Source organism: Cornus florida, unplaced genomic scaffold, assembly GCF_030987335.1.
Source record: "Cornus florida cultivar Cherokee Brave unplaced genomic scaffold, ASM3098733v1 CherokeeBrave_3.0.0_Hap2_Chr03, whole genome shotgun sequence".
NCBI lineage: Eukaryota > Viridiplantae > Streptophyta > Magnoliopsida > Cornales > Cornaceae > Cornus > Cornus florida.
Genome location: NW_026775573.1, coordinates 15,403,272 through 15,468,457, shown reverse-complemented (window position 1 = coordinate 15,468,457; position 65,186 = coordinate 15,403,272). Strand labels below are relative to the sequence as shown.

The following is a 65,186-nucleotide window of genomic DNA, read 5'->3' as shown; positions in this document are numbered from 1 at the left end:
CTTGGATCATTTGCTTTGTGATTGGAAGGGTATTGGAGGATGTTCTGTGATAATTTGTCCAAATAATGGGTTTAATGGTGTCGTTGCAAATTTATTTTTATTATTTTTAAAAAAATATGACAATATAATCATACTTGGAAGTTAGAAAACTATTTTCCCTTGAATAGTTGTCAAAAGGACTGTCAACCTTATTTTGAAGAAAAAAGTGCAAAAGCTTTAGATTATTACTGCATATGACAAGTGCTTTCTTTGTTATAATAATATCTTATTATTTTTTTCTTAGTTGATAGCCTACATTGAGACTTGAACCCTTGACCTCCCTTTGGTATGCCGGGAAATATTGCTAACTTTTTTCACCCCTTCTGGTTTTAATTTCAGGTTGCATGCACAGGCTCTTACACTGGCTGCATTAGCGGGAGCTGCTGTGGTCGAGTATTGTGACCAAAAAGGGGGAACCAAGGCAGATAGATATCCAAAGTTCCTCCCTGCGGGAAAAAATTGAGTGAATCCTTCCAGTTCAACATGCATCTGTTGAACTTTTTTTTGCTCGACTTTCCTGAACAGTGGGCAGTACATATCTTTGTGTTAACAAACAATATTATGTCATTAATATTTATTCCTGACTTCTATTTGTTCCATTTAACATGTTACGATTACATTATATGATTCCGAGGTCTTACAAGTAGTCGGATAAAGGGAAGTTTTGTATTTGCTATTTATATAAATAACAGGCTGATCTTTTGAGCATTTGTGTGTTACATACGACTTCTTTCACTAAGTTCTTGGTCTCTCTCCAGGTTGTATGGCATTAGGTGTTGGAAATGTCATTCACATCCCTCGTGTTTGTTTCTGTCAGGACCTTTCTGAAAGGTCCGAAGGCAGCTGCTATACTAATGAGCCTAACTCTGGTTTTTAGTAACATAACATAAAGAGTGACCTTCTCAGTAGTGGTAGATATTTGTCTTTGTGCCATTTGATAATCTGATGTCTCGGGTGAAATCATTCGATGGACTCATTCTGCGCAGTTTGATAAGCTATATGGTTTCTGCTATGCTAAATGTTGGCTTAGCGACGAAATTACAATAGGAACCAGAGTCATGCATTTTGTTAATGTGGCTGGGAGTTGTTAGAACACGGGCTCACTCTCTCAATCCGACATAGTTAGGTTTGATGTTTGTCTGCACTGTGGCTTGATTTTGCTCTCCAAATGATTGTGCAGAGTAGCTAGCTATATTCAGAATATGGAGCTGCTTGGGGCTAGCAATTCTTGATGTTGGTAGTGCGCTGTGTGGCCTGTGTGTGTAGTGTTATAGAGCAGAGCAATTACTTGTGTAGTATTTGATCTGAGACTCTTATCGCTATCAATTAATGCCTAAATTGACCCAAGAACATAATAATCTACACAAGTATCATCTTTCCTACCTAATACTCAGACTATAAACCTTATATGGTGGATGAATTGTTCGGACTATAAGATTTTGAATACATTGTTTTAGAATTCTCTCAACATTTTACAATTATTTTAGAACCCAACTTTATTTAGTTACGCGGTTAGGGCTACAAATAAATTGAGTTATTCATGAATGAACTAAATGATGGATTTAGCTCGTGTACACTCGTGATTATAAATTTGTATATTTTTGTAAACATAGGCTCGTATAGGACATAAATATAAGCTTATATCTATTCAAACTCGTTGAGTTGTCCATCAACATATATACTTACGTAGGTTCGTTATGTTAATAAATAAACCAAATAATCTTGAATATGAGTTCAAATTGAGTCCGATTGTGTTTGCAGGTGAATGAGCCAAGGCCGAATAAACTCAAGCTCAGTTCATTTGCTGCACTACACAAAACTTGCCTGTGTGGCCAAACCTCATATCAAATTTACATGACTCATTTGACATCATCATTAAATTGAGGAAGTGGACATTATGAATATTGAAGTAATTGTGTATCAATTTTCACAACTATTATCATTCTATTCTCCAATTTACTCTGATTGTTTTGACATAAAATTTCCGAAGGAAAAAAATATTACAACTTAATAAAAATAATTTATTCATTTACTTTTGGTAAGTTATTTTATACACTTTATCCGATGGACTCAACCTTAACTTCGATATGACCTTTGCCAAACCCCGAAAAAAAAGAGAGTATTTTATCTAAAAAAGAAAAATATTTTATGTTGAAACAAACGGATCATTCAAACAATTTTTTTACTTTTTAGTATTTGACAAATGTCTTGGTCGAGATTGACATCAAATCCATTGAATTGGGCGTGTTAAATAACTTGCTAAAAGTTAGTGTAAATTATTTTTATTAAATTTTAATAAAATATTTTATTTCGTAAGTATTTTACTTAAATTTTTGACAACCAAACATCAAAAAAATATATATATATATTTTTTAAAGAATATTTTAAATCCAAACAAATCGGATGTAAATATTTGAATAAATTCGTGAGAAGTCATCTGAATTTATAAAAGTGCTTTTAACATATACTCGCCAAACACTCCTATATTTTTAAAAGCGCTTATAAGGCTTCAGAGTTCTTCCAAACGCTCCCTAAAGCCAAAATTACTAACTCAACCCGACACCACATGTTATATAACCTAAAAATGTAAACCCTAGCTCTTATATTCCCCATTCATTTTCTGTGTTCGTCGGCGCTCCAAATTCCAGCTCAAAGTAGCTCTGCTCTCTCTCGCTCTATATATATATATATATATATATCTTTTACTAAATTGCGCTCAATGAGTTTGTTGATGAATGTGTTTGTGGATTTCAGGAAATAATCGAAGATGAGTCGAGGAGGCGCAGTGGGTGGTCCCAAGGGGAAGAAGAAGGGAGCGACGTTCACGATCGACTGTGCGAAGCCGGTGGAGGATAAGATCATGGACATCGCCTCGCTGGAAAAGTTCCTCCAGGAGAGGATCAAGGTCGGCGGCAAAGCTGGTGCTCTCGGCGACTCCGTCACCGTCTCCCGCGAGAAGAACAAAATCACCGTCACTTCTGACAGTAACTTCTCCAAAAGGTAATTTTATCATCTAATATATACAGTTGTTGTATCTATATACACACGCACATATATATTGAATTCGAATTCTCTGTATTATATTCTCTTATATGTATGGTGTATTGTGATACGCTGAATTTGTGTGATAAATATGTGATTTTTGTGCAATTTACTACAAATGGTTTGATTGGTAAAGTTTTAATTGCTTATGGAATTAATTGGTTACTGTTGAGATTAAAACTAGTTTGATTTTCTGCAATGGACCTTTTTCTGGGTATGTACAATGAAATAGCATGATAGTAGTATGAATGTGAACATATTAGTGGAATGGTATAGGGATGCTTTGTTTTGACAAAAAATAATGGGTTTACATGCAAAGAAAAAGATTTTAATACCCAAAGTAAAAAAGACTCGATAATTGTTACCTTAATTTCAGGGTGAGATGTGTGTTGGGAAGATGAGATGATTGGACCATCAATAAAAAGAATCATTTCCTTCTTTTTTATTTTCAATTCAATCAGAGGCTAAATGAAGAATGGGGGAGCCACTCTGTGATCTTGAAAACAAAGTTCTAACAGGATTCATATCAGCTGCATGTTGTTATTTTAAGTTGAAATTTATGATGAAATAATCTTTGTGCAGCTAGTCAGGGTTGATAGTTGTGGTCAGCTAGTAGATGTAGTAGTGTGTGGTCCTATATGTCACACATAGTGTAGCCTTCCTCTGCTTCCCTTGGATTGGGAAATTGCTTTATGCTCTGTTTGGTGAGGATGGAAAAGTGGGTGGAAGGGATAGCAAAAAGGATGGATGAGGCATCCCTAGATAAGGGTAAGGTGTCTTCCACCCTTTTGATTTGATTGAGTGAAATGGATAGTAAAAAGGGGATGGATGAGTTGAACTATTTCTTCTTCTTTTTTTGTTAGAAAGAAAGGAAGGAGATTTTACCTCATTTTATCATTATGTATTTCAGTCCATCTTGGCAATGCAGAAGAGCCTTATATGGGCAATGAACAGCTTTGAAGGGGGATTAAAATTTATAATAATAGTTACTTGAAGGGGATGGAATTTTATGGATGTGAAAGGATGGCCCATGCATCCATCATTCCCTTGCCCCCCAGCTTTCCCTCCTACCAAACTTCAGAAACTCTTTCTATCCCTCCATCGATCCCTCCTACTAAATGGAGCATTAAGGTTGTTTAATGAAAAATAATTTAAAAGTTATGTTTGATTGTCACAGGTCATGTATATTTCAGATTTAAAAGTTAATTTATGTGTAATATTCTTTTATTTCCAGCATAAACCCCTAGTTTCCATTGTGATGGCATTGGATCTGGTGATTTGATTCAGCTTGTTTGTGTAAGATGTGAATACAACCTTCCTTTGTTTGATTGTTGAGTAACCGTAGCATGTATATGTACATCGATCTATATGCTGCCTTATATGAGCGGAAAACTGTTTTATCACTGTTTGTCTTGGGCTTTATAAGGGTAACGGCCATTTGGCATTTATTATGGGTGTCATGTGGGCTATTAGGCTCTTAAATTGGCACATATTTTTGGTCGTTTATGATTTTTTTTTTTTTTCGTCCCCCTTCCTCTCTTCCTACAGGAAAGGTGGTTGAGGGCTTAGCAGCCATTTACTAGATACATGGTCATTTCACATACTAATACATACTAATTTTGAATTTTTTTTAAATGTTATTTATGTATCTACTTGTATGATGACACACAAATTTTGTTGTTCACAGCTTCTTGTTGTATTGTGTATATGCCCAATTGTGGCACACTCGCTGTGAGAGCTTATCTCAATCCAACTGAGTGCACACTCATGATAGACTTCTTCTCCCAAAAAAAAAAAAAATGGAAAATGAAGGAAGAGAAGAAAAGTAGGGAAATAAAATGTTTGCTTTACAAAGCGAACGGAGGGTTTGTAAGGATGAACCTCATCATAAGATAGTTCATATGCAACAATTGTAGGTCTTCAAGAGTTCCAAAAAGTTGTATTTATTTATTGTGGTGATCACTTCTGTCCCGTACAGCTGATGCTGTTGGATCTGCTTTCTAAGTTGGCTGTGATTTCATATTTATGGTTTGATGTTGTTTTGTGATTTAGGTATTTAAAGTACTTGACAAAGAAATACCTAAAGAAACACAATGTGCGGGATTGGCTTCGGGTTATCGCATCCAACAAAGACCGGAATGTTTATGAACTGAGGTACTTCAACATTGCCGAGAATGAGGGCGAGGAGGAAGATTGATAATCCAGATCAGTATTACTCATTCAAGAGACTCCATTATCTGAGTAGCCTGTAGTGCTTCTTTATGTTTATGCTGCCTGTGTGGCATAGTTTTTACAATTTTGCTTGCTCATTAGAGATATTGCGTAATTGCTAGTGTGGCATTGGGATGTTATGACACTCTGTGGGAGTTATATTAATGTCATATGCGTACAACTGTTGTGAATTTGTTCTGCTTATCAGCTAAACATTAGGAAAGTTCCTTTTTGTCTCAATACCTGCTGTGATAGACAAGTTTGTTAATTGCACTGGTGAATGGAGCTCGGGTATATGAGGTTCATTATTAGGCTCGTGTGATTTAACCTCGGACATTTGAGTTGGACTGAGGTTCCTGATTAGGCTTGTGTGATTTAACCTTGGGCATTTGAGTTTGACCGGCAAAGGAGCGAACCTGAACAGATTTCAAGTGATCAATAAGAGATATTTGAAACACTCTTAAGTGACCCATGCTCGAGTTTGACCTCAAGCTTGACATTAGGTCGTTAAGGTTAGTAATTAGGGTTTGTGCTTGTTATCAATTCAGCTGTGAGTTTGGCTTGATCTTGAGTTTGAATGCTTCTAAATTTCTACAGTTTTTTAGACAATCTAGTTTTTATTTTCAAAGTAGCCTAAAAGTCTCAAATGTTCAAGATCTTAGTTCTGCTTAGCAAAAATTTATTTTGACCTGGGCCGGTCTGATATAGGTGTACTTCCTTGCTTTGGGCTTATTTCAAACTTTGTAACAACTAAAGTTTAGGCATTGTGCATGCAGCATGAACATGAAGAGAGTCATTAAAAACATCTCTTCCCAGAATCTGATCTGCCCATCCTGAAAGACTATATATTTTATTCTTTGTACTTTAAAAATAAGGCATTCTTTTCTTTCCTTTTTTTTTTTTTTTTTCTCGTCATCTTTTCAATTTGTAAAAATTATGAATGCAGTTGTTATTTACCAATAGAGATACTGCTCTTTGGTTTTCTTCATTTTAAACTATAAATGAACAACATTTACCTTGCTTTCTTTTCCTTTCTTTAATGCATTCAATTCAAAAACACCCACTGGAAGATGAAAATGAGGGTTTGAGAACTAATGGTTCTTATAAAAGGTTTTCATAGATGGGTCGTTGGTTGTCCCTTGTTGCAAGTTATCCAACATTTTATTAAGACTTGTTTTCTGCTTCCAAGCGTTGAACAACAGAACTTTTCATAATTATCCTTCAGTTTGAATGAAAGTTATCGCTACAAGGATTACGGTAAACAGTCTGCAGCACTTCTCCACCAGCCTTAACTAGTACAATCTTCCGAGACTCGGAATCCATGCATAATAATTTAAGCTTGGTTTCTTCTTAGCCTGAACTTGGATAATACCTTCGTTGAAGTCTTCATGGTTCACCTGGAAAGCACCGGATGAATGGTTGTTTAGTAAAAAGAGAAGAAAAACGAAAACATGTGGCCAAACGCTAACTCCAAGATTTCAAAATATATTCACACAAGTGAAGTAGATGTCAGATGTGTAGTCAGCTATGTTAAATGAAAACCGCACAAAAATCCATGGTGCTTAAAATTTTTATATGCTCCTATCAGATAGTGGAACTTCATGCTCGCACACTATTGAGATCATACTTCCTGAATAAAATGAAGTTTATACACAATAAAAAAAAAAAAAAATTCTCCATCTACGTTTCACCAAATTTTCAACACATGGCATGATGCTTATAATGATGAATAAATCAATCTACTTCATAAGTGTTTTAAACCTCGTCAATTAATATAATGCAAGGTTCTTGAAATTGAGTTTCTATGCTGGATCAGTAAGGAGGTCTGGAGAGATCAGATTGAGAATCTTTAGATCCACAGAATGAGATGAATAATATCTAAAAACACAAAGTATATGATGAACAAACCTAAACCTCATGAAAAAAATACAAATGAGAGAGAAAGACCTGAGTGGCATCGCGGTGAAGAGCTAGGATGCCAGCCTCCGCACAAACAGCTTTCAACTGTGCCCCATTAAAATCATCGGTGGAACGAGCAAGCTCCTCAAAATTAACATCTGGGTGAACAGTCATCTTTCTAGAGTGGATCTACAATCCCAGTGCAAATTATTCAATAAGAGTTCATCAATCATGAGAAATGAGATACTTTAAACTTTATAAAAGCACACACCTGCAAAATTCGAGCTCTGGCTTCTTCAGTGGGATGAGGAAACTCAATTTTACGATCCAATCGACCAGATTGCATGAGTGCAGGATCCAAAATATCAGCTCTATTGGTTGCAGCTATCACCTGCAGTTCACCAGAATACGAATTACCAACTCAGATAATAAATTAAGTGAACTGAAATTTTATTAGTTATGTAATGCCACATTTGTAAAGACCTTTATCCATTCATCACTACTAAATCCATCAAGCTGATTGAGTAACTCCAACATTGTTCATTGAACCTCTCTATCCCCACTGACTTCACTGTATTGAAACAAAGAATTACAATCAATTAGTCCCATTATGACACAATTAACCTCTTTAAGTATTCAATCCCAAATTCAGAAATTGCATACCTGTCGAATCGCTTTGTGCCTATAGCATCAATTTCATCTATAAAAATAATGCAAGGAGATTTCTCCTTCACAAGCTGAACAGCATCACGAACAAGTTTTGCTCCATCCCCAATGAACATCTATGAGCAGTACAAGTACTATTACTTCTTCAATCGTAAAAAAATATTTACTATTGAAAATAAATCAGTGCACACTTGAATAAAGAGCATACCTGTACAAGTTGGGGACCTGCTAGCTTAAGAAAAGTAGCATTGGTTTGGGCTGCACATGCACGGGCCATCAAAGTCTTCCCAGTCCCGGGAGGTCCATACAGAAGCACCCCTTTGGGAGGACGAATTCCTAGTTTCTGGAACCGTTCCTTGTGTGTCATCGGCAAAACAATAGCCTCAACTAGTTCTTGGCTCTATCAAAATGAGAATGAACTCCGAGTTAAAATTAATATATCAGCTAGACAAATATTAGAAAGTTGTATTCAGAGCATAAGAAACTTGCCTGCTTCTCAAGACCTCCAATATGGTTGTAGTCCTCTGTTGGTTTTTCATCTATCTCCATAGCCTTGACTCAAATCACCAGGCTTTAGCTTATCAGGATCAACCAAACCAACCACGGGCAGAAAAATTGTCTGTCTGCAATTAAGATGGAAGAATGGTGTTTCAAACCAACAGGTCTGTGGCCTAGCGGTACCAAGCCCCTACCTCCCATAGGGAGGTCAAGAGTTCGAACCGCAGTGGAGGCATCAAGATCAAGTTTGAGGGTTTTCAATTTGTCAACTTAATAGCATGAACAGAATATAATTGACAAATGATATTAGGAGCAATCAGGATTTGAGTGTAATCATTGGCATACAAACTCAAATTTGCATATAAAATAGAACCTCTTTATACATATCTTTAGAAAATTAAAGTCTAAAAAATCAATAATTTGGACATAAAATAAGAGCTGCTCTGAAGATGATTCAACTTGGCATATAATCCAAAGAAGATGAAAACAAAAAAGAAATTTATATAATATTTGTATTTGAAAAAAGACACATAGATGCATAAGAACATGATGATTTACCTGGCGTGTAGACGTTTTCAATACAACACATTTACCCTTCCTTTGTGAATCAAGATCAATATTAGCACCATCGTCCTCAGCCTCATCCTCTGGATTCATTTCCAAAATCTAAAGACAGAAAATTTGCAGCGAATGAGCAGAACAATATCTACAGTAAACATGTGTTTAGACTCATTAATAACTTAATAGGTTTATTTTCTTTATTTTTTTTTTACCTTTTTCTCCATTTTTCTGGTTTCATAACCATTAATTGATATAGAATATTTAAAATATAATAGAAAAAGGAAAACAATAAAATATTCGGGTACCATTAGAATGACAGGTAGAGGCCTACGTAAGATTGCATGGGAAAGTTGAATTGCATGATTATGTGCTACGCATAAAAACCTACACCACCATTTATTACCTCCACAACGTTGCCGACCAAATAGGGAAGCTGCTTGTTGAGTTTTATTTTCTCTTGATTCTCCTTTATGTTTTCCTTGAAGGAATCCAATTCAAGATTGGATCTTTGCAACTCTTCCTTCAAACCACAATAGATTCACACAGAGAGATTGTCAAATTTAAATAAAATTTGAAAAACTAAATGAAATCCACAGAAAATGAGAGAGAGGTTTCACCTTGAGCACTCGATTCTCAGTATCTAGAAGTCCAGAAGCCCTACTAACATCATCTGTCGACATACAACCAAGCTGATCCTCGCTGTCCTCAACCATGGGAGTCGCCATGTAAGTGCAGATAATGAAGAACTCCTGTTTGCGAACAACTTTCTGTGAGAGAAAGAGCGAAGAACCGAAGGAAAGAAAACAAATCCAAATCCCTAACTTGAGAGAGAGAGAGAGAGTAGTTTGTGTGATATATGGAGCGAAAGCTAAGCAATTTGAAGGATCGAAGGAGTAATCTGATATTTATAGGAATCCTAATACCGTAGAAAAGAAAACTTAGTAGTCCATTATTCCCTTTTTTTTATTTCATGTCTTAATTATTTTTATTTCATGTCTTAAATTAATTGTCTTCTTCAAATAGTCAAAATAAATAAATTTTAATTTTTTTAAAAATTTCAAACTTTATAATTACATATATTTAAATTATAAGAGACAAATTGATAATTTTAAAATATTAAATTATATTAAATGCATGTCTTTTAAAAACTTTAATTTTTAAATATGTATTTTAATGTGGAACGGTGGGAGTAATATTTAGCTTCCCTTTTTAACTATTTTGGCCCAAATTTGCCAAATTGGGTATATTTCAATGGGCTTGCCTGAAATTTGGCCCAAAAAAACTGAATCGCAAAATGGGTTGCCATTTTTGGCGACCGCGGGCTCACTTTTGGAAGGCTGAGAGACGCTGCAGGACCTGTTTGGCTGAGAAATATGCCCAAACTTAGGTACCGAAAAAAATTATTTTAAATTATTATTTAATTTCTTTTATTTAATAATAGATACCATTATATTGATTAATTTCTTTTTAATATAGCCATTTTAAATATAGTAAAAAAAAATTTTAATTAAATATTAAAATATTAATATTTTTAGAGAACAAAAATACAACATTAAAATAGATAACTAAAATTTGAAGAATCCAACTGAATTGATTAAGTTTTCGTAAATTGTAGCTCATCATGTGTTGTTTTACTTGTTTTTCGGACTCTATTCTACAAAAGAGGCACTCATAAAACAAACTTAAGATAAATTTACCATAATTTGAAACCAAAGACAAACTCAAGATCGAATGCACAAGAAAGGAATGCAAAAAAAAACATACGTTATTATAACATCAAAAGTAACTAAAAACAAGTTTAAGAAAAAGACAAAAAGAAACATAAAGATATTTTTTATATATAAAAAGAGCATACTTCCCTTTTAGTACATCAATACCTTTTATAACTTTTAAAAATAGATAAAATTTAAAAGCGTTTCTGTTAATCTAAAAGCAAAATATTAATTACCGAACAAATAAACAATAAAAATCTTAATTTGAAAGACTTTAAGAATTAAAAAAAAAAAAAAAAAAAAAAGGAACATGAAGAAATTATATATAAAAGCCGAAATACAAATATTTTGGAATCAATATTATTTTACAAAAACAATTAAAAATTTTCTTCCATTAAACTTCTAACAATTAAATTTGGAGTCAATATTTTTTTGAAAAAACAATAAAACAAAATACATGTCAATTAAAAAAACATATCCTAGAATTTATTTTTTTATAAAAAGCAATCAGCAATACACGTCAATTAAACAATTAATTATTTTAAAAGGTGTTTAGCGTGTAAGAGAGTAACCTTGAGGAATTTCGTGTATCATACTGCTTAACTCATATTGGGCACAATTCGGGCTAGGTTATGACCATAACTCATATTGGGTACAATTCGGTCTGGGTTATGACCCAACCTAACCTAATTTTGGGTTGAGGTTGGGTTAGGATTGGAATGAGTTGACCCTACATGTATTTAGAGTAAACCCCGAAAAATTTTGTGTAGAATAGGATTATTATTTTAATAGATAACTTATTTTATTATGAGAAATCCTGTGTAGAGTAAAGGCTGAGTAATTTTTGGTAAATAAAATTATTATTTTAATTGACAACTTATTTTATTATTTTATTTTATTTGTAAATAAGATTTCCCCTCAAGGTGAGGAAGACATGTTTGATGATTTAAAGAGTAAGAGTTACTCCAAAACTGTTCTTAGGCCTCAATAAAATGTTTTTGGAAGGAATCAACATGGAGAAAGTCATGAAGTCATCAACATGAAGTTGAAAGAATTATATTGAGTCGAGAAAAATTGAGTTGAACCGAAGAACTTTAGGGATTTGGTTTTTTGTTTTGAGAGACAAACAACTCCAGCAGCCCAATCCAAATTTGAGTAGGACAATCAACTACAGCAGCCCAAGCCGACGATTTGTGTCTATTGGGAAGACCCAGCCTACCAAAAGTGGGCCAACATTTTTGGATGGAGGAATGGGTCGCCAAAACCGGCGACCCATATGGTGATTGTGGGCCTGCCAAGCGCGGGCCCGCTTGTTTTTTTCTTTTCTTTTCTTTTTTTTTTTTTTTTTAATTTTTGTGGTCCAAAACACTGTAGCCTAAGCCCAGTTTTTTTTTTTTTCTCCCTCAACATATTTGAACCAAAGAGGCACTATTTGGCTAACACAAACAGTGTCTTAAAGACTTTTTTGGGCAAAAAAAAGTTTTTTAAAAAATGGAGAAAAGTGGATTTTTTTCCCTTTTAAAATTGCATTGTTTTAATTTTTATAATCCATAATAAATATTGTATTGTTTAAATTTTTTTTATGATATAGCCGTTAGGAAAAAGTAAAAAATGTATATTAAAATTTTAAAAATATTAATATTTTTTGAGAATAAAAATACATCATTGGAGTACATTTGGAGACTCCAAAACACTGACGTGACTCTTGAAAATGTTGACATGGTAAATTGGGAGACTCAAATTTTGGAGACTCCATTGGAGTTGCTCGAGCATCTCCAATGCATTTCTAAAACTTGGCTCTCCAAATTTGCTCCATTAGTATTTTTCAAGAGCCATATCAACGTTTTGGACTCTTCATATTTTCGTTGTCACAAATGCTCCAATAGTGTGTTTTCGCTATCCAAAAATTGCAATATTTTAATATTCTTTAATTTTTTAATAAATTGATTTTTTGTTTTTACTTTTTCCTAAAGGCTATATCATATTAAATAATGCAATATTTATTATGAATTAGAAAAAAAAAAAACAAAATAAAACAAAATAATACCATTATTAAAATAAACTAGGAAAAAAGAACAACCATATACAAATATTTTTTTTAAAAGAACAATCATATACAATTTTTTTTTTTTATAAAAGAACATTCATATACAATTTTTTTTTTTCTATTTAAAAGCATTTTTCTCCTTTTTTTAATTTTTACCCTTTTTTTGCCCAAAAAAGCCTTAAAGGCACAGTTTGTGTCAACCAAATAGTGGCTTAACAGCTCTTTGGTTCAGTTGTATTAAGGGGGAAAAAAAGAAGGAAAAGAAAAAATAAAAAAACAACCAAAAAAAACTGAATTCTAGAAAAAAAAATTTCTTAGCCAAACATTCACTTAACCGAATTCTAGGCTAAGGGCTACAGGGATTTGGGCTAAAAAATAAAAAAAATAAAAATAAAAAAAAAAAAGAAAAAAGAAAAAAAAAGTATCTGAGCCCGTGCAAGGTAGGCCCGCGATTGTCAACTGGGTCGCCATCGTACTATAACATAATCTAGTCGCTTCACACAATAACATGTAAAATAATTATAAACGTCAACATGACGTGATCACTTCAACAAGTAGCATGTAAAACAGTTATAACAATCTATTATAATACAATACATTGTGATCGCTTCACACAATAATAATGAACCAATCATAGTTATTCAATGCAGTACAACACACATGAAGTACACAAGCTCGATCACCTCCATATGTTAGGTTTTTCTTAAGCAACATAGAAAATATATGAACCTAGTGTCCATGTATAAAAACTCAAAAAAAACTACATAAACGGGGGGTAGTATAGGACTGATGTCAATGTTTACAGGAAGGACATGATAGAATAGAAGTGGTCATGTCCGCCATAAACCATGGGGGGGTTGAAGAGGTGGAGGTGGGCAAGTGCTGCAAGTAAAGTAAAGGGTAAAGCGAGAATCATATCTACCTAGGGACTCACCATTCATGCACTCCTAATAGCAAACACATTTCTTCACTTTCATTTCCATTGACACCAACCACCTCTACACACCACCATCTTCTTAATCAAGAACCCCGCGTCCAACACGCAACCCTGTCCTCCTCTTTTCTGCTCCCTCCTCTCTCTCTCTCTCTCTATATATATATATATATATTTATATATTATATGCAAGCCTCTTCTTCTCCTCGCACCATCTAATCTTTCACTGCCATTATTTCTCTGCTCCAAACTCTTTAATTAATTGGTGTATTTTTCAAACTTGGGGATGATGTGATTTCTTGAGGTTAAGTTTATTTTAAATTAAATGGACGTGACAATTACAATATAAGACATATATGCATTGGAGATGCTGTTTCTATATTTATTGTTGAATATCCAATTCCAACACTTAATTTGAAATAGATTAATGCTATGTTTGGGAGAAATAAATCGGGCAATATATTTTGATTTGGGGTTGAAGGAAATTTAATTCAAATGAATGAAATTTAATTCAAATTTTGAACTAAATTTTTTCAAATTTTAAATCCAAACTGCCGATTCAGTTCTCGGTAAAATTTTAAGTCATAGTGACTTAAGTTAACTTATTAGTGAATGATAAACATTTAAAATCTAAAAAAAAAAAAAAAACTATTCTTACAACCTATAGTTGCAGTGAATTATTACACCTACTATTTCTAATTGATTATTTATGCAACAAATAATAGGATGAGTTCCTTCATTTACTTGTGTTTAATATAAATAACCAACTAAAAACTATTCAATTAGGCTATTCTCACAAGTTTTGGAAGTGAGAATTACTAGTTAAAAAAAATCATAATATTTTTAATTTATAATTACCAGTTAAAACTTCAACTACTTAATTTACAGTTTTATACATGAATTACACGTGTGTAAAAAATACCAAAAATCTTGTTTTTACATTGAAAACCGTTCCAAATTTTGTTTATATTATAAGTTTTTGAAAATTGTTAACTACTTTAGTAATAAGAGATTTTAAGTTATAGTTGGGTCATTTATTATATTTTTAAAAAAGAATACTTACCACAAAAATTATGAATTGTAAGAGATTTTTAAGTGGCAATTGTGTCGTTCTTTCTCCAAGAAAAATAAAATAAAATAGTGGTATGGTAATTTTATGAATTACTAACATCAAAATATATATATATATATATATATATATATATATATATATATATATATTTCTCATGATAACTACAATAAATGAGCATAGTAAAAAATTGCTAAAGGACTGACCTCTCTCTCTTTGGGGGCAGAAAGTAAAAGTGCTTGGTTTTTACTTTTAAGGTTTGTTTTTACCTGCAAAACTCATCAAGCTTCTCAAGACCGCAAAAAGAATGTGACAACAGAAACTGCTATTTCAAACTGTACAATTATTTATTTATTTATTTTTCCCCAAAAAGTCAAAGTGTACAAAAAGTTACTTCATACACAAATGTATGTACAGTAGAACTTGATTTAATGGCTTTTAATTTTCTTATATAATAATAATTATTCATGGTCCACCTGCAAATATTTTAAAAGCAAGATTTCAGGGTTGATAAAAGCTTGCAGGTCCCTTATCCTTGGAAGATGCAAACGTACGATCATCCACATTAATTTTCACAAAGAAAAATGCTCTCGCCCTATATTTCCAACTACTCGAATTAAATTGATACTTTAAATTTAGAATTAAAATTATCAAAATTTTAATTCTTATTTTTTTAATTTTAATTTTAAATTATCAATTCAATATTTTCAAACATAACAGAAGAAAGAATTTAAAAATTTTAAACCAAATCAATAGATTGATTGAGAATTTAAATTTAGAGTTTAAATCTTTTATTGTACGGTATAAGTGTTTCAAGACTTAATCTTCATATACACCTTTTAGGTCAAGCATGACCAAATGGGACACGAATTGTCCAAATATATATGACTTTGTTCAAATCTTTAAATCACACTTACTCTTCAATTAATTAACATTATTATACTTTACCTCTTTTATATTTGGAATAATTACAATTACATCTCATCTGATTACATATATGCATGTAACAAATCGACTTCAGCCATCAATTTTATTAATAATTAGAGATGGTTTGTGACTAAGTTTTTTTTAACTTCTTATGACAAGTATTTCTTTTAAATTGTTCAAAATAATTTTGTTAGCGAAAAGATAATTATATCCTCAAGTAACAAATTTGTCACATCAATATTGATCGTCTTTGAGCCTTTGTGAAACTAACGAATGGAATCGATTTTTTATACAAATGTAAGGATAACTACAAATAGCTAAAATACAGAGGTAAGTGTAATAAATTTTAATCAAAGGGGAGATAAGTGTAATTTAAAAATAAAAAAAGTTTTTTTTTTTAAAAAAAAAGTTTTTCGATGGGTGAAACTGTGAAAGTAAGATTTACTACTTTAACTAAAAAAAAAAAAAAAAAAAAAAGAGTAAAATTTACTAGTCGTGTCAAATTGAGGTCAAATCTAACCGGGCATGCTATACGCTTATATTCATCAAAACCCACCTTCAATATCAGCGCGTTTTTTCACGCACATGATCCAACGGACAATTGGATACAGGTCAGTGGGACGAACGAGTGAGATCTCCACATGATGCTGTGTGACCACCACGCGTTCCAGTTGAGAGTGTCATTCAACTTTTCAGTGGTCACACAACACTTGAATATCAACATTCATATCAATCTATTTAGGATGTGCATGGTGAATACACGGCAAAGGCTTTATTCTCCCAGCAAAAACTTTGAAGTCCCACTTGATTGCTTCTTCCATGGTCTTTAATGAATTGCCCACTTCAAGACTCCACCGCTTTAACACACACACACACATACTCTCTCTCTCTCTCTCTACTTTCTCTGTCTATAAATACCACATGAGCTTCTTCTCTACTTGGTGTGTCCATTTCTCTCATTTGAATTGTGGTGGTCACTAGCTATGGGCATGCATGCATGGTTGGTTGGTAAATATGAGTGAGTAGCTCTTGCTGGAGAAGCAGGGCACGTGCAAGGTCCCAACTTCCCACGTGACAGAGGGCTCAATGCACGTGCTCCCCTTCTCCAACATGCGTTGCTCACTCCTCCTCTCTCTTCCTTGTGTGCACAACACACGCGTGGCTAGCTTTCTGGTGCTTAATTTTAAGTATGAAATGCAGATGAGTTTGGTTAATTATTGTATTAAGATCTCTCTCTCTCTCTCTTTTTATATATATATATGTGTGTGTGAACTTTTAAATTAGATACAATACAATGCTATACACATATATATAGATATATACTTTGTTTTGTGTAGGTTGTGCTTCCTTTTAGAATACAGAATATGAGTTTCTCAGCTACTAAAATAAGACATTTCACCTTCCACATAAAAATATTTCTGTGATAATTGACAATTTTTTTATTTTAACGAGATAATTGACAAATGAATTGTGTGCTTATGGTGTTCGGATCCTTCGCGATACAATACCGTAAGTGCAGTAGAACTCTACTGCAATCACTCATTTGTGAATTAACCACACATGTATGAGCGATCACAATCCTCTAGTGACGGGACCACATAGTGGGACCTATGTTTGGCCTCGGGGAGCCAAGGGGCCATGCATGGCACCTCCCAATTTTTTTTTGAAAATCTTATTTAAATGGGCTTAAAATAGGTAAAATTAAAAAAATAAAAAATTTATTAGCAAAATAGAATAGAAAGCCCTCCCAAAGTCTTGGGAAACTAACTTATGAATAGGTGAAATATTGAATTTTTTTTTTTTAAAAATTACCCACGGAAAAAAAAGATTAATAGGTTTAACATATGTAAGTCCACCCACAAAACTCATAAATAATCTCAATTTGGAAGTTTGGGTGGTGAGAATAATGAGCTCAGTTTAATGATCTGAGCTCTGATTATAGACGCACTCTTGTAATTATCAAAATACTTTGTTAACCTCTTCTTCTTTTATTTATTTTTTCTTTACTTGTTTTTGGTGGGAAATTTTGGAAATGCTAAAACTCGATCATCCTTTAATTACTTGACTATGATCATGAAGACTGTCACACTTATGCGTGAATCTGCCTTAGATTTGGAATCGAAAGTAGCTAATTTAGTTCAAATTTTGATTTAAATTTTTAGATTCGATGATCCCAAATGTAACTCTCCTCTATCTCAAAATAGTGAGTCATATATTCTCGAAATAAGATATTTCATACTAGTACTATGTATTTGTTTAAGGAAATAAATAATCTTTTAATATTAAGAGGTTTATAGCGTGTGTATAATGTGTGCGCGCGTGTGTGTATATATATATATATATATATGGTACGAATTGTAGAAAATAACATATAATACTGCCCACGGCACATATAGAGCGGTATGAAGCTGAAGTTGTCCCGTTTGCAGGGAGGGAAGAGACAGACACAGAGGATTGCGTAAGGAAGGACTGATCACTTTGATTTGGCAGTCAAAGAACCCTTGCAAGCACGTAAACGGTACTTGCAGAAGAGATGAGTCACAGGAGAGAGAGAGAGAGAGAATGAAGAGAGAGAAAGGAGAGCTAGGGTTTTGCCTTAGAAAGTGGGCGACTTTGCAGTTCCTTTTCTTAGCCTTCTCTATAGCCTAGCTCATTAGGTTCTTTGCATGTTGGAAATTGTAACGCGTGTGAATATATACACACACATATATATACACACACTATACAGAGAGAGAAAAGAGAGAGATTAAAAAGTTAAATCTGGGGTTCCCAAAAGGATGAAGATTGAAGGAAACCTTGTATTGCAAGCAATGGCGTAAAGGTGACACACACACAGAGTGTAGATAGAGAGAGAGAGACAAGGGGAGGGAATATATCTGCGAGGTCTGTGGGAAATGAGTTGGACACGCAATGCACCAATCTCGAGAATTTGTCAACTAGCCTTTGGAATATGATCGATTACTAATTTTCATTTAATTTCTATGTGGCGTCCCTATTGGTACAGAGGCACTTATAATACTGATACGTGGACAATGATTTTGTCGGGAGACCTTTTTTATTTCATTTAATTTATTATTATTGTGGATTTTACCGATTCAAAACAAAAGGTAAATTTGAAATTTCATTTATTATAGACTTTATATCGTAATAAATTTTTTTAAAAGGTATATTTTTAGCTATGGACACCTAAAATGGGATAATATATGATATTAAAAAATCGCTACAACACCAAGACGTTGGAGCTATTAAGGTATTTGAAAGCCTTAAATATCACATAGTATTTAGTATCCACTCTTGATCAAATGATGATTGCTGTATATGTGGTATTTTATATCTGAATCGAAGTGAACTAAATAAAGTAGATTGTATTTGTGAATTTGGAAAATGATAAAATTACTTTTTGACTTTGTTGCTTCACCTAATCTTAACTCTTTACATGATTCGAATGAAAGGAAATAAAGGTTAACTACCTTCAATATTCAAGGTCCCATGTTATAGGTTTTTGTCTGCCACTTGACTTAGATCTCAAAAATGAAGCATGTGTAATTACATATTTGCGCGCATTTGTTGTATTTTGGAATTAAGCACGTATCTTCCACTATAGTACATCGGACAGATTCCATCACTCACACGTCTGTCCGTCTGTATTGTGTAATTGAACACGCATCTTTTGTTATATCACAGTAGATATATCCCATCACTCACGGTTGATAAGTGATGGGATTCGCTTGATGTGGTACAACACACTTAGATATGAGAGATTTTTTATTTTTTAGGTAAGAAGTGTGCACAAACAGTGAATGAGGAGGAAGAAGGCTTTTGTTAGTCAAAAGCTTCATTATATTACTGAGAGATAATGGAGAGAAGAAGAAACCTTTAATAGAAAAGGATGGGAAAAGAAAAAAAAAATTCCTGTGAAGAAAAGGAAATAGAGTTTCAAGTGTGCTAAAAGAGGTAAGTTTAGGTAACAATCACTAATTCACAATACGTATATGTGAGATCGTTGAATTACTAACTTAAATTTAGAATTAGAACAAATTTAATTAAAAATTTAAATTAAATTTTTTTCAATCCTAATCCGAAATAAGGATTAAAACTTGTGATCCTTCCTCTGAATTTACTTATTTGCACTTCCTTTCTATGCTTTGGAGTATGTCTTGGTGGAGGCCAAATGGTTTGTTTTGTCTCTCTACAAATCAGTGAGAGTCAACTTAATCTATAAATAGCCAAAAAATAAAAATAAAAATAAAAATAAATAAATAAATAAATCATCCTTAATCTATAGACTATAATCACTATTTCCCCTGTTCTAATTTAGATGTCGCTTTTGGAGGGTAGGAATTTTTAAGGAAACACGTGGGACATGTTTTGTCTTCTTAGAAAGTTACTAATTTGCCCTTATATTTCAGTTTGAAATTTTAAATTTTAAAAATATATATATGAAAAGATGTAAAATATATTATTTAAAAAATAATAATTATTATTATTTTGAGATATGTGATATATATATATTTTTTAAATAAGAAGGAGTATACTAGAGTGAACTGGATAGGTTTTGGTATTCAACTACCAAATCAAGTGCCACGTGTCGTATTATTTACTCGTTCACAATTTTACTTCGCCATCCCGTGCCCCCGTACACCAACATATGGGACCATTGTATGGTGGTGCAATTATAAAAAAAAAATTAATTAATTAATTATATGAATTATAATGATGACATTGTTTCCCTACGAGCAACCCAGCGCACAAGCAATGTGTACAATTATCTGAGGATGTGTAGAATGAATACCCTTACTATGCACATTACACACTTGTGGGCCTTTTCATATCTTAGTTCTTCAGATGTGTCGAATCAAGCAGCCATTATACAACTGAAATGGTGGGCCTTGTACTTTTAATATTATAAAATAAATTGATTGTGTACGTGTAATATGTGAGTAAATTTTAAAATAATAAAATAATAAAGTGTAAGAATATAAAAAACGCATGCACAATCAGAGAAATAAATTTTTAAAAAATATGTAGAGTCATGTCACCACAATTGCTGACATGACTCTACACTTTATGAAAGCGTAGAATAAGAATGAAGATGCTGAATTGGGGATGCTCTAACTTATTAAATATTGTTATGTATTAATATGATTATTAGAATTTTATGTGATAAAATATAATTAGTTGATGACATAAATAATAAAATAGTAGAGGTGCAATAAAGTTTTTTAGTGCAATTACCGCCTTAAAAAAGTATGAAAATCTCTCTAATTACTAGAAAAAATTTCAGTTCGGGCAGTGCAAATTATATGATTGCACTATTTCTTTAGAGTTATAATGAATTAAAGAAAATTAATTAGTTCTTTTTATCTTTTCTGGTTCACTTAAGCATATGTGAATCGCTTTAAGCACAATCTAGTCTTTTTATTGTTGCCAATCCTGGAGTATGGGAAACTAATAATCAATTCATGTAAATGTCTTTTTTAACTATTTTTAGTCGCTGCCTGAATTTATTTTTTTCATTGTGATAATAATAGTAAATTTATATATATATATTCCCAAACAATTATTCTTATAATCAATTGTTTATGTATATAGTACTATTTAAATTCAATTTTTGGTTTGTCAAGACCAATATCCTTACCAGGCTTCACTGTCCAACCTAGCTCTTCGAAAAGCCCAATTACAGACAGTACAATACACCAAGTGATACTCCTAACCCATATCTATCACACTAGTCCAGCCCAAGTGTTGGAACAGAGCTAAAATGGGAACGCGAAGAATATAGGAACTCAGAGGAAGCGATCAGGTTGGTGATATATAATTATATATATATACACACACATGCATACATAAATAAATTTCTTTATAACTATGTCTGTTTTCTCTACTAATGTTTTGTCGATTTGGTTATGAAACATTGTCTAAGAATTGATTGTTTCGAGAATTAGTTTAGTGTATATGTAATATATGGTTCCAAATGTTCGATAGAATGCCTGTGTGAAAACATATTCAGCGTCATAACCATGAATAGACCTAAACTTATATCAATAGTCTAGTATAAGTACCTTATTAATTGAAATAACATAATATAGAAGATATTTGTAGTGCAAGTCCTAAAACCATTAATCTCATCATCCTTTCGACAACTAATTTCACAATGCTCCTTTGTACTGCTTGATTTATCTGCCCAATATTTATAAAGGTAAGATGTTCCATTTGAGTTTTTCTCACATCTCTCGGATGATTTCAAGGACATATTTGAAGAAATTCTGACCACCGGTCAGAATGGTTTGTGGGTTCCGAACGGCGATAGTGGCTGAACTAACTATTACAACTCAAGAAGTAATAAGTACTTGGCCATGGACTTAGACACTCCCTATTTTTCAATAGAAATGTTGGCCTACTTCCACACTGGATATATCTTATAAACCTTTTAGTGTGTTGATAGAACATTCATCTTGCCTCATGAACTGACCATGGTTCACATTATCGGTAGCGATCGCGGTGTAATGGACTCGAACAAAATCAGTGTTTAGTTATAAGCTAATCAATATAGATCGCGTATCGAACTTAAACGAAATTATATATTGCCCTTCTCGTTCTGTGTTGGAATAGAAACAAAACTTATTATTATTATTATTAATTACTAGACTAGATTTTACCAAAAAAAAAAAGTCATAAGAGAGAACAAATATATATATATATATTTCTTTTTTATTTTTTTTATGCGAATTTGATACAACATAGGAAAAAGCTCCCTTTAATATTTATAATTCAAAATATGTATGTATAATTGAAAAAAGGGTTCATCATACTCATATATAGTGAAGTGCTACCCCGATTGACATAAAAGAGAATCCGTTGTTTCAATAGTCACACTTCTTATTCATTACTAATTCTAGTTATTGGATTTATTTTATACACAAATTCAAATAGAATTGAAGGGAAATAAATGTGACAACGTAGAACAAAATTGGATTTGGTTTCCTAGTTCTAAAAATTTATTCTTGACGGACTACAACAATTGCGCCTATTAAGCCAACTAAAAGAATTATTAAAATGAGTTCAAATGTCAGGAAGAAAAAACTGTTAGATAAATGAATCCCAATTTGTTGACTATTTTGTGTGAAATCTTGTTCTATAGTCTGGTTTGATCTTGTTGTCCAAAGACTATCTAGAATAGTAGTAATTAGTGAAACAAAAATACTTGTACAAACCATCGTAACCCGTTCCTACGGTCCAAACACGAAAATCTTTGTAATATTCTGAACCATATGAAAGTATAGATAGTAATTCAATGAAATAATGATTCGAAAAGTTATAAGCAAAATTTTAAACTTAATTATATAGTTTCAATGACCCTTTCATTTTGACTATGATCTTATATTTTCTCTTTTCAAAACATAGAAACACGAAAACGTTTTTATTATTGTGATTGTGACAAGCGGGTTAATAGGGAAAATAATAATCTGTATAAAAGAAAGGAAAACTTGGGGCCTGCTGAACGGAAACAGAAAACTGTACAAAAATAAACTCTATAGTTGAGTTTTCTTAAAACTCGGTTATAAGAAGGCATGTTTTCAGATAACTGTCTTTTATTATTCTTTGAAAACTGTTTTATGTTCTCTGAATTATTTTCAGAGTTACAAATCAAGCAAACCCCTATATATTTATCTTTATTGATTTTTTCAAACATAAAAATACTATTTTGTAGAAATTGGTAAAGAAAAAAATTCTTATTATATATATCAGGAAAAAAACATCTCTACTTCGACGTGGAAAACTAAAAAAATGATAACCATGTAGAAGAGAGAATAAAGATGAGATAAATCAGAAATTTAGATCACATTATCCCTATAAATCACTATGTATGATTTAATCCGATAACTAATTTTTCTTATTTTGTTTATTATCATTATTATATATTTGTTACAAATGGCGTTTCCAAGAGTAGTTCAACTGGTGAAAGATATGATTATCTTACTCCACCATCCCCTCACTCTCGCTCTTCTAACATGCAAATGACAACCTCACCTATTTATAGGCATTTTATCCACTCTCAAGAACTAGATATTTACAAACTCTACAAAACTCTATACTTTTAGAAATTTTATTACACTCTACAAGCCTGTAGAATGTTTCAAACAACACTACAATACACCACAATTTCATCTTTCCTACACTCTACTAGCCCTCTAGAATGTTCACTCTCTCAATAATACTCCACAATATCCATACAAATGTGAAGGACTAAAAATCAACTCTACTAGTGCGGTGCAGAGTTTTTCTCAGCCCTAGCTTTTCCTGCATGGCGCAACCTCTCTAAAAATTGGACGGCGCGCGGGCTCAAATCCTCCAACCTGACAAATCTTTTGAACTATTGATTGTGAGGTTATTAATTATAAATTGACAAACACCAATCTGGTTCAGAGTTCATATTTGCTACTTTGCCTGCATTGAATGACCATTTACCAGATTCCATCTATATATTTGTTATGGATAAGACTTGCCCTATTAAGTGGGGAAGCGGTTCAATTATAAATGCACACATAATTTGCAATTGCAGAAAAATAATAAATAAGAAAATTAAAGAGGGTGACTAAATTTATTTTTTTAAATAAATTATTATTCTTATTTATCACTTTTTTAATTTTGTAATTACAGACTATGTGTGCATTTATGATTGAATCACATTAACGTTGAGTAGGAATGACCTAACCTACTCACTAGTACCAAATTTTTTCCTTAAATTATTGCTCAAGTGTAACGCCTATATTAAACGCTAACATAAAAAAATAAAAAATAAAAATATTTTATGAATAAAATTAAATAAAAATCTAGATATTATGAATATTTATCGGTCTCCCTCTATCTTTGAGATTTGATACATTGGATACGCACCGCCACTTGACATATCACAGTTAAGAAATTATACTAGTATAACATATCACAAACATATACTATAACATATTACAAACATAATGGTACGCCCCAACTAAACTAATCTGATATTGTTATGTTTGATAGCATAAAAAGCAAAGCCACCCACTTAGTTTTGGGTGCTTGGTAAAGTGACTAGAGTCCTTGTCACACTTTTTCTTCATTAATCATATCCATTTATTTTAGATCAACCTAGCAGAATAAGACAGAAGAAACAAGAAATAAAAAGAGAAATTTGATGGAATTGAATATCTTTTGGCTTGTATATATATATATATATCTTTTGGCTTGTTAATATTATCTTACTTACGTAAGGAAGTTATTTAGATGTGGACTTGTGTCTGTCTTCACATGCTAATTATTGTCAACAACTGGTAAGTAAATATCCTAGCAGAGATTTTATCTTAAAAAAGTTTTGTTTAAGATGAAAAAAAAAAAAAAAAAAAAACTCAAAACAAGATGTTTTAGGTTTGACTTTACTCTGTACATTTAATTTGTATATGATTGTTTGTGTACATAAAAAAGGAGAAAAAATAAAAAAAACTACTGTGAAATGTTCAATTCTCAATTAGCAATTAAGGGATTCTCTTACTCTTTTCAAAATGTCATTTCAAAAACAACTTCAGTTGGGTCCAATCTTTTAATAAATATTCAATATCATTAAAAGATTAGCGGAATGATTAAGAACAATTATTATGTAACAAAAAAAATGATTTGATAATAATTTTGAGAAAAAAAGTCTCGATGATTTGACTTAGATACGGATTGTACCCAATTTTTTTATAAATTAATAAAATTATTATTTACTTCATATTTCGTTCTTAAATTTAGAGATATGAAAATTGTGTGTGCAAATTTCTCCAAGAACCAAATATATCATTTTTTTTTTTTTTAAGTGTAATTTGTAAATGGTTGTGTGCAAACATAAGATTTTGGAAATTCTGTGCTTTGAAAAAACAAGAAAATAAAGGAGGTTATGGTGAAATTTTCACATTAAATTTTCCCTCTAAAGTCAGTAGATTGAGCTTTCAGTTAGCAATTAATGGTACAAATTTTTTTTTTTTTGGTCCCAATATTTTAATATTGCTTCATATATTTGTAAAGATAAGCCGAATTATTAGGTAACAGAGTGAAAATTCTATTGAAAGGGACAAAGGAAAGAGCAAAATAACAGAGTGAGACTATGGTTGTCTCCATTCTCTTAAGAACAAGTCAAAATAATACTCATCAATAAGGTGAACCCTAGTGGGCCTAGAGGGAGGCACTGGACAAAGGCCGTGGGGCCCAACCCAATTAAGACTCCTGTACAGTGCTTGGTGGGCCTGCTTGGTCCATTAAAGGCTCACTGAGTGCAAATTTCACAAACTCATAATCCCTCTCCTCGATTGGGCAGTGCTTTGAATTTATTGTGTACTGTGATTAAGAAGAGCAGTATCCGGTGTATCGTGCACGGGACTAATCAAAGCTGTACATATATAGCACGTGCCACTGACATATGCACATTATTTTATTAAACTTTCAAGAGAGGTACATGAATGAGATAAAAATAAAGAACAAGAATGTGGGTCTCATCCACTACCATTAAATGATAAAAACTAATAGGCTAGACAAATATACTTAAGAAATATGTTTATGAATCATTGTTCAACGAACATAGAGTTAATGCTACCTCATTGTCTTTTCCTATACATTTTTCGTAAATTATATACAAATATTAAGGTGTGAATCTAACCGTTTGATAAATAATTGGATAGTCAAAATTTTGTACCAAAATTTATTTACATCAAATGAATCAAAGTTTTACACACTCTTTTTTTTTTTTTTCTATTTTTTTATTTTATCAAATTACAACATTAACTTTGTCAGTCACATATAATTTAATTTTATTATATTTTGAACTGATTATTTTATTTTTTTAACAATGAGATTACTTTAATAATGACAATGATAATTTGTGCATTATTTTATTTGCTCAAAATATGCTAACTTAAAATACAACTAATGTGAAGTGTCATAAGTGGCTAGAACAAATATAAATTTACTATTATTATTTATTTATAACTTATTTATTTATTTTTTGTGCAAGTGGGAGGAGGCTTCACTATGCCAAGTCACCACGGGAGAGAAAGAGATTGGGGGACAAGAAATTAATAATTGATTGCTACGCTTTAAGGGAGTTTTTATAGAAGAATTATTCATGGTGATATATTCTAAAATACTTAACCACTTTTCTTACCTAACAAAAATGTCATTTTCAACCAAATAAAAATACTCTGTCAGTCGCATCTCACTCATCCAAAATTAAGCAAACCAATTACGATTCAGTAAAAAAAAAAAAAAAAATTTGGGTCGCAGCTAAAAAAAATCCTACTAACTGTTGAAAAAAGTCAAGGATAAACCACAATAAAGTAAAAAAAAAAACTAGGTAATATTCTATATCTATTACTCTGTTTTTAAAAATTCACTCTTTATTCTTTTTTTTTTTTTTTTTTTTTACTTGAATTATTCAAATATATCTTTATCAATAAAGAGATACAAAATGATTTGTAATTAATTCGTCTACTATTGTTTATCTTTACTATAATTAAAAAAAAAAAGGAACAATTTTCCTTTGTAAATTGTCATTAAATTTAATCCATCCCTCTCTTCATTGTACAAAAAATAAATGTCTTTATTTTTATTTTATTTTTTTCATAGAAGAGGTATTTCCACATTTTACAGATGAGACTAATTCACCTCGGAATACACGGTACACTTCAAAAACCAAATGCACCGAGTAAAATTGGTCAAGTCCAAAACTCAACCAGATTACAACTTAAACTGATCTTCGATTAAATGACAATGAAAAAAATTTAAAACATGGCCAATGCAGTGTTCTTGTAAATTGTATCCTGATTAGTAGAGCAAAACCGGGCTCTTATATTTCATTCTTTGTATTGTTTTTATTTTTTATTATTTATTCAGAGATATATTTATTTTCTTTTCCGTAAAATTCAGTTAACTCCCAGAAGAAAAAAATAATGAAGTTTATAAGGTTAGTAAAATGTAAATGAAGTTTGAGCAAAAAAACATAGATGAAGAAAAAGAGTAAACCCTTGAATATGATAATAATGTTGCTTAACTCTGTACGAACTAACTTAAATGATAAAGTTTTCGAAAATACTTTTTTTAATTTATATTTGAATTTAAATGATGGACTTGCTTTGTACTTTGTAGATGATTAAGTGAAGTTTTTAAATTATTCTAAAGTTCAAAATAACTAGTGAATGGATTGATTTTTTATTAAAATGAAAAAGAAAAATAGAGCTACTAAACTAAATCAACTTATATGCCCATCTCTTCGAGAGAGCAAAAACACATTTTTTAAGGGTCTGTTTGGCTAGTGCTTTTGCTTTGTATTTTTTTTTTACTTTTTTTAGTGTACTGTAGCAAAGTAAAAACACGAAGCATGTTTGGTAATATTTGTTGTGCTTTTGAATAGTACCGAAGCGCTTCCAAAATTAAGGCTAAAATCGGAAGCATCAAAATGATACTTTTATTTACAAAGCATTGTTCATAAAATAAAAAATATATAAATAAAAAAATAAAAAAAATAAAAATAAATAAATTAACTAAACCATTCAAATTTTCAAACTTGTAACACATTTTACTAAATATACTTTCATGTTTTTACTTTTAAAAATCTTGTAACAAATTTATGTTACTAAACAAGTTTCTAAATAGTATTGAACACATTTTAATAATAAAAATATTACTTTTATTTTGAATTAAAGTAAAAACACAAATTAACTGAGGTTGTCAAACAGGTCCTAAAAAGAGTGAAATAAAAAAATAAATCCAACTTTAAAAAAGAATGTCACCTTTTGAATTACTTTTAAATGTTATTCATTTCTTTTTTTTTTTTTTAAATCTTGGGTTTGTAGTTGTTCGGTAAAAATGTGTAATTAGAATAAACTTTGAGCCCAATTACTCACATATAGATAAAGTCAGGGGTATTCTGGACCTTCAAATTTTGACAGTGTCCCATGACGTGACACGCCACGTGGCACCACTAATGTCGATCTTATCTTAAAGTGTTTACCAATATAACCTCCACGTCATTTCCGATCTACAGATCTAATCCAACGGTTCAAAACGCTCTCACTTTCTCGCACTTGTTCGACCTTTAACGCCGGCCTGTCATTAAATATCACCCGCCACTCCATAGAAGAAACATTACACACTCCTCCATCGCCGGAGTTTAGGTTTTAAAGTTTACGACGTTCTGCTAAAATAAGCCATGAGTTTACTCGACCAGTTGTGGGATGACACCGTTGCCGGACCTCGGCCGGAAAACGGCCTCGGCAAGCTCCGAAAGTACCCCACCTTTAGCTTCCGATCGAGCTCCGGCAAGGGTACGCCGATAGCTCTATATATGAACACGCATTTGTATATATACACATGTATAAATATATAATAGGTAGTGTAATATAGAATTAAAATTTTAACCAAATGAATTAAATCAGTGTAATTTTTTTGTTATATATATTCGTAATTGTTGTTATAATTGAAATTGAGAATTGAATTGTTTATTTATTGAAAATGTTATGTATTTGGATTTTCGAAAACACAATTTTAGATTCAAATCCATCAATCGTTCATGAATTCACAGTCAATGGTGGTTAATGTTGAAAGAATGAATCGAATTGAAATCAGACGGTTTAAAATGAATCAGATCCACTAAACTTTCGTATATTTAACACGGATCGTTAATTGGTTAACCGTTTGATTGGTTTTTTTGAACAGAAATTCCAGAGGCAGAGGGTGTGATGGTTAGATCATACGGTGATGATGCGGCGGCGGAGAGGATTAGGGTTACGAGGAGCATCACGATAGTGAAACCTCAGGGGAATCCGAACGGATCGCCTCCGATTTCGCCGGCTAGCTCCTCCCCTCCGGTTTCTCCTTTTGGCGGTAAGACTTGTTATTGGAGTATTAATTTTTTGTTTTTGTTTGTTGTTTTTATGGGCAAATATGACCACATAATTGTCCCAAATGATTTTCCAAATAAAGTGGAACCGGGATGTTTGTTTGGTTGGAAACATGATTAAATTGAGAAAGTTTATCAACTTCTTAATAGATAATGGGAGTGCAATATAGTGGAGGTAGAAAATGACATTCATTAGTTTGTTCACTCTTCAGACACAGACACATGCACAACACACACACATATACATATGTATACATGATTTGATTAGGAATTTATCATAAATTTTTGTGATGATATATATAAGAGTAATGATAGGTCTTCCTACGTCAATTGTCGATTCCTCCTCCGAATATAACGTGGTTGAAAATAAGTCGAAGAGAAAAAAATGTTTACGGAATTTTTTTTAAGAGTTTCAACATGTAGAACCACGTTATATTCGTAGAAAGAGTCTGTAATTAAGATCGGAAGGCTTATCATCTCTCTATATATAATTGTGGTGGGTTCATGTCACCTTATCAAACTGCATAAATATTGTGGATCCAAAATTAGAATTTCACTAATTTTTACTTGATTTCATATTGGATTCCTAGCTAGTCTGTATATTTCCTATACCTTTGTCACCTAAAGGTAAAAAGTGAATGCTTTATTCTGTAGAAAGAAAGGAAGAGGGGTGGAGGGAACATGGGATGTTTTTTATTTTTTTATTTTATATATATATATACACACACACTCTTTTTTTTAAGTATTGCCTTTTTAGAGTTAGAGGGTTATCATGCATGTGATTTCCTTTATATTTAGCCATAATATGTATTGTTTTTCTCTGAGTGTTAAAAGTACTATTTCTATATTAGGCTAACTTGCTTAATTAGAGGGTTATCAATTTATCATATAGTATTATTTGTATGCATTTACTTGGATTGGTATTGTGTACAAGCAGCTCAATTTGGCGAGGAATATATATATATATATATATATATATATATATATATATATATTTGTTCACATCATGAATTGTCAAGTGGATAAATTAATGTTGTAGTTTCCACCTTTGAGGTGTGATGAAAGTTGGGTTATAAAATATTAATAAGAAATTTATTTATTAAATCTCGAATTTTTATATTCACATATAAAACCAAGAATTAATACACTTTTTCAAATTTCCTACCTACTCTGGGAATTGGTTGGCCTGTTAACTTCATTGACAGATTTAAATTTCCTCATTGCCAAACAAATAGTTTTAACGATTATTACCTAATACCGTATGTCCTTGTTAATCGAGTATACTAAGCTAGCTTAAATTGGACAAAAAATCAAACTTTGACTTGGGATTCTCTTGTGTAGCTAGGTATTGATGGAAAGTTTCATCTTCAAAAAATAGATATTTTTATTTTTTTTTGGAGGAAAGTTCAATGCCAAAACATGCTTTTATGTTCTACTGATCTTTAGTAGACTTCAATCCAAATGAAATCTTAGAATTTGCATCTCCAATTGTGTATTGATTTATACATGTTATGGGGGTTGGTTAACGTGTATCGGTCCACGTTCATACAGCAATATAATATATGTAATGCATGTGTGAGTTTTGATGGGTGAATTTTTTGTTGATGGCTAACAGACGTGAACATGGTCGGTTATGTTGATCAGGAGGGAAAGAACCCTACCGGTTTCGTCGGAGGTCTACATCGGATGCGTACCAGAAAGCAAGTAGAGTTGGACCCAGGAGCCCTCCTCCTCCTCACGACGTGTGAGATTTGAGATAATCCAGGTATCGGATAGCCAGAAATGGCGGCGTTTCTGGGAACTCTGCCTGATGTTCTTAGTCAAGAATTAAAGTGAATGTAATGTTGTAGTTATATGCAGCTGTGTGTAAATAGGTGTGTGTGTGTGTAACTCTTATACAACGGAAACCTAATCTCTGTGAGGCTGGTTATGAGTTGTAAGCATGTAGAGTTTGTAATGCATTTTGTTCTCTATATACAGAGATTTTGATATTTTTGTGTGCCTGTGCGTGTGTGAAAAAGCTGGACAAAGGAAACAAGTCGGCTGTGGAGTAGGGTGGTGGTGAATAGTGTACTAAAACTTTAAATTTTTTGTTTGGTATACTGGAAACTAAAAAAGAATTATTGAATTACCACCGAATTTGAAGAGGTTGGCCATACTTATTACGTGTTAAATAATTATTCTTTGAAAATTGTTTAAAAAGATGAGATGAACAAAAAGATTTGAGATTTGTTCGAGAAAATCATTGGGTAACCCTATCATTTTTTACCGTGAAATGGTGTTTAGGAAAGTAATTTATTAATTCAAATTAGAGTAATGATAGAGCAATCCAATAATTATTATCGATTATTATAAAAAATTCAGTAAATCTGATGTGGCCAAGCCAGGTCAGAATTTTTTAGCCGTTCTTTACTGTGAGAATTCAATATCCTATGTCACCTCACGTGGGCTGTGGGTCGTCCACCATTCATCTTCAATAGTGCGTCTTCAACCTCACAAATTGTTATCAAATTTTCAAGATCCACCGCGAGGAGCATGAGAAGAATGTTGTTCAGGTGGAAACAAAATCTCTTGCAATGGAAGACGTTGAAGCGCAGTCTCTTGCTTTGGAAGCCCAAACAATCCATCTGAAGGCTTGACGCTATTGATTTTGCCATTAGAAATCTAATCTTAATTGGCAATCTATTAATAAAGTTGGATGTTGATAAAAGGAAAAAAAAAAAAATACAATAGAGATTAATTGTTGTTATTGAGGTTTTTTTTGGAAAAAGTTTAAAACGGAAAAATTATAGCGATTAAAAGGAATTGATTTGAAGTGGTGGACGTGGCGTTTGTAGACACTAAAATTTTAGTGGGCTTTAATTTTGATAAATGGATCTATTAAATATAGACATAATGTTTAATTAAGTTATTTAATTGGCTCAAGTTTGGTTCACTTAAATTATTTAATTAGCCCAGCCCAAATGGTTAAATAAACAGATAATTATTCTTAGTAAAATATATTTGGAATAATTATTTTTAAGGATAATTATCATAATACAACCGGCCTAGTTATAATTTTATTTTTATTAGGAGATGACACGTGTCATTATCCTATCAACCCAAGAAGCCTATAAATAGAGGCCTGGAGGAAGAAGGAGAGGACAAAAATTGAGAGTCCAGAAATCTAGAGACTCAGAAATTTCGAGGGCAAACTTGAAGGCGAAGAATACCAAACATATCCAAAGTCGTGCCGTTTTTCACCAAATTCAACACATTCTCTCTTCTCTGAAGACGAAGAACAAGAAGCACATCCAAAGACATGCCGTTCTTTCTCAAATTCAACAAATGACACAAATTCAAAATTCAAAAGTCTAGAAATTCAAACACAAATTCAGAATTCAGAAGTCCAGAAATTCAGACACAAATTCAGAATCCAGAAATCCAGAAACTCAGAAATTCAGAAGGTCCAGAAATTGAAGGAATCAGAAAATTCAAAGTATAAAAATCCAGAGATTCAGAAATCCAGAAGGTCCAGAAATTGAGAGAATCAAAAATCCAGAGGGTAAACCTGAAGGCGAAGAACACCAAGCACATCCAAAGTCGTGTTGTTCTTCACCAAATTCAATAAATCCTCTCTGAAGATGAAGAACAACAAGCACATCAAATTGTATCGTTCTTCATCCAAATTCTACGGTGATTCAAGATCAAGTTCGTGCAACCCTTGAATCCAACCAACTAAAAAGGAAATCGAATTAAAGGACCTTATTCTTTGTAATTTATGGGTATAATAATCGTCTCTTGCAATGGAAGCCAAGACGATATCTCTCGTCGCAGTTGAGTGCTCGGATTCAGCCTTAAGAATATGATATACACAGTTGCAGCAAGAAGTTAAAGATACTGAAAGACCCCAAACAACGTGCACGTGAGGGGAGAGAAGATATTAAATTTTTACTCTTAAAATAGGTTTAAATAAGTTGATGTGTACTGAGATCACGTTCGTAAGAATTCAGGAATCATTATTCAGTTCCCCTATTATTATTCTTAAAATTATAATAGGTAAACTAAAAAAAATTATACGAGACCATTAGTCCCGCCAATGATAAAGCTCACACATAAAGTAAATGGAATGAAACATTTATTTATGTGACGAATTGTGATTAGCGGGACTATGTAATAATTTTTTCTGGGAGAGTGCATTACAACTTCGAAGACATGAAAACTAAAATTGCTTTAATTTTCTTAAACTTTTAGAAAGATCATGGTTAACATGATAATAGAGGATATATAAATATTAAAATTGCACTCTTTAGTAACTTAGGTTTTTTTGAATTAGTGTGGTGGAAATAAATAATACTCGTAATTTAGTTATGGAAGAAAAAAAAAAGAAAAAAAAATAATAGTATAGTGTGAACAAGAAGAAAATGAACCTTTACTTTTATTGAAAGAAAAAAAATCATTACTCTTTTTTGAAAAATTGAAGAAAAAAAGAAATTTATCATATTAAATCATCCACTTTTCAAAAGGACAGTGAAAAGGGTTTAAGCAATTATTTCTTTAATTTCCTATCCCATTTTTTAACCAAAACATGAATTATGTTATCCCTACATTTCTTTTCTTTCTAATTTCCTCAATCCAAATGAAGCCCGTCAATGGTGGTTAACAAATGTGCCTTCAATTGAGTCAAAGTTAAGCAAATGACCATTCAAGTTCAATTAAATTCATGTCGAAGTCCAGATGGCTCATTGAGTTTGATTTTGGTTTGTTTGACTCATTTAGATTCTAAACAAGTTTTAAATTAAACTCATCCTTAATTGAAATTAATAAGAAAACATTTTGATTGTAAATCACTCTCATATTCATTACTCAAACCATTACTATCCCATCAAACTAGCACACAACTTAATATGGTCAATATCCGATTAAACCAGGGTGTGGATCGACAAAATGACAGAAAAATATTACTCGAATGACCACATTATAAGCTTTTTTTGTTTTTTTTAGTGACTCAAAATCTTAAAGCGTTTAGATAATGTTGGATACTATCTTTTGTATGTCTAAGACATTTTCCATCCAAATCTAGATGCGATAAGAACCCCCAGGCTCTTACGCTTATAATTTATTTTTATTTTATAGCACACGTCACGTAAATAAATAAAAAATCACATTTTTTTTGAATTAAATGACACGAATTCTTAAGGCCTCTCAACAACCCGACTAATTTTTGAGGACCCGAAAGGACACCTCTCTAGGCAGGGTAAGTCACTGCAGAGGTAGCGAAGGCTAGTCACAAAGAACACCTAGCAGGACTCGAACCCTACATCTTGGGCTTACTAAACTCCAAAGTCCAACGAGTAAATCGGTGGGCCATATCCAAAGTGGATAAAATAAAAAATCACATGTTATTCGATAATTGATATATGCATTTGAATTCAAAAAACAAAAAACATTGAAGGGTTAAAATTTAAGTCAATTGATGTATTAAAATACACTTAACCAAACAGAAAGAGGGAAAAAAAATAAATAAATAAATATAGGAGAAAAAAAAACAGAGAAAAAAATACACTTAATTAAATCAACTAAAATTTGGCAGAACTCTTATCTACGAAAAGTTGTGTGGTATAAATTATAATAAAGCGAAGAAAGCTCACAATAAAATTTGTGATGGGTATTATTTCAAAAAAAAAAAATCTTATTTTTAAGTACAAAATTTTTACTAAATATCTTTTAATTTTAAATTCAAAATACTTATTAGGCAGTCTGAAAAGCAACATCGTGTAAATTTTATTTTCACATTTCGACTCCTTTAGTTTCTACGTAAAATATTTTTTTTTAAAAATATTTTTATTTTTTTAAGTAAAATAATCTTTTATTTTTACTTTGTGGATGTTTGGCTTAAAGTTGAGGTCAAGTCCATCAGACGGCGCTTGTAAAATAACTTATCGAAAATTAATGAATAAATTATTTTTGTTAAATTTTAATATTTTTTTTCTTTATAAATATTTTATGACAATCAAATAACAAAAAATAAAAAAATATTTTAAAAAATATTTTACATTCAAAGAAAGGAGCATTCATGTCCTTTAGTTTTGTGACGGGATTAATGAACAAAAATAAAAAAATAAAAAAAAAATAGTAGAGGAAAAAAGTTTTTATTTTCATTTCTACTATGTACTGAGTCAATTAAATGGTGACGTGGCAAGATCACAGGGAGGGGTTCAAGTTCAACCCACGGGTCAACTGGTTTTCGGAAGCAAACGTTTGCGAGTCCGGAGAGGACGATGAGATTGGTTAACCATGCTCTCATTCTGCTACTATTGTTCACATCCTTCATTCTTCTAGTTCCATATGCCTCTGGTACAACTCTCTCTCTCTCTCTCTCTATATATATATATATAATTACATATATATTATGTATCTTGATTAGGGTTTTCGTGTTCTTGAGCTTATGTGTTCATTTTGCTGATTCAATTATTTCTCAATTCAATCTATTTTTTCATACAGGAAATGTATTTCTGTGTATGTGTATATATTATTGTATAACTGATGCGGCCTGGAATAAGAAACGCAATAAATGAAGTAAAATTTCACATTTAGGGGAAAAGACCCTCTTTTTAGTAACTCACAATCTGAATCTACACTTTTATTCATAAGAGACTTCCCACAATCAGAGTGAAATAACTCTTAATCAACTCTTAATCAATAATAAACTCAATTAATTCATTTTAAAATTCAAACCACTCCTAAAGGTAAGATTATTTTATTTACTCCTAAAGGTATGATAAGAACTCAATCATATGGAGTGAAGGAAAGAGAAGTTAGTGATTAGTCATATTGTCTTTTATAAATATATTTGTGCGTAACAAGCATTTCCTGTTTTATTCACATGTTTAAGTGGGATTTAGGAATAAGTTATTTTGAATTTTTGCACTTGAGTGATTAGGGAAAGGGAATTGTGAAATTCCTTGAGAGATTCGAGGGAAGGAGTTGGAGGGTGTTATTCTCTTGTTAAAATCCATCTTGGGAGGCACAAGACACTGTTTCTTCGCTGTCTCTAGACCACGACCTTTAGCATCACCATGCTTTGCTTCTGCTACTACCACTGCGACTTTCACCATTGCTATTGTCATTTCCACTGCTATCATAGTTCTCTCATAGCCACTGTCTGATGTAGGAAGTGAGAGAAGAAGAGAAACATAAGAGAATGAGGTGAGGGGAGAAGAGAATTGAGAGAGAGAAACAGATTTTGAAGAGAAAATCTGTAGTTGTTTTAATTTCTTCAAATAATTTCTTCTTATTGCCCGTCCCCATTTGCTTGCGGTAAAGGAAAGGATGATGAAGAATTTCTTCTCATTACATAAAGGCCTTATACCTTACCAACGAGGTTGGCCACATGAATTCTCTTTTTCCAATCTTTTCTAGCGAAAGCCATTCTCCTTCTAGATTTAATTATACAAGGCAAACCCAAAGCAATAAAATTGATGAAGATAGATGCCAAATAAATCAAAAGATAGATAAGTATCAAATGATTAATTCCCTAAAAATACAAATAAATATGAAATGAATTTCTAAAATTTATTACTTGTGTCTACACCCAACATGGGTGTGTGCATACATGGAATGTGGGTTGCATGTTGATCCCATCAATTCTTCTTGGCTAATAAAAAAATCCCATACTTGTAGAGTTCTGGTGGTGGTACTGCTCCAAAATTTGAAGATTAATGCAACTAAAATCATCCTTTGTATTCCACGCAGAATTTGTATTTGGAAGGTTCCTTCATCTAACAAGATAGTGCTGGTAACCTTCTTGCTGAGAAGCAACAATGAGATGCTTTGATATTGGTTGATGTAGGAGGAAATACAACAAGGGAATGAGAAGAAGAGATGAGAAAGAAAAAGGTAGAAGAGGCGAAGAAAAGAAAGAAAGAGAAGAACAGTGAAAAGGGGAGAGGAGAATATAGAGAGAAGAATGGCATTCTAAAGAGAAAAAATCCATATTAATATCGTCAATTTATTTTCTTTCCATTACAAGAAAGCTTTAGGGTCGCTGAACACTGAATGAAATTATACCATCACATTACTATGACAATCACCATTACCACATTAGCTGCCATGTCCTACCATTTTCATTCTTCCATAAAATTTTACCTCTATGCACAAATGCAAGTGCTTATTTAGGGTCGCTGAACACTGAATTAAAGCACTATGGGAAGCAGGACTGTAATTCAACCCACTTGGGGGTTCTTTTATATGTATGAATTTTATTTTCTTTTTTTATCCTACATAGAGGAAAGGAAAAGGTATTTTAAATGGTTGAATCATCAGAGTTTGTAATAATTTTTATTCAGCTGATATTGCAATGGAATAATAATTAATTTTCTAATTAAAAATCTGATTGGTTATATTCTATGGCATATAAAATGCTTTGAGTCTATTTCAATGCAGGAAAATCTAGTGGAGTTTGCATTTCTCAGGGTGGCCGTTTTCCCCCATTCCCAGATGAAGGGAAACCCCCAAGAAAAGTGAGGAAGGGACCCAGAGATTTGACCCTTTGTAGGGTATTCCGCAGGAAGACATGCTGTGATGTAACCCAGACTCATCCTGCTTTTGTATCCATTAGGAAGCTAGCTTTAACAGGGGAAGCAAGCCAAGAGTGCTTGCAATTGTGGGAGTTGTTGGAATGCTCCATATGTGATCCACATGTTGGTGTACAGCCTGGTCCCCCTGTCATATGTGCTAGTTTTTGTGATCGAATATACCAAGCCTGCTCTAGTGCATACTTCGCTATGGATGCAATGACACAGGTTTGTGGTAATTCGAGTTCTTATAAATTTGGGATTCCATTAAAGGATTATGAGGATGGTTCGGTTGGTACATATGCAAGGGAAACATTAGATGCCATTATATTTACTCATATTGAAGATTGTGCTATATAAAGTATTCTAGTTAGATTATGATGTCCATGCTTAATGGTATACTTCGGCACTGAAACTTCTCTCGGAGATAGAGAGAACAGTTAAGTTATGGATGATTCTGTTGTTCTCCAATAAGGTTGTTCTCCAATAAGGTTTTAAGGTTCTTATTTATTTATTTGATAAGTATTTTAAGGCTCTTATTTTGGATAGGGAATCAATTATTTACGAGATTTGGGAATATATACATCAATATATTCATATTTTGATAACGTTGAGATATCCTTTTTGTGTAGATAATCAATGTTATTTTATTTTCCTGAATTTTTGAGTAGGAAAAAAACGATGTTTCTGGGGTTGCAATTGATGTATTACTTACTATCTTACAGGTATTACATTCCTTAATTTGGACTCATAAATCAATTGTCCTACCTCCCTTGGTGTTTTCTTTGGATACTAATGATTTTATGAAGATCGTCTACATTTTCTGAATTGAGTACAATAGTTTTCTTCATCAATACTTAACGGACTCCATTCTCTGATTAGATGTTACATTTCAGGTTCTAGCACCATGTGGAGTAGGTGACTTTGTCTGTGGTAGAGCCTCCGAATGGATCTCTAATGGCACAGAGCTTTGCCGAGTTGCAGGTTTTTCTGTTACACCACCTAATGAGATTGAAGAAACATCTTGCTATGGTGGGAAGACCAGTCTAGATTCCATTGCTGATTCATGGAGTGCCTCGCAATCTGGGATGCAACAGAAAGCTGATAACTCGGGAGTTTTGGAAGATTTTCAGCAGTGGCTGAGGGAAATGCCATTTAATGAAAGAGTTTCCTGGGCAGTAGGTGGAATGGTTCTAACTGCAGGACTTCTGTTTGCAAGGTTAGATTATTCTCTTATTGTCACTTCTATATTCTCATAGTTTGTAAAATTTATTTGCTGAATTTCTGGATTTTCATGCTTCTTCCTGAACCTTGTTTTCTTCCTTCATGTTTCATCAACTCAACCTTTGGTCTATTTTCCCAGCTTGCAGAGTTTTGTGAAACTAAAATTCTATTATTTTGTGTCAACAAAATATAATTTTTTTAAAAAAAATGTTTTTACACTGTGCTTGAGAAACTTCTAATTGTATAGATTATTGGCATCCCAAACACTGATGACTAGCTTGCTCATAGTAACCATCATGACCTGCTTTCAGCTTCAGTTATTCTCTGGATGTGCTTATCTGCCGCCTTCTGTCTCTGACTTGCTTTCAGCTTCGATACTTCTGGTTTTCGTGGCTTTTGTTGTTAGCTGTAGAATGTTCATCTCGGTTTGGCCAAATGGAAACGAGGCTTTATCATTTATGGTTCTGCCATCTCTTATATCAGGATTATCTCTCTGTTAATACTTCTATTAATGTTTTCCACATAGAAGAGGCTACAACTCTCCTGAATAAATGTAGTTTATCATTGTCATCATTGTGTTTGCAGTAGCATATATTTACTTGTGTAAACTTGTTGGAGCGTGCAGTAAAAGGAAGAGCCATAATCAGCGCCAGAAGATAGCTGCTATTCAACGCACTGCAAGGAATATGGAAGCGAAGATGAACCAGAAGTTTCAAGTTAATCAAGGACCTAGGAAGGTAGGTAGAAGATAGATGCGGTTTTGTCTGTGAACATATTTTCACCTGTTTATTACAAATTATTCGTGCAGATATTGCTACAATTCACATCCTTGGTTTTCTTTCCTGCCAAGTAAATGATATGCTATAGTTGGCTTTGCAAGATGTTGGTTCTTAATTGTAGCTTTGAATTACGTTACAGCAGGTAGGGTTTCTGTTTTTCACATTTTTGACAACAGAAATGACAGCAAAGTTCCTAAGATGATAAATGATGGATTCACTGTCTCTACGTCTATATTCATATTTTTTTTATAAGTAAGATTGTATAAAAAAGGCGTTCAATAGGGGAACGCATCCCTCGAAAGCTACATGAGGCCAAATAGGGCCTCTACGTCGATTTTCATAGTTAGTATGTAGTCCTCAATTATAGCTTTGAACTGTCTCTGTTCTTCATGGAGTCCCTCAAACTGGTATATCAGCTGAATGAGCTAGTGCTGTGGGCTAATTTTTGTGGCAGTAGGTATCAGAAAAGCTCATTCATGGATTATGATGTACTGTACCATTGGAGAATTTGCTTTGGTATAGGGTAGTTTGTGTAGAGTCTGCTACCCTATAAAGTAGGTTCCAATAATAAAACCAAGCCAATATTCGTATTCCCGGAAGTGATGTGAAAGTTTTGTAACAAGTAAAGAACTCTTTCTATGATGTAAATGCAGTAATGGTGGTTCTAGGGTAACAAGGGGAGGTGGTATGGGTAAGTGGTTAGTGGGTGAAAATGGTTTATGATCTTTCTGGGACTTACTTTCCCATATACCAAGTGCAGCCTTGGTTAAATTTGAAACTAGTTCTGAATTTAAATTTTATAATCTTGAATTTCCTACTATCTGTGAAAAAAATGAGGAAAGCCTAAGAACCATCGGATATGATCACGCTGAGAATCGGTGTGAAAGAAACAAATTGTTGCAGAGATGATTAATTCTTTTGTGGTGGAATCATTTGAAATTTGATATCTGATTGTAGAAATATATGAAGGAATCTGAATATTGAATATGAAGGTGAGAAAAGATCTCCTCAGTGAAAAGGGAGGTTTGGTTACTACTTCACTGTTACAGCAATTAGTTCCCGCAATCAATTTAATTTTTCTTGAATTACTGGGAAAGATTCAAGCCTTCAAATAGTGTTCATTTAATCTTTTGGTGATAATTTGATGATTTTGTCAATGTGATTTGGCTAGGTTGATACTTATTGGCGCATTGCTAGGGACTCTAGTGTTGAAACAACACTACTTCAAAGTTAACATAGAATAAAGATTGGTAAATTGACTCACCCAATTTTATAAATAAAATAAAATAAAAAGAAAAAAGATGTAGGCAAAATAAACTACCTTTGGTACAAACAAGTCAAACCACATTCTCTATTGGCAAGTCATTGTAGAATGATAAAAGAATCACCACCTCTCCTGTACTGTTATGAACGCTCTCAAATGATGCATTATGGTGCAGGACCCTTTCCAGTGCTGAAGAGAAGAGGATCCTAGTCCGTTCATCCATTCAGCACTGAGAGGAGGGGATCCTAGTCCATTCATATTGTGTAAATATTCGCACAAACGAACACTAGGTAACGGAACGGATTTAGAGCCATAAACTTTTTTTAATCAGGAATAAACTTCTTTTTAATCTTTCTTAACGGTGTTGAAACATTGACGGGATTCGGAAGTTAAAACCCAAAGCCAGGAGAACAAAAGTAGAGTTGTTCTTTTTAAACTTTTAATGGTAGTTTTAAGGCTTAGTACCTTGACCTATACCCCAGCTCTAAAGCAGGTGGGTAGCTTTCATTATAAGCAATGGCTTCCAAAATGTCTAGTTGGTGGAAGCCGTTAAACTGCAAAAATGACATTCTAACTTCCTAAAGCTTTTCTCATCTCTGTGCACGCGGTTAAATCAGAAAGTCACTTATTTTGGAAGTTAATTCTAAGAAACTCAGAGGAGGAGTTGTTAATAGGTGTAATCGTACATGAGCAGATGCATTAATCAAACAGCTCCGCAGAACAAACAAGACGTGAATCATGATTGATATACAAAAAAAGACTCAAAATCTACGGTCGTATTTACCCTCAATCAACACTTTCAAATTTCAATGCCAATGATCGGATACAACACTGTGTCTAAATCAAGCAAAGTGAAATCTAAGTTCCTGTGCAGAAGGTTATCAGTTTGATGATTTACAAATCTTCCCATAATCTCCACTACAATCGGATTCTGCGCAAGCTTCAAAATCATGATAGATCTGAATTTACATGGGTTTAAGATGACTGACTTCTCCGTAATAATGCCGGTGTATTAACAGAAAATTCATAACTAGCAAGAATTGAGCTTGCACTTCTTCACCATTGACTGGAAGAAATCCTCAAATACTTGTCATATATCAGGCCTTTCCAAGTTTAGGGGGCTGCTCAAAATCAAGAAAGGAAGAAAAAAGATCAATAAGATTCTTTTGTATAATCACCAAGACTTGGACTTTGTGAAACGAAACAAAAAAAGAACAAAGAGAGGAGAGAACGTTTGGTTTAGAGTCTAAATCCATAAAATAACAAAACTTGACAAAGGAAGAACCATGTAAATGCAATATACCTTTTTTAGAGGCAACTTCGAACCGCCTGGTCTATAATCAACTGGTTTGATTATCTCAAAAGAACATACTAGAGAGTCGTCAACACTCAATAGAGCACCTGCATTGTCAAACTCCCCACCATAGTTTGGAGCTGAAAATATCGTGACAAGTCTTCTTTTAGCAAAGAACTCGTATCCATCCTCCACCACCTGCAATTTAACTTATATTTAGGTCATAGCCCGGACCTCTTTAATCATGTAACTATCAGTCTGCTAGGTAAATATGACCAAAAAAAAAAAAAAAAAAAAAATTGTGGCTGCATGTCACACATCAAATGATAAATAAACTCTCGATGCAGTGCAAGGTTCAATGTGTTAGGTAAAAGAGGAAAAAGAAAAATGTTGGTCATATTTGTGAAGGCTTTGCCATCAATTATCTTAAACATGTCAATGGCCATCTGAATGCTTAAAACAATTTGTAGATGATGCAAACTCTCCATAAAGTGCAAAAGACAATGTATTATTAGTAACATGAGAAAAAAAGAAAAAGTTCGGTCAGAGTTGTGAAGGCTTTACCATCATTTACCTTTGTTAGGAATGATTGAAACAATTTGCAGAATATATAAATTAGAATATAGATCCAAAGATGGGCTAGGACAGAAATTATAAATATAAAGTTTTTACCTTTGTTAGGAAATTTATAAATATAACTTAATTGACCGAAAAAAAACACTTAAAACAGTGGAAAGTAATGTAATAGGCTAACAGCATACATTGTAATGGCAGGACTATTCCTAAAGAACAACATAACAGTGCACAGATGCTTGCTTGACTATTTCTGAAGAGCACAACAGCATATAGATGTTACGGTCATTTAATGTTTAACAACTAGATGACCTCCTATAATTGAATTGAACTGGGTTGAATCATACGATCAAACCCATTGACAATTTTAAGCAGGTATGAAGAACAATTTAAGAATGCACAAGGCGGCAACATTTTTGCCATTCCTCGTGCATATATATGCCATTGACAAAAGGTAATTGAGTTTGCAATCAAAACATGGATTACCTGATGACCACGGCAAATGAGGTCTAGATCATTCTTATCCAAAAACTCGGCCACTTTGTCAGCTCCAAAAGTACATGACACGCCTCGATCACTATCTGACCATCCCTCAATCCTAGAATCAGGATCAGCCCAAAGCAGATCGCATAGAAGACCACTATCTGGAATATCAGTGGGCCTCTGAATTTCTTTTATTTGATCAAAACTTTGCAACTCTGGAGAAAGTCCCCCATGCATACAGAATATTTTTTCATCAATGAGTGCAGCAACAGGCAAGCAGTTAAAGCAGTCCGTGAATATTTTCCACAACCGAACATTAAATCTCCTTTTACATTCGTCGTAAAAACCATAAATCCTATTGATTTTTGCATCTTCATGGTTTCCCCTCAAAAGGAAAATTTTGTCAGGATGTCTTATTTTATATGCCAATAGCAAACATATTGTTTCCAAGCTTTGCTTGCCTCGATCTACATAATCCCCAAGAAAGAGGTAATTTGCAGCAGGAGGGTAACCACCGTATTCAAAAAGCCTCAATAGGTCCTGGTATTGTCCATGTATATCACCTGTAGAACATTTGTTATATTAGTCAGGCCAAGGAAGTATAGAGGCAACAATAGGTATAGTAATATATAAAACTAGCTGAACAGTTTAGTAATGCAGCATCTCTGGTACAAGTTATCCAAAAGATGATTAGCAACTCAGGCAAATTAGCAACAAAGCCCAAGGATTGAATTTGGATTGAGCCACCACAGATTGGTGTAGCTACGTAGCAAAAAAAAACAGATGAAAGAGTTACAGAGCTGAATCAGGTGGTAGAAAACCTATGTATATGCTACCATGCATAAATAAATTCCAAATTAAAATAACAACTTTTTCAGCTTTTTACTACCAAGCCAATTCCTTGGTATTGATATTTAATATTGCCAAGGCTTGTATCATTATCTACTTTGGCCTTCGGTGGGACAAAGAAAAAATAAAATTATCATAATGTTGAACTTTTAGGTCTAGAACTTCTGTGTTGGAAGTTTATATGCTTCAGTGATAATCAATTCCTGGCAAAAAATCAATATTTAGGAATGAACTCAAAAAATAAAAACTATTTTGAATCGGTGAAAAATGATAATCTTCCCACAAGATATCATTTTTATGTTGTTTATCAAACAATTCTTAAGAATTTAGATATATGCATAATAAAACTGCAACCAATTTACAGGACCCGCCACAAGCCCCATTTGCATCTACAGAAAATCAATTCATCCTATCAAAACAACAATATACAATCTAATCCATCTCCCATTCCCCAAAACATTAAACTAAGAATAAAAAATCCCTCTCACCCAAATTGAGGGCCGGCCTTGGCATAACGGTAAGGTTGCTCCATTCGTCACGCTTCGAAACAGAAAACAGTCTCTCCTAATGCAGATGTAAAACTGCATACATCAAACTCTCCCCAAACCCTGCAGTGGCAGGAGACTTAGCTAGCCCCTTTTCTTCTTTAACCCAAATTGAGAGAAACCCAAAGTTCATAGACAAATTGAGAGAACAATATACAATCTAACCCACCTCCCATTCCCCAAAAATTTAAAAATAATAATAAAAAAATAAATCCCTCACACCCAAATTGACAAACACCTAAAGCTCGTCCACAAATCAATCAAAATGTAAATTTAACACCATAATTCTCTATTTTGTAATTATAGATACATCATTTGTAGAATTTCATAAATCATCATAATCTTGAAGGAATATAATTACAATCCCAAGATAATTAAATACATATACATATATATATAGAGAGAGAGAGAGAGAGCTGACCACAGATCCTGATGGGAGCATGTAGCTGAAGAAGATTGGGTTGAGAGAGAAAGATTTGGCGAGCGTTGACGCAGAGCTGACGGATCTCACCCTCGGAGAGCTGTACCTGTTTGCCTCCTTTACCATCCAACAATCTCCGAATTATATCATCCAAAACCGCCTGATCCATCATACCCTCCATCGTCATCATATTCATCTTTCTTCTTCTTCCAATAACAGACAAAACAAACCCCCAATTTTTTTTTTCAAACTTTTTCTAGAGAGAGAAATTAAGCTAGGTAGAGAGAGAGAAACAGAGAAAAAAACCCTAATTTTCGGATTGGATGAGAGAGGTTATTGAGAGAGGATATAGTTGAGGGGGTATGTCGTTGTCTCCATGATGTTTGTCTCGTATTTGTTTGTTTCTCTCTCTAAAAAATCTCATTTTCTCTCTCTTGCCTCTTTGCCAACTGCCAGGACGATTCAATACGGTTGAAACCTTCAAAAAGGCAAATAGGACTCTTGACTAAAAACGCGTAATTTGAATAGTTATTGGATGTCATGTTATATACGGAGTGTGAGCATATATATATATATATATATATATATATATATATTATTTCTAATATTTCCTTATAAAAGAGTTATGATAAAGGAAATTAAGTTATATTACATGGTTAAATTGTACAGTAAATTACTTATGATATATATATATCAATGTTTTAAAAAAGAAATTTTAAATTGTACCTTAAACATTTGAGAAGTATATTAAGTAAATGGCGGAAGTATATAAAAAGTAGAAATTAAGTTATATTACATGGTTAAATTGTACATTAAATTACTTATGATATATATATATACATATCAATGTTTTAAAAAAGAAATTTTAAATTGTACCTTAAACATTTGAGAAGTATATTAAGTAAATGGCGGATATATATATATATCAATGTTTTAAAAAAGAAATTTTAAATTATACCTTAAACATTTGAGAAGTATATTAAGTAAATGGCGGAAGTATATAAAAAGTATTTATGGCATAAATACTTTTTTTTTTTTTTTTAAAAATGGAAGGCTATATTCGCAATCCACTTTTATATGATTACACTCGTCTTAAAAGAAGGGTAAATTACACCTAGGCCCCCTGAGGTTAGGTCATATTTTAGACAAATAAAGATTTTGGTTTTAACTTTCACCTACATCCCATTTTACTTTTTGACTTCTGATACATGTGAATAGACCATTTAATCCTCAATTTTGTAATACAATATATATATATATATAATCTTAAATGACAAAAAAACCCATATATATATATATTCAACACCTATATGTATATGTGTGGGTGTGTGAATATATATATATATATTCAACACCGGCAGCTCCCACCATTAACGACTCCATCACCACCAACGTCCCACCCTAACACCTCCCTGCACCACCAATCCACCCAAAACCAAACTGCACCCCTACCCAACACCTCATCACCACCACCCACCTAAAACCAAATCCAAAAATATACAAAATCCCATCCCAACCACTGTCGAAATGAACGTTGATGACAAAGAATCGAAGTCGAAGTCGAAGTCGATTGTTGAAGACGATGCTGAAAAGCAAGTTGATGTCGGCAGCGGGTGTCGGATTACAACCTCTACGGTGGCCCAATCAATATATCTTGGCAGCGAGACATCGGATTACAGGCTTACAGCCTTGACGGCAAAAATCCTCATCTCGTGCTCCGGCGGGAGGGTTTGTGAGAAGGGAGAAAATTAATGAGGTAGCTACAGTCGCGTATCTATGTGTGAGGGTTTGTGTGGAGAGAGGTAGCTACAGTTGCGGCAGCGGTGAAAGAGGTCGTGGTGGAGGTGGTCGCGATAGCGACGGGAGAGACGATGGGATCGATTCGCCGATGACGACGATTTGTCAAATCAAATGGCGACGACAGTGGAGAAGACGGCAATGATGTCGAAGCCTCCTGCAGCGTTGAATCCTTGTCTTCTTTCTTCGATTTAGGATTTCTTTCCCACTTTCCACCAAATCACACACACATATATATATCACCCACACCATATACCACCCCCCGCCGGCCTGCCGAATCACAGCTCCACAACCCACAGCCACATCCGACGCCACATCCGACGCCATCATCGCTGATTGCTCTGATTAGACGCCCATACCCAGCTAGCTACTTAGGTACCACAGTGAATTGATTGGTGAACCTTTTATTCTGAGCTTGCATATCTTTACGATGCTTTGTCGTCACTTGGGAACACGCTGATATGAACTGGGTTTTGCTACTTGGAGCTTGCCAGAATTGAGTTTTGTTTCGCCGACACTATGAGCTCGCCGGAACTGGGTCAGTTTAGTTCTGTCGTTCGTCGCTGGAGAAGAATTGGGTTTCGCTAAGCCTGTAATCCGAATTAAGTTTGGTTTCGCCGACTACAGTTGATTCCGATGGGAGGGTTTGTGTGTATTTGCGTATCTGTGTGAGGGTTTGTGTGTATTTGCGTATTTGTGTGAGGGTTTGTGAGAAGGGGAAGAGAAAGGGGAAAAAGAGAGGTAGAGAGGTAGAGAGGGAGAGAGAGGAAGGTTCACAGAAAGGCGGGGGCAATGGGTAGTTTGGTAACAAAAATAATTAATATGTGGTCAAAGGGTAGTATAGTTTTAAATTGATATTTGGGGTGCAAGTGAAATGTTAAATCACTTATTCATATATAGGTAAAATCTAAAACCAAAATGTTCATATAGGTGTAATATGACCTAACCACAGGGGGTCTAGGTGTAATTTACCCTAAAAGAAATGGCATATCTAATCTTAACTTTACAAATTAATAATTACTTTTTTTCAAATATCATGGTAAGATCTTTTGGTCTCCCCTCTTTCTCAATTAAGTAACATTTTTGATATCTTGCCTTTTTTGTTATCCCTCTAATTTACTGTCTTTCTAAACCCTTTCTCTATTTTGTATTAACTTTCTGTTTTCTCATTAAGGTAATGAAAGATTTCACAAATAAAAAAAATAAGGATGTAATTGATCTCTTCTCTCTCATTACGGTAATGAAAGATTTCACAAATAAAAAATAACAGATTAGAACAACATAAATAATCATGTTAGCATAAAAAAAAAAAAATAAAATAAAATAAAATTTGAATAATAGTGATGAGAATGGTAATTTATTTTTTATTATTATTATTTTTTCTGTTTTATGCTTTGAGTTTACATTTAGATTTTGTTTTTCTTAATGTGATTTTTAATACTTAATTTGGATGGTGATGGGAATGGTAATATTTTTTATAAAAAAAAATTCATTTCTATTTTATGCTTTGAGTTTAGTTTGATTTTTTTCCTTGATATAATTTTTAAGAATGTATTTGAATATTTAAGTTTACACTATACTTGTTGATAAAGGAAATCTCAACTCTCGTGACAATAAAATTAAAATACTAGGAATTTTGTGAAAAAAGAGAGTAAAGAAAGTAAATAAGATAAGAATAAAAAGTTTATAGTGAAAGGGGATAGATTTGAAATTATAAAATGAGGGATGATGTATTAATGAGTTTAAGAACTTTCTTATCATTTTCTTTAAAGTAATAACAATACATGCATACTCATAATTGAGTAGGCCATCCCTATTCAGTGACGTGGTCCAATCATAAATATATAAATAATTTATAATTGCAAAATTAGAAAAGTGATAAATAATAACATTTTTTGGAATAAATTCAATCTGATTTCTTTATTTATGTCTTTAAAAGAAAAAGAAAAATTAAGTGCAATTATACAAAAGTGAAGTGCTCTCAAAAAAATTATAGAAACATTTAAAAATTATTTAAACACATATCTGATATTGGAAATTTGTCACTAACTTTAAACAACAAACAATTGTTAAAATAAATATTCTCAAGAGGATTCTCTCATTTTATTTGTTAGTACCTAAATTTTAGGTTGTACGTAGTATCTATTTGCATGGCAAATATACAACAGTAATTCACTTAATTGAAAAGAATGATTAAAGAAAAATTGAAAACCCAAAAGAGAATAATTTCCTTTAAGCCAATTTTTTCTCCATCAACCATTTCTTTTCTCACAAACCAATTAATTTCTATTTCACCAATACTCCATTTCTTCAAAACTCATTCAACATTGACCTCTCACACTGAGGTATAAGGTCAATTTCAAAATAAATATTTCAAAATTTTCTACAGCATTCATGAATTAAATTAAAAGCAGACAAAGTAAATGAAAATTAGGTGAATAAATTATTAACAAAGTACTTTGTTATTATTGGATCTTCGTCATCAAGCTAACATGTTGAATGGTTGTGCGCTCATCCAGCCTTCGTTATCGATGAACTTCATGCTAGTTAACGTCGACAATGTCTTTTGATCCAGCTTCATTTCCCATGCAACACGCCCTGTATTATTTGATCCCAATCCTTTGGAGCCATGCTCAGCAAACATTATTTGATTCCTGATTGTATAAACAATTTAGTACAACAAAAAATATTATAACACAAAATGAGAATATTTATACAACTTTCGCTTTTCAATACAATATATAATGAACATCTAAGAACCTAGATTATCACACTCAAAAACTCACAAAATTATATGATTTCAAATTAAGAAATGACAAGTCTAGTACAACATAAAGATTTTGTCAATTGTTAAATGTTGGTTAAAGATTGGGAGAAGTATCCCCCAAAAAAAAAAAAAAAAAATTTGCTACAAAAAAGGCTCAAGTAAATACCTAATATTTTAAAACATATTGACTGTCAATTTTGACAATTTTTTAAAGAAAAGTTGAAAACCCCCAAGATTCAATTTTCTTTTTCCACTTTTGGTAGCACTGTTATATGTGGATTTAGTTTCACATTAATGAACACATGAATTTGATTTGGTCACGAGGGTTTTAAAGGGTTAAAAGAAATATTATATATTTTTGTACTACCACATTAATATTAAGGTTAATGTAGTTATAAATAAGTTTAGAGGTCTTACTCTCTACCACCAGAATTCCAAATGTCCCATCCCTCAGGGGCAACAATGTCTGAGAAGGTTGAATTGTAAAATACAACTCTGGCATAATCTCTCCATGGTCTTCCCAGATAGGTTTGTATACTCCCAAACACATTGCAATTCTTAAATATAAAACCACTAGGTTCATCCTTGCTAGCTCTTCCCTGTGCTGTGATAACACCTATGCCGCCATTTTCAGATCTTGAAATTACTGAAAGGGAAGATCTCTAAAAACAAAGAAATAAATCAATTAATTAAATTGTCACTTTTGATAACTTCATAAACATATATTTTTGGCCAAATCACCAAATTGATCATAATATATTCAATATATATATATATTTTTTGTTTATAAATCAATGTACGTATTTGGTAATTATAATAAAGATAAACCACTGCGTACGTATCAAAATGATGTGATGAAGCCTGCAAAAATAGTTACTAGTTTGATAGAACAAAGAAACAAATCAATTAGACCACTACATATATATGGTATATTCATGTTTGTTTATATATCATTGTACATATTTAGTAATTTGTGACATGGTTTGAAAATGATACAAAATGTAAACAACTACAAAATCAAATTATGTGATGAATTAGCCTATAAAAGTACTTAAAATCTTGACTCAACTAAGAAAAACAAATCAATTAAATTTCACTTTTATTAAATTTATAAATATATCTTCATGGGTAAAATCGCCAAAATTTAAAATGCTGTATAATTTATAGTGCTGTATAAATGCTTACATATATATTCGACATTGTTTACACATTTGATAATAATTTGTGACTGGCTTGAAAAATGATACAAAAGGAAAACCCTGAAAATCAAATGAACGACTACCAACTTTATAAAAAGGATTATAAATGTGTCCAATTCAAGTTGGATGAAGTTCATCCAATTTGAGTACGTGGCCCAATCAGTTCAGTGCATGACAAGTGTTCATCAATAGTATTGAATTTAAGTTGGGTATTACCCAACTATTTGGGTTGACCCGTTTAGAACTCTTTATTTTTTTTTTGGGCTTGCTTTCATCGACAACCTCCACCCCTTCTCTCTCTCTCTCCACTACCACCTCCTCCCACCGTGGCCACCTTGATGTGTCTAAGACCCTGGCGGTGGCTCCAAAGATCTACGACGGATGGTAGAGAGCAGCAACATAGAGTTGGCCTGTGATGATCTGCGAGGGGTTAACGAAACCGGAAAAAGGCTGAAGAAGGAGCCGGGAGGAAAGGCACGAGTTAGAACTACGCGCAGGAGCGTGTTGGGCACGTGAGTTGTGATGATGAACTTGAAAGACGCCAGTGAGTTTGCCTATTACAGTGGCGATGATGTTTGGGCAGTGGTGATATCGTTGTTTGCCAAAGGTGGAGATGGTGATGGGTTGGCCGCTCTTTACACTTTTTTTTTTCAGAGTATCTGTCACTCACTCACTCACTCTCGCTCTACTTTTGACAAATGGGTCTTAGGGCATCTCCAATGGACTCTCCGAATTCAGGCTCTCCAAATTTGCCACATCAGCATTTTCCCATAGCCACGTCAGCATTTTAGAATTTTCAAATTTTATTTATCGGATGTACTCCAATGGTGCATAATCCCTCTCCAAAAATATTATTATTTTAATATTTTTAAAATTTAAAATAAAATTTATTTTTTAACTTTTTCCTAACGGCTATATTTATTTAGCCAATATGTATGAAATCTTGATTAATATCATTTGATTTATTAATTTATAGTGAAAACAAAGACATATTTTTTTTAAATAAAAAAATTATATTTGAACTAAACAATGAAAGGTTTCTAATATCATTTGAAATAAACAATTAAAGGTTTTTTTTAATAAAAAAAATAAGTAAATATGTATATAATTATTTTTAAATTTTTTTTTTTCAAAAAATAGGTTTTTGTGCCAATATAGCCGTTAAGGCACTGTTTGAAACACTTTTATCTATTTTTTTTTTAACTTTTTTTTGCCCAAAAAAGCCTTCAAAGGCACTATTTGTGTCAGCCAAACAATGTCTTAACGGCTCTTTGATTCAACTATTTTGAGGGGAAAAAAAAGGAAAAAAAAAAAAAAAAAAGAAGACCAAAATCAGCCAAAAAAACTATTTTTTTTCTTTTTCAGCCAAAGAGGCTTTACCAAGGCTAAAACACTGTTTGGGCCATAATTAAAAAAGAAAAAGAAAACTGATGCGGGCCCGCATGACAGGCCCGCAATTCACCAAATCACTATTGGTTTTTGGAGACTTTGATCAAGATTGTCTTAATGGGGCCTACAATTTGAAGAGTCCATTAGAGCAGCTCAGTCTTCAAATTTAGCCCAGAATCGCCGGAAGTATCACCATTGGACTTGCTCTTATGGCTTTTGGGTGTGTTCTCACTTTGAAGGCTTTGTTTGGGAGACCTGCTTTATTTTTGCTTGTGTGTGGTGATTTATTGGCAGACTCGATCTTCGGTGTAACGGCAGACTGCAACTGAGATGACGGTGACGGTGAAGTGAAAGAACAGGACGGGACGATTTGAAACAATTTGAAACAGCATGAGTTCTGAACGGGTCAAACCCTAATAAATGGTAATACCTAACTTAAATCCAATATTATTAATGGACACTTGTCATGCAATGATTGGCCACGTACCAAATTAGATGAACTTCATCCAACCACATATTGTCCAAAAATATCTTCTATGGTAAACACCAAATTTACAATGTTACCATAATATATATATATATATATATATATATATATATATATATATATATATCAGCATATACACATCAAATGATGTTATAATTAGCCTACAATAAATACTTAAAAAGTTTGATAGAACAAAGAAACAAATCAATTAAGTTGAGAAATTTAACAATAAATACCTTAAAAAGTTTGATAGAACAAAGAAACAAATCAATTAAATTGAGAAATTTAACTTCATAAAGATATTTTTATGGTTAAATCACAACATGGACATATAATACACAGAGTTTGTTTATATGTCAATTTATACCGTTGGTAAATTTGTGACATGGTTGAAAATGATACAAAGGGTAAACCACTATAATACAAAAATACTTGAAAAGTGTTATAGAACAAAGAAACAAATCAATTAAATTCTGACTTTAGTTTTTATCTTCAGGGGTAAATCACCAAATTTACAATCGTGTATTAATGCATTCACATATATGCATGTTTGTTTATATATGCACATACGTGCATGGTTTGAAAAATGAGTCAAAATGGTTAACCACTACAAATCAAATGATGTGATGAAGCCTAAAAAAAAACATACACCAGTTTGAAAAAAAAAAACATACACAAGTTTGAAAAAAACAAAAAAACACACTTCTACTTAGATACATACCTCATATATAGATTGGCCTGCACCAAAAATGAAATCAACGGACCCTTCAATGGTGCACAACTTGAAGTAGTGTCGCCCTTGATGATCCCACAAAGTGTCCTGAAACCCCAAGAATCCACACCTATAGAAGGCAGATTTATCGCCCAATATCCAAGCCGCCACTGCCACCAACACTTGATTATTGCTTGTTGGTGGATTGTTGTAAGAATTCTGTTGAACACATAAATTAATTAGAATCAATGATTTACAGTTCACACATATATATACATACACTATAAATGATTTCAATTTTTTAATTCTTACCCTAAAAGTTATGCTCTTGGCAACAATATTATCAGCTTCAGACGTGAAAGTAGCACTTGTGGTAATTGAGCCATGCGCATCCCAAACAACACTAGTTTTTCTTTTCCCTTCTCCTTTAAGATAGATAAATGGCTTGTCTTTAGGAATTGTAACTTGTTCTCTGCAAAGTTCACAAACAATAAAACATATTAACACACACACACACACACACACACACACACATATCATCAATCACAGGAAATCGATCACACGGCAAATCGATGGAGCCCATAGTTTCCGATCATTCCAATCGATTAACTTTGATTCTAAAAGTAGCAACAAGAACAACAGTAGTTTTATGGTAATAAATGGACGGAAGGAGGAGGACGGTGACCGGAGTGAGAGCACTTCCGAGGACGAAGGGATGGAGGATTATAGGCGCAGAGGCTACCACGCCGTCCGCGTCAGCGACGCCTTCAAGGGCGGATCCGGCGTTGGCGACGTCGGCTTGTGCACGCCTGCGATTGATAGAACAGCAGGCAAGATGGGTTGTGGATGAAATTCGGCAGTGCTCAGATGGTGGAGAGACGGCGACGAGCTTGGCCCGTGGCGACGGGCTGGTGCAACGGTGGGCGACCGGCTGGTTCGGAAGTGGATGACTCACGGCGGCTGCGGCTGTAGATGAACTGCGGCAATGCCCGGCTAGACGGATTCGGCAAGGACGGGTTGGCGCAGCGGTGGGCGACGGGCTGTGGAGAGGACTCACCCGCGATGGGGTGGTTTGCGGAGTGATGGCAGCGGCGAGCTCTGCCGGTGGAGGGCTCGGCTCTTGTACAGTTTGGGGATGTTGTTGGAGTTTGCATGGTTTGTTTGGTTGCGGAGAAAGTTTACGAAGGTTGGAGTACGAAGGTTGGAGTAGGAGCGAAGAAAAAGTGAGATCAAACTACGTCGGAGGAAGACAAGCAGTGGTGTTTCAAAGGGGCAGTTTGGGAATCAAATTATAATATACAGTAGATTTTCATGATTTTTGGCATTTAACCTCCTTAAAATCTTCCTAGAGTAGAATTGACTCCATTTGGAGTTTCACCTCCATAAACTCATTTTTTTGAATTATCCCTATATAATATATACATATGTGCATACATGTATGTATGTATATATATATATATATATATAATAGTAGTAATACCTGTACTCGCCGGCTTTGATGTAAATACAGATCCATTCGCTATTGTTTGAGGGAATGGAGTCGATAGCAGATTGAATGGTTTTGAAATTGCCATATCCTGATGCATCAACATATATTGTAGGAAGAGTTGAGGGATTGATCGAGCCGAATTTTCGATGAAATTGAGCATTTGCTAGGCCGAAGCCGAAAAAGAGAGCAATGCATAAAATGTGATGCAACAAAGTGAAAGCCATGGGAGGAAGAATGCTGCAAACTTAAAACAATGCTAGTGAAAGTTATATATTAAAGTCAAAGGTATGGAATGGAATACTCCGTTGACAGATTCTAAAGATTTTAATTTATAGTATGTTTTAATTAGCTGATCTTAAAATTTTCATAAGGTAATTTTGTTTTTCCATTTTTTAAACTTTTAGATTCTATTCTTCTAAAAATTATATTTCTGAATATTACAGTTTACATTTATAAGTCTCTCTTCTCACTTGCTTAAATATATCCTTTGAAATCTGATCCAAGAGTCCTCTCACGACAATGACAAGAGGCATGAACTCTATGTGTTTAATCATATAATTGAGATGAATTTTTTTTAACTATGTAAAAGATCAAATTAGTCATCTATTGAATCTTTTAATTTATTAGTTAAACAAAGAGCACAGCTAATTACTCTCCTGATAACATTACTTGAATATATATATATTCCTTTGTAGAATCAAGAAAAGCATATTTTACATGCATAGATTACTCGACATGGCCTTGAACCTATTTGATTTAGCTCTGTAATCAGCTCCAATTGATGCTATCTAGCCAATGAGAATTTGACAGACTATATATGCATTAAAAGTATAAGATGTTGAGGATTTAGAATCAGCCAACAAACTCAATATAACAATTAGAAAAACCCAATGAAAATTGAAGTGGGTTGGTTGAACTTCGAAGTGGCCAAAATCCTAAGGACCAATTTGGTTCAGTAGTAATGAGCAGTATTCAAATTTTTTGAAAAACTCTCAAATGTCCTTTTAAACTAGTCATTATATTTTTTAAATTTATAATACTTATTTACAAAACATATTTTAATATTTTTACTTTCAATTTTTTTGCAATAAATAAATATTACTAAACATGTTTCCGATTACCATTCAAAAGAAGATACCACAAAACACCATTTTTCTTTTTTATCTTTTTTTTTTTTTTTTTTTTTCGTCGAATTAAAAGAAAAACGCTAAAACAAAATGTGTACCAAATAGACCTAACTCTCTACCATGTAAAGGTATGGGCATTTGCCCTCTCTCCCACAATACTTGAGTTTTTTTTAATATAGAGCAAGCACTTGACCATTACAATGGTATCAAATTCAGTTCTTAATTTAGTGTCATAGTTCTTAATTTAGTGTCATGTAAAGGGTCCACCCAAGTAGAGTCCGGATCTGGTCATTAAGTGGGGAAGAAGGGTGGTCCAACTACTACGGAGGCTTTACAAGTTGTGTGGGAGAAGAATGTTAGAGGGGCTTGTCCTACATCGATCGAATTAGGATAATTTGATTGGAAAGGACCTAGGCATATATAAGCGTAAATACATTACTATCAAACAGCTTAAACTTTTTTTGTGAGATGGCAAGCACATTATCCGTTACAAACAGCTTGCCTAAATTTACTACAGTGGATCCTCACGTAATTTGTTGTTATTCATATTATTTATTTAATTTTTTTTAAGTACAAAGAGTGATAAATTAACAATAAAAATGCTATGTCGGATTGCATAGAATTGTTAAATTTGTTAAATTTTCTCGAATTCCAATTTAAGAGATATTCCTATTTTCATAGGCTACTAGTACATACGGGAGCTAGTATTAGCGCTCTACAAACATTCTTAGGTGCTCCACACTCCTCTCTTTAAATGAAATTACAAAAAAAATTCCTAACATCACGCCCAACAAATATTGAACACAATTTTTTTTATTTTTTATTATTCATGCTCTGTTCGGTAGAAAGGAAAAAAATTAAATAGAAGGGAGGGAAGAAATGATGACTGAGATATTCCCATGGAAGAGATTAAGTGTTTACCTCTTTTTGGTCGATTGGTTGGAAGACAATGGAAAAAACTGACAATTTAATTTGATCTATAAGATAAAATAAAAGATATATTTTAATTTATTTTTACCATTAAACCCATCCCTTATTTTATTTATGGGATTTATTAAATATTTATGAAGGGTGATGTAGTAATTAAAAACTTCTATAATAGATTTACTTGTCTTCTTTCCTATCTTCCGCAATATGGGCAATTAAAATTTGTGAAGGAGGACTCATCCTTCCTATTATCCTTTATAATGAATAAAATTTGTTTATTCTTTCCTATTTTTCTTTCACCCCTCTTATTTTCTTCCTATTTCCCAAAAATTAGTAAAATTACCATGTTATTTCCTTTTGAGAATGAGGTGAATACCACTGCCTCACGCTACTCTAAATTAAAATTTTGTATCTTTTGTTACATGGGTCATATGAGAAAGGGAAAGTCAGAAACTCATATAGTATAAAAAATATTGGGTGAGAAGTATTAGGAGAAATTTGTGACACAAGAAGAAAATTAGACCTAGTTCAAATCTTCCTAATTAATCTATGTTGAGACAACTCGCTGATCTAAACCCTAAATTCATAAAATAACCCCGCATTCAACAAAATCTAAGAGAGAGAGAATGTTATGTTATTGTTTTTTTCGGGTAAGTATGAATGTTATGTTGTTGGCACAGAGGGAGATAAAACGCAAGCTACAGAACACGAGAGGAATCCTAGCCTAATTGAGAGAAGGGCAAATAGGACATTATTATTATTATTATTATTTTTTTTATTTTTTTGTAGTTAAAGGATTCTTTTGTAATTTTATTTTAGAAAATTAAGAAAGTCGAGGGCCTTAGTATTTGAATATCAACTCCCTAAAAAAATGGAAAAAAAGAGTGCTTAAGCGATTCATACTCGCTCACCTCATTAGTTGTTTTGGTATCATTAAATTACTTATTTCTTATTTGTATTTTGTCTTAAAAATATATATTTTTAAGACAAAACTATCCTTTTAAATATTTCTTTCCTCTCCTCATCTCATCCATATATATATATATATATATATATATATATATATATAGTAATGTTGAATTGCTGGCAATTAGTTAATTGACTTTTATTTTTTTTATTTTAAGAAACTTACATTTTCTTTTCATACCATTAAATATTTTTAAAGAAAAATGAGGACAATTTATTAAAAGAAACAAAAAATAAAATAAATTGGCTACTTTTTGCCAAATTCACAAGCTGAGACGAAGTAAAATTAATTTAAAATTAAAAGTCATCATTTTTAGTTTTTTTTTCCACACTTTATCAATTCTATTGATATATTATGAAAAAACTTAGGATTTGCAATGATGTTATACATATTTTGACATGTTTTTACCGATCAACACTTTAAACATTTAATTTATCAAAAAAATTAAAAATTAAAAAACACAGAAAACATTTAGATAAATATATAATAATATATTAAGAGTTGTTTTGCAGAATCTTTTTAAAAAAAATTATGAAGCCAATTGTAGTCTCCTAATTCTAAATTAGTTGCTGAACAAATTCAAAATATTTTATTAAGCTGAGTATAAAATATGGATCAATCTTGAAATTTGAGTTTTGATTATAATCAATACTTTCAAGCAATCTTTATTTAATGTCCATTTTATTTATCTCTTTTGATTAATTTTATTTGGTTTCTGTTGCTGCTTGCAAATTTGTTGAATTGAATAAACAATCGGTAGTGATAGGAAAGCTAAGCCAGAAAAGGCATACAATTCATGAAGCAAAGCATTAAAATGAAGAACATGCTCCAAATCTGTGAAGAAAAATAGAGCGTAAAATTCTACAACGGAACCACCATGGGAGAAACGCAGCAACAGGAGTGACCCAAAGGTAGTTTTTTTAAGTCCTTAATTTGTAGTATTCTAATGAAGAATTATGTTCTCTATTCATTTAAAATCATTTAGTATATGTTTCATAATTTATCAATAGAATTGATAAAGTGTGGAAATAAACTAAAAATGATGACTTTTAATTTTAGATTAATTTTACTTCGTCTCAGTGGGCGAATTTGGCAAAAAGTAAACAAATTATTTTATTCTTGTTTCCTTTAATAAATTGTCTAGTCCGGTCCTATCATTTTTCTTTAACAATATTTAATGGTATGAAAAGAAAATATAAGTTTCTTAAAATAAATAAATAAAAAAGAAAATTTAATTAACTAATTGCTGTAAGATTAGATGCTAAGGCTATAATTACAAGTGAGTATATAAAAAATAATAATAATAGAGTAAAAAATGGGCCAATTAAAGGTTAGTCCCCAAAAAGAAAAATATAATTAAACTGATCATCAATATTTGTATCATTTAGTGAAGCAACCATTTAGTTTTTTCATATCCCCTTTCTATGGGTGTGTATTGTATGTGAATATATGTGTATATACATTAATAGGAAAATTGGTATGAATTATGAATTATATATATGTGATGAATTTTCACTTACCAAAAAAAAAAATTCTATATATAAAGAATTTCAACCGCTCCCGCAAAAAGTGAGCCACACGATCCATTTTTTAGGTATTTGGGAAAGAGAATTAATTAAGAAAGAATCTTTGCAATAAGGAAACAAATAATAATCCTTTTTTTCTCTCTCTTCTCTCCACGTTCTCTCTTTCTCTCTCTTAGTTAGTATCCTCAACCAATCTGTCTCTTTCTCTCTCTTGGGAAGACCCTCAACCTTATTATGCGAGCTATTAGTGTTGATAGCATTCTTAGACAGTAATTTCCCAATAAGACAATTAAAACACCATTAATCCACCCGGTGGCATAGAGAGAGGCAAGGATAAAATGCAGGTGGATAGACTCTTTGACAGAAAGACAAATTGTTAACTATAAGAGAGAAAGAGACAGATTCTTTGAGGGTTAATCAAGAGAGAAGAAACAGATTGGTTGATGTATTAACCAAGAGAGAGAAAAAGAACGTGGAGAGAAGAGAGAAAAAAATGATTATTTGTTTCCTTCTTGCAAATGATTCTTTCTTCATTAATTCTCTCTCCCAAATCCCTAAAAAAAGGAATCGTGTGGCTTATAAACGGAATTTTGGAAATAAGAGTTTGACGAGTATTTTGGACCTAAATAACAATTTTTAATGCATATATAATTAATTTACTACCAAATTGAAAAATTAACTTTAAAAATAGACTAATTTGTTATTTAAGACTCTTGAATCTATTTAAGTGTAATTTTTCCTATAATGTAACAACACTAATCTTGCAATAGTAGAAATATAATTTTTTAGAAGAATATAACCTAAAAGTTTATAAAATGGAAAAAAAAAAAAAAAAAAAAAAAATTACCTTTTGAATTATTATATAATAGATCTTCAAATTTATGGTAATCAATTTTTATTATTTATTATTTATTATTTATTATTATTATTATTTTTTGAGTTACTCTCTCAAATATCAATCCTTCATTTCCAATTTTTTTTTTTGAGTTAGTCTCTCAAATATCAATCCTTCATTTACAATTTGTTTGCGGCATTCTTCCCATGGCCACTTTGTTGCATCACATTTTTTGTGCATGCATTTCTCTCTTTCGGCTTCGACCTAGCAAATTGTCAATTGCATCGAAAATTCGGCTTGATCAATCTATTTGTATTTACTTGGCCGCCCATTAAAAATTTACAAAGTTTATCTTCATCATAAGTACATTAAAATGTAAAAATTTAACATCTAATCACCATAATTAAAATGTTATTTGACCCTGTGGTCCATATACTCTCACACTAACATAATATGAATATGTTCTCTTATGCACATATGTTGTATCATGTGGTATTATAAAATGAAGGATGATGTATTAATGAGTTTAATAACTTTCTTATTATTTCCTTTCAAGAAATGACAAGACTTGCATACTCATTATTATGCTCTATCGGGCCTTGGTCTGATGGACACAAACACTTTTATAAAGTATCGTGTTCATATCTGATATCAACATTTTATAGACAATTCTAGATATTTATTCGATACTTTATTCTTATGTTTATAATTTTAAAAATAATTTATATTATTTCAGATATCATCTTGGCTACCTTTTTATTCGGAGAATATTTAACAATAGTTTTCATTGAAATGAACGGCACATCTACAACGCTTCGTCCGTCAATACATTGCAGATATTTTCACTTTCTTGTCTTTTTTTTAAAAAAATTGACATTAAGCACATAGTAAAGTATTTGAGAAAATATAACTATAGTGACAAAATATGATAATAATACTGTATCATATATAAACTAATATATTATTTTTCATTTTCAAATAGCTTCAACTTCTAGCTTACATAACTTTAATATAGTAATTGCAAATTAATTAAATTCTATAATTATCTTAATCAATAGAAATATAAATGAAAAATTATATTTATATTAGTCATATTCACATCGTGTTCATATCTTAAATTTATTTATTTATTTATTTTTACATGTCACCAAATCCGTGTTGTAAAATGATTTACATGTCACATATTTATTGTTGAAAAATGATTTTGGGGCCAGGGGTGCCCCAAAAGCATTACTCTTTTACAGCAAATTGTTGGAAATAATTTTTATTTATTTATTATTTTTAAAAGAAATATCAATTAGGAACATGAAAAGTTGAAAACTAAACATTTTGATGAATTGTTTAATGAAAAAAATTAGGAACAGCTTGTGTTGTGTATATTGTGTTATGTTTTCGCTTCAAATCTATGAATCTAAATGCCTTTTAATGTTAGGTCGGTAGTATGTAATTGATATTTTAAAACTAAAAGTACTAAAAATTTAATTATTCAAGACACTAACTCTACGTCACCGAATATAGCAATATATATATATGTATAAAATGTTTCCAACTAGAGTGTCTACAATCAATTCAAGAACATCAAACCAGATAGAAGGGAGAAAAAAATTTCTTCCATTTTTATTTATTTTTGGGTAAATAAATTTCTTCCAATTATGTTCTTGTAATACATATTTAATCAAAAGTTCAAGTGTCATGATCAAACACTTGCATAACGTCTGCTACTTAAATAGTTCAACATTAGTGACTTCTTTTCAATTATAATCCATGCAACTATCGAAATATATATATATATATATAACTCCAACAATAAATTGTTTGTTTTCGAGGAGGCTAGGATATGACGGCGTTGGAAGGGATCCGGAAAATAAGTAAGTTCTTGAAGTCTATCTTTCAAACCGTACTTCTAACGTAAATGGTGTGTGTATTGTGATATGGAGGGAAAAATTCCCCTCCAATAAAAGTCATCCATGTAGCCACAATATAAATCTTATTTTTAATCTCTTGATGGGTTACAAGAGCCCAACCCTGTTCAAGCCCGGATAAAGACACCAGCGGCCCAAGGTCGCTAATGTTGAGTTTCCAATCATTTAACAAAGTCATTTGGACCTAGATACATTTGGCCCAAATTCATTTAAAGAAGGAACCAGTCCTGCTAACCGAATGATTGTTCAAGGAAAGTTTGGCATGGAAAGAATTGTGAAAAGGAAAGAACTTTATTTTGTAAATAAAACTGTATATGGAATAAATTGGAGGACAATCAAGGCGAGTCCTACCATAATTGTGCCACCTTTTTGTATATAAATAGAGGCATATATCTCCAATAAAAATCATCGAGCAATATACTTTTCTCTTTGAATATTCTTATTGCTTATTATTAGAGAATCTCCAACTCATGACGAATTTACATAACAATTTTGAATTATTTAATTTTAGCTCCAACAATTGTTACATAACTTTTACAAACTTGCTTGATATATGGTTGATTCTTTAATGGAATGAGAAAGAAGGATGAAAAAGGAAATATGTTGCTTTGACCGTGTAAAATGGTTGTGTATTTTACACAATTTTTTTACGTATTAGTGATGTGGTAATGTATCTTAACAGATTACTGGAGATGAAAAAAATTTACACATTATACAAAAGAATATTTTAACATACAAATTTTGCACAGTCGATATACGTGTTCTAAGTGAGGAAAAAATATATATATATTCTTTTATTTAAAAAAAAAAAAAAAATCATCCAACTATCTATCAATTTTTAGTATCAAGGCAAGAATTACATTTTCCAATAAAAACTTTTGTGAGTGCTTACATGAACGAGTAAATAGGCTGCATAATTTTACAACATGTTCAGATTCACCATTTATTAAGATGTTGCCATGTTTACCAATTCGAATTGTAAATAATTTTCTTCCACAAACAAATTTTTTTTCCTTGCTAATAATTGGTAAGTTGGTGTTTCTAGGACTTAAATTCCGTATCTATACTATCCTATTAAAAGTTTAAACACTTTTTATTTTTATATCTGTATTCTATATTACTATTTAAAGTGTATAGATTTTTTTTTTTTTGTATATACATTTTTTTGCATTTTTTTATTAATAATAAGTTATATAAATCACTTTTTGAATGTTCAGTTATTGATTTATTATTTCTTTGTCTTTTACGCTTCTTGGTTTTTTAGTTTAAATGTCAATAAATTTTTTTTTAATTTTCTATATAAATTTTTAATATGTCAATCAAGTATATACTTTCTTTGAATTTCTTTCGGTGCATTTATATTTATTTATTGACTTATTATTTACATGTTCAAATAATTAATGAAAGAATTTTCAGGTTGGTAAACAGTTTGATTCATAAAAAAGGACTTCTAGTTTACCATATTTCTATTCACTAATTAATCAATTAAATATTTTTCAATTTACACCCTAACGAAAGATGGTTGACTTTGGTAAACGATTTCTTTTATTAAGAAGCCGCCTAAATCCACTATTTAATCAATGGAAGGATTTTTAAGTTGTTCATTAATTATTAAAGGACAGCTAGCCTAATGATATAATCTTTCATCTTAATGAGAAAGAAAGTTTCGAAATGGTTAAAAGCGTGTATGAAAAATAATTTAACTAATAATTTAACTATCGTACAATCCGCACAAGACACATTTCTTCACTTAATACAACTCCTCACTGTTTTTTCGTCGCCCTAAAACTTTCTTATAGATTTCTAATTTAATATAACTTGCAGCATGTGAGATTTTAATTGTATATATAAAAAGTGTTGCCCCAATTAATTGGCCAATTTTATTTTTTCGAATTGTATTGCCCCATTTTTTTTACGCATTAGTAATACGTTTGTACATTTTCTTTATATATATATATATATTGGTAATACCGGATTGGACAAATAAATTTGCATGGAAGGAAAAAAATGGAACAAAAAATAGAATTGATTATTCCTAAAGCGTTTAAATAGAAGTTAATAACACTTAAAATTTTATTGCATCACTAAATTTTACTCCACTAAAAGTTCAACTACATAAGAATGACTGAATAAGTACTTAATTTGTTCAGAATTAAATGTTGAAATAAGAATGATTGAGATTAGTAATTAGTTGTTAGAAGGGAGGAAGATAGTGCAAGACTCGAACATACGCCCTCAAACACGAAGAGCAACTCAATCAAATTTTCTTTAATTAACAAATAACTCAGTTGTAAATTTATGTCATTTTATTTGTTAATAAATATTTTTAATGTTTTAATTTTGTTAAGGGTAAGAGCGTAATTTTCTTTTCTCAATACTTAGAAAAGTTTTGTGGAAATCACATTAACATGTCTTTCACTTTGTAAATATCTTTTTGCATTTGTATATATTCAAGCTGCTATTAATTCATATTTGTAAAATTATTTTCATATTATGTTATCTATTTTTTTATTTCTTAAATCAGAATGTAATGATATTCGCATG

At 32.2% G+C, this 65,186-nt stretch overlaps 6 protein-coding genes and 1 pseudogene across 7 annotated transcripts in view; 4 read left to right on the top strand and 3 right to left on the bottom strand.

Moving 5' to 3' along the window:
• LOC132298667 (uncharacterized) overlaps positions 1-758 on the top strand; it is a 3,147-nt gene extending 2,389 nt beyond the window's left edge. Inside the window, exon 3 of the mRNA XM_059795058.1 lies at positions 379-758. Within this exon, the coding sequence (XP_059651041.1) occupies positions 379-502 (124 nt within the window). The 3' untranslated portion in view covers positions 503-758. The remainder of the gene's footprint in view (positions 1-378) is intronic.
• A 1,793-nt stretch (positions 759-2,551) lies between these two features.
• Positions 2,552-5,485, top strand: LOC132299650 (large ribosomal subunit protein eL22z-like). The gene is made up of 3 exons (XM_059796402.1): positions 2,552-2,693; positions 2,794-3,039; positions 5,134-5,485. Exons 2-3 carry the CDS (start codon positions 2,807-2,809, stop codon positions 5,276-5,278), a joined length of 378 nt encoding a protein of 125 aa, XP_059652385.1. The 5' UTR covers positions 2,552-2,693; positions 2,794-2,806; the 3' UTR covers positions 5,279-5,485.
• Positions 5,486-7,059: 1,574 nt separating this feature from the next.
• Positions 7,060-9,761, bottom strand: LOC132299651 (26S proteasome regulatory subunit 6A homolog A-like; annotated as a pseudogene).
• Positions 9,762-28,745: 18,984 nt separating this feature from the next.
• LOC132299649 (dormancy-associated protein homolog 3-like) lies at positions 28,746-31,502 on the top strand. 2 transcript variants are annotated; one of them, XM_059796401.1, is made up of 3 exons: positions 28,746-28,936; positions 29,328-29,495; positions 31,156-31,502. In XM_059796401.1, exons 1-3 carry the CDS (start codon positions 28,822-28,824, stop codon positions 31,257-31,259), a joined length of 387 nt encoding a protein of 128 aa, XP_059652384.1. In that variant the 5' UTR covers positions 28,746-28,821; the 3' UTR covers positions 31,260-31,502. The 2 variants fall into 2 exon arrangements, with proteins under 2 accessions (XP_059652384.1, XP_059652383.1); XM_059796400.1 differs by having other exon boundaries at positions 31,127-31,502.
• A 4,191-nt stretch (positions 31,503-35,693) lies between these two features.
• Positions 35,694-40,295, top strand: LOC132299648 (folate-binding protein 1). Its single transcript, XM_059796398.1, has 5 exons — positions 35,694-35,847; positions 37,936-38,294; positions 38,738-38,791; positions 38,963-39,285; positions 39,916-40,295. Exons 1-5 carry the CDS (start codon positions 35,772-35,774, stop codon positions 40,040-40,042), a joined length of 939 nt encoding a protein of 312 aa, XP_059652381.1. The 5' UTR covers positions 35,694-35,771; the 3' UTR covers positions 40,043-40,295.
• A 1,786-nt stretch (positions 40,296-42,081) lies between these two features.
• On the bottom strand, positions 42,082-45,964 carry LOC132299647 (serine/threonine-protein phosphatase PP1). The gene is made up of 4 exons (XM_059796397.1): positions 45,499-45,964; positions 43,687-44,246; positions 42,637-42,825; positions 42,082-42,454 (listed from the first exon to the last, which is right to left on the bottom strand). Exons 1-4 carry the CDS (start codon positions 45,692-45,694, stop codon positions 42,431-42,433), a joined length of 969 nt encoding a protein of 322 aa, XP_059652380.1. The 5' UTR covers positions 45,695-45,964; the 3' UTR covers positions 42,082-42,430.
• A 3,813-nt stretch (positions 45,965-49,777) lies between these two features.
• LOC132301152 (probable pectinesterase 29) lies at positions 49,778-55,562 on the bottom strand. The gene is made up of 5 exons (XM_059798429.1): positions 55,330-55,562; positions 54,162-54,321; positions 53,859-54,068; positions 50,480-50,724; positions 49,778-49,949 (listed from the first exon to the last, which is right to left on the bottom strand). Exons 1-5 carry the CDS (start codon positions 55,560-55,562, stop codon positions 49,778-49,780), a joined length of 1,020 nt encoding a protein of 339 aa, XP_059654412.1.
• Positions 55,563-65,186: the final 9,624 nt, after the last annotated feature.

Coding starts and splice junctions, on each gene's coding strand:
- LOC132299650 (XM_059796402.1), top strand. CDS start 2,807: ATGAGTCGAGGAGGCGCAGTGGGTGGTCCCAAGGGGAAGAAGAAGGGA. Junction 3,040..5,133: donor GACAGTAACTTCTCCAAAAG/GTAATTTTATCA, acceptor TTTGTGATTTAG/GTATTTAAAGTACTTGACAA.
- LOC132299649 (XM_059796400.1), top strand. CDS start 28,822: ATGAGTTTACTCGACCAGTTGTGGGATGACACCGTTGCCGGACCTCGG. Junction 28,937..29,327: donor CCGATCGAGCTCCGGCAAGG/GTACGCCGATAG, acceptor TTTTTTGAACAG/AAATTCCAGAGGCAGAGGGT. Junction 29,496..31,126: donor TCCGGTTTCTCCTTTTGGCG/GTAAGACTTGTT, acceptor GATGGCTAACAG/ACGTGAACATGGTCGGTTAT.
- LOC132299648 (XM_059796398.1), top strand. CDS start 35,772: ATGAGATTGGTTAACCATGCTCTCATTCTGCTACTATTGTTCACATCC. Junction 35,848..37,935: donor TCTAGTTCCATATGCCTCTG/GTACAACTCTCT, acceptor ATTTCAATGCAG/GAAAATCTAGTGGAGTTTGC. Junction 39,286..39,915: donor GCAGGACTTCTGTTTGCAAG/GTTAGATTATTC, acceptor TGGAGCGTGCAG/TAAAAGGAAGAGCCATAATC.
- LOC132299647 (XM_059796397.1), bottom strand. CDS start 45,694: ATGAATATGATGACGATGGAGGGTATGATGGATCAGGCGGTTTTGGAT. Junction 44,247..45,498: donor TGCTCCCATCAGGATCTGTG/GTCAGCTCTCTC, acceptor AATGTTCTACAG/GTGATATACATGGACAATAC. Junction 42,455..42,636: donor CGAAGTTGCCTCTAAAAAAG/GTATATTGCATT, acceptor GATTTTGAGCAG/CCCCCTAAACTTGGAAAGGC.
- LOC132301152 (XM_059798429.1), bottom strand. CDS start 55,562: ATGGCTTTCACTTTGTTGCATCACATTTTATGCATTGCTCTCTTTTTC. Junction 54,069..54,161: donor CCAAGAGCATAACTTTTAGG/GTAAGAATTAAA, acceptor TGTGTTCAACAG/AATTCTTACAACAATCCACC. Junction 50,725..53,858: donor CAGGCCAATCTATATATGAG/GTATGTATCTAA, acceptor CTTTGTTTTTAG/AGATCTTCCCTTTCAGTAAT.